Source organism: Oncorhynchus tshawytscha, linkage group LG07 (assembly GCF_018296145.1).
Source record: "Oncorhynchus tshawytscha isolate Ot180627B linkage group LG07, Otsh_v2.0, whole genome shotgun sequence".
Taxonomy (NCBI): Eukaryota; Metazoa; Chordata; class Actinopteri; order Salmoniformes; family Salmonidae; genus Oncorhynchus; species Oncorhynchus tshawytscha.
Window position 1 is genome coordinate 65,260,832 of NC_056435.1, and position 72,089 is coordinate 65,332,920.

The following is a 72,089-nucleotide window of genomic DNA, read 5'->3' on the forward strand; positions in this document are numbered from 1 at the left end:
ATTAGTCCCAGTGTTATGACAACTGGTGTACTGTGTATTAGTCCCAGTGTTATGACAACTGGTGTACTGTGTATTAGTCCCAGTGTTATGACAACTGGTGTACTGTGTATTAGTCCCAGTGTTATGACAACTGGTATACTGTGTATTAGTCCCAGTGTTAGTCCCAATGTTATGACAACTGAGTACTGTGTATTAGTCCAGTGTTATAACAGCTGGTGTACTGTGTATTAGTCCCAGTGATATGGTAAAAGGTGTACTGTGTACTAGTCCCTGGATTAGTCAGTGTTATGACAACTGGTGTACTGTGTATTAGTCCCAGTGTTACGATAACTGGTGTACTGTGTATTAGTCCCAGTGTTACGACAACTGGTTTACTGTGTATTAGTCCCAGTGTTATGACAAATGGTGTGCTGTGTATTAGTCCCAGAGTTATGACAACTGGTGTACTGTGTATTAGTCCCAGTGTTATGACAACTGGTATACTGTGTATTAGTCCCAGTGTTATGACAACTGGTTTACTGTGTATTAGTCCAGTGTTATGACAACTGGTATATTCTGTATTAGTCCCAGTGTTATGACAACTGGTATACTGTGTATTAGTCCCAGTGTTATGACAACTGGTGTACTGTGTATTAGTCCCAGTGTTATAACAACTGGTGTACTGTGTATTAGTCCCAGTGTTATGACAACTGGTGTACTGTGTATTAGTCCAGTGTTATGACAACTGGTGTACTGTGTATTAGTCCCAGTGTTATGACAACTGGTGTACTGTGTATTAGTCCCAGTGTTATGACAACTGGTGTACTGTGTATTAGTCCCAGTGTTATGACAACTGGTGTACTGTGTATTAGTCCCAGTGTTATGACAACTGGTGTACTGTGTATTAGTCCCAGTGTTATGACAACTGGTGTACTGTGTATTAGTCCCAGTGTTATGACAACTGGTGTACTGTGTATTAGTCCAGTGTTATGACAACTGGTGTACTGTGTATTAGTTCCAGTGTTATGACAACTGGTGTACTGTGTATTAGTCCCAGTGTTATGACAACTGGTGTACTGTGTATATGATAAAATATGACCAGATAATTTATGTCACTCACTCAGTGAACAACATTTCTTGGTGTGTACAGTAATAATCTCAGGTTTAATTGGGGAGATCATTTCTGTCACTCACTCGGTGAACAACATTCCTTGTGTGTACAGTAATAATCTCAGGTTTAATTGGGGGAGATCATTTCTGTCACTCACTCGGTGAACAACATTCCTTGGTGTGTACAGTAATAATCTCAGGTTTAATTGGGGGAGATCATTTCTGTCACTCACTCGGTGAACAACATTCCTTGGTGTGTACAGTAATAATCTCAGGTTTAATTGGGGGAGATCATTTCTGTCACTCACTCGGTGAACAACATTCCTTGGTGTGTACAGTAATAATCTCAGGTTTAATTGGGGGAGATCATTTCTGTCACTCACTCGGTGAACAACATTTCTTGGTGTGTACAGTAATAATCTCAGGTTTAATTGGGGGAGATCATTTCTGTCACTCACTCGGTGAACAACATTCCTTGGTGTGTACAGTAATAATCTCAGGTTTAATTGGGGGAGATAATTTCTGTCACTCACTCGGTGAACAACATTCCTTGGTGTGTACAGTAATAATCTCAGGTTTAATTGGGGGAGATAATTTTGGGGGGGCAATGTGGTAGTAAATACTCAGGATGCAAATGCTCAGGAACTCTAAAAGAGGGATAAACAGAGTCAAAACAAGTGTGTTGGGTGGGTACGGTAACTACCACACATCCCACCTCCCACACCATGGAAGCATGCCTGCAGGGTTGGGTAGTTTACTTTCTAAATGCAATCCGTTACAGTTATTAGTTACCAGTCCAAAATTGTAATCAGCAACGTAACTTTTGGATTACCCAAATTCAGTAATATAATATAATCGGATTACTTTCTGTTACTTTTTAATTACTTTACCCTTAAAGCGATAGTTCACCCAAATTACAAAATTACACATTGTTCCCTTACCCTGTAAGCAGTTTATGGACAAGGTATGACAGCAATCCATGCTTTGGTTTAGTTTCCCTGACACTGGTTCCATATGCTAAGATTTTAGAATTTGTGGCACCAATCCCATTCACGTCCTGGTACCAAAATGTGCATTTTTCGCGCATCATTAGAAGTAGACAAAAAGGATCCATCAAACACATTTGATGTGTCATCATAGTAGTCTCTGACTTGGTGTCAGACTCACTCAGGAGGAAAAAACTTAAACGGGCACCTTTTTATTTATGTTTTTATTTGATTTCACCTTTATTTAACCAGGTAGGCTAGTTGAGAACAAGTTCTCAATTACAACTGCGACCTGGCCAAGATAAAGCAAAGCAGTGCAACAAGAAACAACAACACAGAGTTACACATGGAATAAACAAACATACAATAACACAATACAAAAAATCTATATACAGTGTGTGCAAATGGAGTGTGTGCACCTTTTTTCAATGCTGAATTGAATGTCATTGAGGAAACAGAAAGGCATCAAAGTATTTTTTCATTAATATTCTTTCTGAATTTAAAAGTGATCTTTAAAAGTGATCACGTTTTTTGTTGTTGCTGGTTGCTCGTAACAGATTACAGTTATATTTAGGGGGTAGTCCGATTACATGTAACTGATTACAGTTATGTTTAGGGGGTAGTCCGATTACATGTAACTGATTACAGTTATATTTAGGGGGTAGTCCGATTACATGTAACTGATTACAGTTATATTTAGGGGGTAGTCCGATTACATGTAACTGATTACAGTTATATTTAGGGGGTAGTCCGATTACATGTAACTGATTACAGTTATATTTAGGGGGTAGTCCGATTACATGTAACTGATTACAGTTATATTTAGGGGGTAGTCCGATTACATGTAACTGATTACAGTTATATTTAGGGGGTAGTCCGATTACATGTAACTGATTACAGGGTTGGGGAGTAATCAGTAATCAGTAATCAGTTACTCCCCAACCCTTTATGCGGGTACGTGTGTTTGCTTATACAGTACCAGACAAAAGTTTGGACACACCTACTCATTCAAGGGTTTTTCTTAATTTTTTTACTATTTTCTACATTGTAAAATAATACTGAAGACATCAAAACTATGAAATAACACATGTGGAATCATGTAGTAACCAAAAAAGTGTTAAGAAATTCCAAATACATTTTAGACTTTAAATTCTTCAAAGCTTTGCACACACTTGGCATTCTTTCAACCAGCTTCATGAGGTAGTCACCTGGAATGCATTTCAATTAACAGGTGTGCCATGTAAAAAGTTAATGTGTGTAATTTCTTTCCTTCTTAATGCGTTTCAGACAATCTGTGGTGTTGTGACAAGATAGGGCGGGTAAACAAAAGATGGCCCTATTTGGTAAAAGACCAAGTCCATATTATGGCAAGAACAGCTCGAATAAGCAAAGAGAAATGACAGTCCATCATTACTTTAAGACATGAAGGTCAGTCAATCTGGAAAATGTAAGAGAACCACCACAGGAAAGGAAGACCCAGAGTGCTAAATCAGATGACCTGGTGACCCACAATCACCCGACCTCAACCCAATTGAGATGGTTTGGGGTGAGTTGCACCACAGAGCGAAGGAAAAGCAGCCAACAAGTGCTCAGACTATGTGGGAACTCCTTCAAGACTATTGGAAAGCATTCCAGGTGAAGCTGGTTGAGAGAATGCCAAGAGTGTGCAAAGCTGTCATCAAGGCAAAGGGTGGCTACTTTGTTAGCATAAACACACACCTGTTTTTCTTTAATTCTCCCTGTGTGTCTGCAATCTCCTTTTACAATCTCCTCTGTGACCACTCACAGCACAGGTTGGTTACAACATCTGTCTGACTTTGGTGCCAGAGAATAGGTGATGCCAAGGCTGTGTTGACATAGCAAGCCCTCAGGTCATTCTGTTGATCAGATCAAAATGCGATTTCATGCTTTTTTATTGACACTAGCTAGCCGTGACCTAGTTGTTTGTTTTATAGGCTACCTCTGACAGGCCAACTCTGCTAAACTCTACACACGCATTTGAGTTTGGGGAGGGGGGTAATGGAGACACTACTTTGTTATTAGGTCCTGTGTGTGACGGTGATGAGTGTGTGGCTGGGTGGGCGCCAGCACAGTGCCCCTAGTTCAGGAGCAATCAGATAAGGGAGGGTGAGGTGGTGCCAGATGTATTCTAGATCCAGAGCAGGAGTACACCCTTTGAAAAGAGTGTTCCAAAAGGGTTCTTTGGCTGTGCCCATAGGACAAGGTTCCCCATCGGCATCACGCACAACGAATATGTCCCCTAAGTTTTCTGAGCAAAAAAAAAAAAAAAGACAGCAAGTTATTTTAATTCTGAAAATCTGCTCCAAAGTATTCTCACGCATAATAAAGAGATTTATGTGATCGTATATAAATGTAAGCAAGGTTTTGATGATTATGTTTTAGTCAAATATTATTTATGTTTGGGCTTAGTGCGGTCAATTTGCAGTGTGCAAATTATGACCATCCGCTCAAGAAAAAATTGTCCTGCGGCTGAATCCAAACTCTCACTGTCAACTGTGTTTCTTTTCAGCAAACTAAACATATGTAAATATTTGTATGAACATAACAAGATTCAACAACTGAGATATAAACTGAACATAGACATGTGACTAAGAGAAATGGAATAATGTGTTCCTGAACAAAGGGGGGGTCAAAATCAAAAGTAACAGTCAGTTTCTGGTGTGGCCACCATCTGCATTAAGTACTGCAGTGCATCTCCTCCTCATGGACTGCACCAGATTTGGCCGTTCTTGCTGTGAGATGTTACCCTACTCTTCCACCAAGGCACCTGCATGTTTACAGACATTTCTGGGGGGAATGGCCCTAGCCCTCACCCTCCGATCCAACAGGTCCCAGACGTGCTCAATGGGATTGGGATCCGGGCTCGGCGCTGGCCATGGCAGAATACTGACATTCCTGTCTTGCAGGAAATCACACACAGAATGAGCAGTATGGCTGGAGGCATTGTCATGCTTGAAGGTCATGTCAGGATGAGCCTGCAGGAAGGGTACCACATGAGGGAGGAGGATGTCTCCCCTGTAACGCACCCTCTTTGAGATTGCCTGCAATGACAACAAGCTCAGTCCGGTGACACTGTGACACACCGCCCCAGACCGTGACAGACCCTCCACCTCCAAATCGATCCCGCTCCAGAGTACAGGCCTCGGTGTAATGCTCATTCCTTTGACGATAAACGCGAATCCGACCATCAGCCCGGGTGAGACAAAACCGCGACTCGTCAGTGAAGAGCGCTTTTGGCCAGTTCTGTCTGGTCCAGCGACAGTGAGTTTGTGCCCATAGGTGACATTGTTGCCGGAGATGTCTGGTGAGGACCTGCCTTTACAACAGGCCTACAAGCCCTCAGTCCAGCCTCTCTCAGCCCATTACAGACAGTCTGAGCACTGATGGACGGATTATAAGTTCCTGGTGTAACTCAGGCAGTTGTTGTTGCCATCCTGTACCTGTCTCGCAGGTGTGATGTTTGGATGTACCGAAACTGTGCAGGTGTTGTTACATGTGGTCTGCCACTGCGAGGATGATCAGCTGTCTGTCCTGTCTCCCTGTAGCGCTGTCTTAGGCTTCTCACAGTACGGACAATGTAATGTATTGCCCTGGCCACATCTGCAGTCCTCATGCCTCCTTGCAGCATGCCTAAGGCACGTTCACGCAAATGAGCAGGGACCCGGGGTGTTTTTCAGAGTCAGTAGGAAGGCCTCTTTAGTGTCCTAACTTTTCATAACTGTGACCTTAATTGCCTACCATCTGTAAGCTGTTAGTGTCTTAACGACCGCTCCACAGGTGCATGTTCATTAATTGTTAATGGTTCATTGAACAAGCATGGGAAACAGTGTTTAAACCCTTTACAATGAAGATCTGTGAAGTTATTTGTATTTTTACGAATGATCTTTAAAAGACAGGGTCCTGAAAAAGTGATATTTATTTTTTTGCTGAGTTTAGTTGAAGATCCCTGTCATATAGGAGAACCGTTTTTGCTTCCAAGTAGAACACATTTGCATTACATGTAGACCCCTCTGTGTAAAGGGTTCTACATGGAACTCAAAAGGTTCTACCTGGATCCAAAAGGGTTCTACCTGGAACCGAAAAGGGTTCTTCAAAGGGTTACCCTATTGGGCCAGCCAAAGACCCATGTTATCAGGTTCTACATAGCACCTTTTTTTCTAAGAGTGTAGTCATCCTCTGTGTTCCCCAATAGGAAAGTGTTGTTATGCGTCATTTGTGTCAATTGCTAACTAGCTAGACTATCACTAGTTATCAAATATCAAACCAGAACAGGGTTAACTTTGGAAAATACTGTCTCATTTAATAAAACAAGCATTGGGACCGCAGGCCGGTAGTTTGAGACCCTCTGATCTAGGCTAAGGATAGTTAACTAGGCTAATGGTGTGTTCAGATGGTTCATGGGATTTCGTCTCTACCAGTCGATGAAGTCATACCTACCACATAAATGTATTCGAGTGATTTTGAATTCAGAACAACTCTTCAACAAATGTGATTTGAGCTAAGCTACAAGAAGTTAATTTACTTGCATTGACAATTTGTCAAACCATATCTTAGCAGACGCTCTTATCCAGAAACAATTAGGGTTAAATGCCTTGCTTAAGGGCACATTGGCCAATTATTCACCTAGTTGGCTCGGGGATTTGAACCAATGCTCTTTTGGTTACTGGCCCAACGCACTTAACCGCTAGGCTAGCTGCTGCGTATATAGACCATATGGGTCAAACTAGCTTAAAAATTTTGACAAGTGAAAAATCGTGAAGATGACTGATTATAATAATAAAATCTTACTGAAAGCTTGTTAATTGGTTTTATTGTAATGGCTCCATTGGGTGAACTATCCCTTTAATATTACACAATTTAATTCCGTCTGTAATATCTTTCTCATTGCCATGTGGAATAAATCAAAAATACAGTATTCGATAATTCTCAGTTTGTTATTATACTGTCCACGGATAAACAAATGTTTTCATTTATATACTATAATCTTGTGGATTTAAGTAGCAGCAATCTGATTGGTCAGTAAGAGGTGGATGGGAGCAGGACGTGAACAAGATAAATGAGTATAACCCTCGCAAGGCTGCCGGCCCAGACGGCAAATTCAAACTCTCCCTATCCCAGTCTACTGTCCCCACTTGCTTCAAAATGTCCACCATAGTTCCTGTACCCAAGAAAGCAAAGGTACCTGAACTAAATGACTATCACCCCGTAACACTCACTTCTGTCATTATGAAGTGCTTTGAGAGGTTAGTTAAGGAGGATCATATCACCTCCACCTTACCTGCCACCCTAGACCCACTTCAATTTGCTTACTACCCCAACAGATCCACAGACGATGCAATCGCCATTACACTGCACACTGCCCAGTCACATCTGGACAAGAGGAATACCTATGTAAGAATGCTGTTCATTGACTATAGCTCAGCATTCAACACCATAGTACCCTCCAAACTCATCATTAAGCTTGGGGCCCTGGGTCTGAACCCCGCCCTGTGCAACTGGGTCCTGGACTTCCTGAGGGGCCGCCCCCAGGTGGTGAAGGTAGGAAGCAACACCCCCACTTTGCTGATTCTAAACACAGAGGCCCCACAAGGGTGCGTGCTCAGCCCCCTCCTGTGCTCCCTGTTCACTCATGACTGCGTGGCCATGCACGCCTCCAACTCAATCATCAAGTTTGCAGACGACACAACAGTAGTAGGCCTAATTACCAACAATGACGACAGTGACTACAGGGTGACTACAGGGTGCCTCTTACTCAACGTCAACAAAACAAAGGAGCTGATCATGGACTTCAGGAAACAGCAGAGGGAGCATGCCCCTATCCACATCAACAGGACCGCAGCGGAGAAGGTGAAAAGCTTCAAGTTCCTCGACATACACATCACTGACGATCTGAAATGGTCCACCCAGACAGACAGTCTGGTGAAGAAGGTGCAACAGTGCCACTTCAACCTCAGGAGGCTGAATAATTTGGCTTGGCCCCTAAAACCCTCACAAACATTTACAGATGAACAATTGAAAACATGCTGTTGGGCTGTATCACCGCCTGGTACGGCAACAACACCGCCCGCAATCGCAGGGCTCTCCAGAGAGTGGTGCGGTCTTCCCAATGCATAACCGGGAACAAACTACCTGCCCTCCATGACACCTACAGCAGCCGATGTCACAGGAAGGCCAAAAAGATAAAGTACAACAACCACCCGAGCCACTGTCTGTTCACCCCGCTATCATCCAGAAGGCGAGGTCAGTACAGGTGCATCAAAGCCGGGACCGAGAGACTGAAAAACAGCTTCTATCTCAAGGCCATCAGCCTGTTAAATAGCCATCACTAGCCGACGTTACGCAATCCTGCACCTTAGAGGCTGCTGTGCTATACACATAGAATTGGAATCACCTACCACTATAATACTTGAATACTAGTCACTTTAATAATGTTTACATACTGCTTTACTCATCTAGCATCTACCAAATACTAATTGAGTGTATGTAAACTTCTGACAAACTGGGAATGTGATTAAATAGTTTTAAGCTGAAATAAATCATTCTCTCTACTATTATTCTGACATTTCACATTCTTAAAATAAGGTGGTGATCTTAACTGACCACAGGGAATTTTTACTGGGATTAAATGTCAGAAATTGTGAAAAACTGAGTTTAACTATATTTGGCTAAGGTGTATGTAAACTTCTGACTTCAACTGTATATTGTAAGGGTTTTCCTTAGTTGAAGGAGAGGCGGACCAAAATGCGGCGTGATGATGATTCATGTTTGTTTAATAAAGGAAAACTATACATGAATAAACTACAAAACAATGAAATGTGAGAACTCAAAACAGCCCTATCTGGTGCAAACACAAAGACAGGAACAATCACCCATAAACACACTGTGAAACCCAGGCTACCTAAATATGGTTCCCAATCAGAGACAATGACTAACACCTGCCTCTGATTGAGAACCATATCAGGCCAGACATAGAAATAGACAAACAAGACATCCAACATAGAATGCCCACCCAGCTCACATCCTGTCCAACACTAAAACAAGGAAAACACATACGAACGATGGTCAGAACGTGACATATATACTGTATTCTATTCTACTGTATTTTTGTCATTGCTTTATATATTTCTTAATTTCATTATTTTCCTTTTAGATTTGTGTGTATTTCTGTCAATTGTTGGATACTACAGAACTGTTGGAGCCAGGAACACAAGCATTTCGCTACAGCCTGCTAAATAACATCTGCTAAATATGCGTATGTGACCAATACAATATGATTTGATTTATAGCAGGGTTGATCTCTGAGTTTACAGAAGAGGCTCAAATGACCATCCCATGTCCAACTGGCCGCCCGTGTAGCTGGCTACCCTCCCAGGGGGCAGTGGGGCCATGGAGTGACTGACCTCCTATAGGTATTACACATTGATGTGTAATCATCGCTGATGGTTAACTGCTCGCTGCGTAATCACGGCAGCAAGGACACTGTCTCTTGAACCTATTTTGTGTACTGTATTATTATTTAGACTTTGTAGCCATAAACTTGTTATTCCGCAGCGACCATGGATGACACATACCTGCAAAACAAACCCAGGGTGGCATATTTGAGTTTTGACATCTTAATTGGTCACCTTGATAGGATCCGGTTATTGTAAGGTTAATGGCATGACAAATGGGTCAGTTTTTGTGCAATCTACACTGTAGTGGGTCCTGGTGAAAACATGAATCTACACTGTGGTGAGTCCTGGTGAGGACATGAATCTACACTGTGGTGGGCCCAGTAAAAGACATGAATATATACTTTGGTGGGTCCTGGTAAAGACATTCATCTACACTGTGGTGGGTGCTGGTGAAAACATGAATCTACACTGTGGTGGGTCCTGGGGAAAACATGAATCTACACTGTGGTGGGCCCAGTAAAAGACATGAATCTACACTGTGGTGGGTCCTGGGGAAAACATGAATCTATACTGTGGTGGGTCCTGGTGAAAACATGAATCTATACTGTGGTGGGTCCTGGTGAGGACATGAATCTACACTGTGGTGGGCCCAGTAAAAGACATGAATCTATACTGTGGTGGGTCCTGGTGAAAACATGAATCTATACTGTGGTGGGTCCTGGTGAAAACATGAATCTACACTGTGGTGGGTCCTGGTGAAGACATGAATCTAGTATACACTGTGGTGGGTCCTGGTGAAGACATTAATCTACACTGTGGTGGGTCCTGGTGAAGACATGAATCTATACTGTGGTGGGTCCTGGTGAAAACATGAATCTATACTGTGGTGGGTCCTGGTGAAAACATGAATCTACACTGTGGTGGGTCCTGGTGAAGACATGAATCTATACTGTGGTGGGTCCTGGTGAAAACATGAATCTATACTGTGGTGGGTCCTGGTGAAAACATGAATCTACACTGTGGTGGGTCCTGGTGAAGACATGAATCTAGTATACACTGTGGTGGGTCCTGGTGAAGACATGAATCTAGTATACACTGTGGTGGGTCCTGGTGAAGACATGAATCTACTCTGTGGTGGGTCCAGGTGAAGACATGAATCTACACTCTGGTGGATCCTGGTGTGTGTGTATGTGTGTGTGTGTGTGTGTGTGTGTGTGTGTGTGTGTGTGTGTGTGTGTGTGTGTGTGTGTGTGTGTGTGTGTGCGTGTGCGCGCGCGTGCATGCATGCATGCATGCGTGTGTGTGTGTTTGTCATCTGATGATCCCTGTCAGGGTATCTTGTCATGTGATAATAGCTTCTCATGTCGTCTGAAACTAGAGTCATTATGCCTCCTACTGGTTAAAGGGCTGCTACCCATGCAGGGCCGTATTCATAAAATGTCTCAGAGTGAAGTTTGGGGGCTGATCTACAAAACTAGAGTCATTATGCCTCCTACTGGTTACAGGGCTGCTAGCCTGTGCCGGGCGGTATTCTTAAAATGTCATAAAGATTTGCCTTTTTAGCACAAGATTAGATGGGCAACGGGGACCTGATCCCAGATCAGCACCCCTATTCTGTGATGCTTCATGAATACGGGCCCTGGCTCAAAATAATACAATTTGGATTTAACATTCAAAGTATCCTTTGCCCCAAATGACAGATTCCACCCAAGACATTTTGGCTGTTGGGTAGGCTATGTGTAACAGTAGCACCACCCAATGGATTAGTGGCCTATTCATTCCACTCAAGACATTTTGGCTGTTGGGTAGGCTATGTGTAACAGTAGCACCACCCAATAGATTAGTGGCCTATTCATTCCACTTGTGACAGAAATCAGCCAAGTCACTAATACTATATTATGTTAATTAACATGCTTCCAAAATTATACATTGTTTGTAAATTATACATTGTATATATATAAATGTAACCTTAATTTTTACTAGGCAAGTCCGTTAAGAACAAGTTCTTATTTACAATGATGGCAAACCCGGACGACGCTGGGAAGATTGTGCGCAGCCCTATGGGACTCCCATTCACGACCGGTTGTGATACATCCTGGAATCGAACCAGGGTGTCTGTATTTAATTTTTTTAACCTTTATTTAACTAACCTTTATTTAACTAACCTTTATTTAATTAACTATTTAACTGTAGTGACGCCCTAGATGCAGTGCCTTAGACCGCTGCGCCACTCGTTAGCCTTATAATAGTGAAGTATGGCTTTGTTGCACCTTAAAAACAAAATGCAGTGGCATTTTCTGTTTTTGTTCTCATTTCTGTTTCCTGTCTCTGTTACTTTATTGAGCAACAATCCAAATATATCATCTACATTTGCAGCCTCAAAACATTTGATACAAAATTACCCGACAGACACAGTTACATCATCACCACAGAATCACCCGCCTCAACTAGGCAATGCAACAGAATAGAAACAGGAAGCAATATCGACAGCCTGATTTCTTTTTATGTGGCTGTCATATTTCATTTGAACCATTAGACTTCCGTTGTTGCAATTGCCTGAAGTTAATACAGAATCGTTGTGAAAAGCCTAAAGTATAGCCTAACATCAGCTGTTGTTTTGTCTCTCTTTTCATTTTGATAAATAATTTACGTGCTTAAGATGACTTCCATCTACAAAGACAATGACCAACATTCTTTGGAGCTTGTGGAAGATCTTGGTCAAGATAACAGTCAAGAGGAGTTGGACTTTTCTTACCTGTTTTTGTACAACCCATCTGACGACTTTCGCGTGATTGAAGGTAAGAGCATCTTCCTGAAGTGCCGTCAAAGGCAATCAATCAATAACGTATGTTTAAATAGGAGTTTACAACAATTAGATGTTTATTCAGGATAACAAAAATAACCAAGGTAGCCTAATCACATAATCAGATTTTGTACACTAGCCTACTCAGAAAAGATGGAAGAGTTTAGAATATTCACATGAAAATCTGTCGCCTAAAGACTCAGGTAGTCCAGCGTCTCGTTGATTATGCCTGCACATCATGGTTTACCAGAAGCCCCAAACATCTACAAAGAAAAGAAAGCTATCAGCCAATGAAGCTTTTAAGAATTGTAGTTAAAGTACTTATCTGGAGTTTGAGCATTTTCTTCGTCTCTATCTCTGTAACGTGTCTATATCTATGTAATTGTAAGCGTATATATGTTAAAAAAATAAATAAATAGGGACCACAATGGAAATAAGTCCCAGACCCAATAAGTCCCAGACCCAATATATATGTATATATTTTTTTAACTGACAGACAAATCAATCAATCGATCAATCCAACTGTGCAGAGCATCTTCCTGACGTGCCGTAAAGAGCAATCAATAATTTATGTTTAAATTGGAGTTTACAACAATTCGATGTTTATTCGTGATTTAAAAAACAAAGGTAGCATACCATATCACATAATCATATTGTGTACACTAGCCTAGTCAGAAAAGGCTACAGTCACAAACCGAAATGTGATAGAATACATTTCAATAACTTTGACATGCTGGTCTGTGGTCTCCACTGTTCAAATTCATGCATGGCTTTCTGATTTAGTTTATATTTAGGGACAGATCATAATTTACTGTGAGGGGTGGTCCAAAATGGGGGAGGGTTGTGTGATTTTTGGGGGTGCACAGGGGGGCTAGTGTGTTTTTCCCTAGTTTATTCGCTCTTCTGCTCATAATTTCCCTAAAAACAATGGCTTGGATCAGGTTATTGTAAGGTTAATGGAATGTCAATATTTTGATATTACCCTAATAAAGTTTAGAATAGTTTGTGAAGGTTTGGTAGGGTGTGGCTATTATTAAGCTTTAGCTACTGCAGGCCTATGATATGAAGGCAGTTAGCCCTGGCCCGCCAACTGACTCCAACAGTTGAATTTGAGGTCAGGAAGACAGTTTCAGGTCTACCAGAGATTCTCCTATAATCTAACAATATAATGGCTATCTTTAGAAAAATATTTCTGATAGAAAATTAACCAATTACCCTCTTTCTGTACATCTATGTCTGTATAGCAGACAGAGTAGCCAATCTGACATAAAGAAATGCGTGGTGTGTCGTAGCATGTCACCAGCATCTCTCTCTCTCCTTCTGTCTGGGGTTAGGCCTAAACTTCTCTTCCTTTATATATTTATTTATTAAAATATTCATATCATACAGTGGACACCTAACCCTATAGGCCTATGCATGCAATGCCCCTGACAGCTGAACCGTGAGGTGGACAATTATTGTTTTAGGAAAGTAACCAAAAACAAAATTGAAAAATAGGCTATAAAGTTCTGCTCATGCTACACATTGAAACACAAGCAATAGTGTGTTTTTGTCATTTGTTATAGGCTGTTTTTAAGGACACGTAAATGTGGCTCATTTGGGCAACGTCCCTTGTTTATTGATGGCGCTGGCTGCCCCAGGGTGGATCTGAATGCATATGGATGTACATTTTTCAAATGTTCGGTAATTTAAAATCTTCGCTGTCATGTTGTCCGCCTCCACATTTTCTGAAAGGAAACTCTGAAATGGCATATTCTTTTTGGAAGATTTTAGAATATTCACGTGAAAATCTGTCGCCAATTGGATGGAAACCAATAGACCCCCTAAAGACTCTGGCAAGTGCACTAGTCCAGTGTCTCTTTGATTATCTTGCACATCATGGTTCACAAGCAGACACAAATATCAGCCAAACCAGCTTGTAAGAACTGTACTTAAACTCCCCCCTCAAACTCATCTGGAGCATGTTTTCCTCTCTATCTATGTAATGTGTCTGTATCTATGTAATGTGTCTGTATCTATGTAATGTGTCTGTGTCTCTGTAATGTGTCTGTATCTCTGTAATGTGTCTGTATCTCTGTAATGTGTCTGTATCTCTGTAATGTGTCTGTATCTATGTAATGTGTCTGTATCTATGTAATGTGTCTGTATCTATGTAATGTGTCTGTATCTATGTAATGTGTCTGTATCTATGTAATGTGTCTGTATCTATATAATGTGTCCGTAATGTGTCTGTAATGTGTCTGTAATGTGTCTGCAATGTGTCTGTATCTATGTAATGTGTCTGTAATGTGTCTGTAATGTGTCTGGAATGTGTCTGTATCTATGTAATGTGTCTGTATCTATGTAATGTGTCTGTATCTATGTAATGTGTCTGTAATGTGTCTGTATCTCTGTAATGTGTCTGTATCTATATAATGTGTCTGTATCTCTGTAATGTGTCTGTAATGTGTCTGTAATGTGTCTGTAATGTGTCTGTATCTCTGTAATGTGTCTGTAATGTGTCTGTAATGTGTCTGTATCTCTGTGATGTGTCTGTATCTCTGTAATGTGTCTGTATCTCTGTAATGTGTCTGTAATGTGTCTGTAATGTGTCTGTATCTCTGTAATGTGTCTGTATCTCTGTAATGTGTCTGTACCTATGTAATGTGTCTGTATCTATGTAATGTGTCTGTATCTATGTAATGTGTCTGTATCTCTGTAATGTGTCTGTATGTAATGTGTCTGTAATGTGTCTGTAATGTGTCTGTAATGTGTCTGTATCTCTGTAATGTGTCTGTATCTCTGTAATGGGTCTGTATCTATGTAATGTGTCTGTATCTATGTAATGTGTCTGTATCTCTGTAATGTGTCTGTAACGTGTCTGTAATGTGTCTGTATCTCTGTAATGTGTCCGTAATGTGTCTGTATCTATGTAATGTGTCTGTAATGTGTCTGTAATGTGTCTGTATCTCTGTAATGTGTCTGTATCTCTGTAATGTGCCTGTATCTATGTAATGTGTCTGTATCTCTGTAATGTGTCTGTAATGTGTCTGTATCTATGTAATGTGTCTGTATCTCTGTAATGTGTCTGTATCTATGTAATGTGTCTGTATCTCTGTAATGTGTCTGTATCTATGTAATGTGTCTGTAATGTGTCTGTATCTCTGTAATGTGTCTGTAATGTGTCTGTATCTATGTAATGTGTCTGTAATGTGTCTGTAATGTGTCTGTATCTATGTAATGTGTCTGTGTCTATGTAATGTGTCTGTTATGCATCTGTAATGCGTCTGTAATGTGTCTGTAATGTGTCTGTAATGTGTCTGTATCTCTGTAATGTGTCTGTATCTCTGTAATGTGTCTGTATCTCTGTAATGTGTCTGTGTCTGTAATGTGTCTGTATCTATGTAATGTGTCTGTAATGTGTCTGTATCTGTAATGTGTCTGTAATGTGTCTGTATCTCTGTAATGTGTCTGTATCTATGTGATGTGTCTGTAATGTGTCTGTAATGTGTCTGTAATGTGTCTGTATCTATGTAATGTGTCTGTATCTATGTCATGTGTCTGTATCTATGTAGTGTGTCTGTATCTATGTAATGTGTCTGTTATGTGTCTGTATCTCTGTAATGTGTCTGTATCTATGTAATGTGTCTGTATCTCTGTAATGTGTCTGTAATGTGTCTGTAATGTGTCTGTATCTCTGTAATGTGTCTGTAATGTGTCTGTAATGTGTCTGTATCTCTGTAATGTGTCTGTGCCTATGTAATGTGTCTGTAATGTGTCTGTATCTCTGTAATGTGTCTGTATATATGTAATGTGTCTGTATCTCTGTAATGTGTCTGTAATGTGTCTGTATCTATGTAATGTGTCTGTAATGTGTCTGTATCTCTGTAATGTGTCTGTATATATGTAATGTGTCTGTATCTCTGTAATGTGTCTGTAATGTGTCTGTATCTATGTAATGTGTCTGTATCTCTGTAATGTGTCTGTATCTCTGTAATGTGTCTGTAATGTGTCTGTATCTATGTAATGTGTCTGTAATGTGTCTGTATCTATGTAATGTGTCTGTAATGTGTCTGTATCTATGTAATGTGTCTGTAATGTGTCTGTAATGTGTCTGTATCTCTGTAATGTGTCTGTATCTCTGTAATGTGTCTGTATCTCTGTAATGTGTCTGTATCTATGTAATGTGTCTGTATCTCTGTAATGTGTCTGTATCTATGTAATGTGTCTGTATCTATGTAATGTGTCTGTTATGTGTCTGTATCTCTGTAATGTGTCTGTATATATGCAATGTGTCTGTATCTATGTAATGTGTCTGTAATGTGTCTGTATCTCTGTAATGTGTCTGTATCTATGTAATGTGTCTGTATCTACGTAATGTGTCTGTAATGTGTCTGTATCTATGTAATGTGTCTGTATCTATGTAATGTGTCTGTATCTATGTAATGCGTCTGTATCTCTGTAATGTGTCTGTATCTATGTAATGTGTCTGTAATGTGTCTGTACCTATGTAATGTGTCTGTATCTATGTAATGTGTCTGTATCTCTGTAATGTGTCTGTATCTCTGTAATGTGTCTGTATCTCTGTAATGTGTCTGTATCTCTGTAATGTGTCTGTATCTATGTAATGTGTCTGTATCTCTGTAATGTGTCTGTAATGTGTCTGTATCTCTGTAATGTGTCTGTATCTATGTAATGTGTCTGTAATGTGTCTGTATCTCTGTAATGTGTCTGTAATGTGTCTGTAATGTGTCTGTATCTCTGTAATGTGTCTGTAATGTGTCTGTAATGTGTCTGTATCTATGTAATGTGTCTGTATCTATGTAATGTGTCTGTATCTATGTAATGTGTCTGTAATGTGTCTGTATCTATGTAATGTGTCTGTAATGTGTCTGTATCTATGTAATGTGTCTGTATATATGTAATGTGTGTAATGTGTCTGTAATGTGTCTGTATCTATGTAATGTGTCTGTAATGTGTCTGTATCTCTGTAATGTGTCTGTAATGTGTCTGTAATGTGTCTGTATCTCTGTAATGTGTCTGTATCTCTGTAATGTGTCTGTATCTCTGTAATGTGTCTGTATCTCTGTAATGTGTCTGTATCTCTGTAATGTGTCTGTATCTATGTAATGTGTCTGTATCTATGTAATGTGTCTGTATCTCTGTAATGTGTCTGTATCTATGTAATGTGTCTGTATCTATGTAATGTGTCTGTATCTCTGTAATGTGTCTGTATCTCTGTAATGTGTCTGTAATGTGTCTGTCTCTATGTAATGTGTCTGTATCTATGTAATGTGTCTGTATCTATGTAATGTGTCTGTATCTCTGTAATGTGTCTGTATCTCTGTAATGTGTCTGTAATGTGTCTGTATATATGTAATGTGTCTGTATCTCTGTAATGTGTCTGTATCTCTGTAATGTGTCTGTAATGTGTCTGTATATATGTAATGTGTCTGTATCTCTGTAATGTGTCTGTATCTCTGTAATGTGTCTGTAATGTGTCTGTAATGTGTCTGTATCTATGTAATGTGTCTGTATCTATGTAATGTGTCTGTATCTCTGTAATGTGTCTGTATCTATGTAATGTGTCTGTATCTCTGTAATGTGTCTGTATCTATGTAATGTGTCTGTATCTATGTAATGTGTCTGTATCTATGTAATGTGTCTGTATCTATGTAATGTGTCTGTATCTATGTAATGTGTCTGTATCTATGTAATGTGTCCGTAATGTGTCTGTAATGTGTCTGTAATGTGTCTGTAATGTGTCTGTATCTATGTAATGTGTCTGTAATGTGTCTGGAATGTGTCTGGAATGTGTCTGTATCTATGTAATGTGTCTGTATCTATGTAATGTGTCTGTATCTATGTAATGTGTCTGTAATGTGTCTGTATCTCTGTAATGTGTCTGTATCTATATAATGTGTCTGTATCTCTGTAATGTGTCTGTAATGTGTCTGTAATGTGTCTGTAATGTGTCTGTATCTCTGTAATGTGTCTGTAATGTGTCTGTAATGTGTCTGTATCTCTGTGATGTGTCTGTATCTCTGTAATGTGTCTGTGTCTCTGTAACGTGTCTGTAATGTGTCTGTAATGTGTCTGTATCTTTGTAATGTGTCTGTATCTCTGTAATGTGTCTGTATCTATGTAATGTGTCTGTATCTATGTAATGTGTCTGTATCTATGTAATGTGTCTGTATCTCTGTAATGTGTCTGTATCTATGTAATGTGTCTGTATCTATGTAATGTGTCTGTATCTCTGTAATGTGTCTGTAACGTGTCTGTAATGTGTCTGTATCTCTGTAATGTGTCCGTAATGTGTCTGTATCTATGTAGTGTGTCTGTAATGTGTCTGTATCTCTGTAATGTGTCTGTATCTCTGTAATGTGTCTGTATCTATGTAATGTGTCTGTATCTCTGTAATGTGTCTGTAATGTGTCTGTAATGTGTCTGTATCTATGTAATGTGTCTGTATCTCTGTAATGTGTCTGTATCTATGTAATGTGTCTGTATCTCTGTAATGTGTCTGTATCTATGTAATGTGTCTGTAATGTGTCTGTATCTCTGTAATGTGTCTGTAATGTGGCTGTATCTATGTAATGTGTCTGTAATGTGTCTGTATCTATGTAATGTGTCTGTATCTCTGTAATGTGTCTGTAATGTGTCTGTATCTATGTAATGTGTCTGTAATGTGTCTGTAATGTGTCTGTATCTCTGCAATGTGTCTGTATCTCTGTAATGTGTCTGTATCTCTGTAATGTGTCTGTGTCTCTGTAATGTGTCTGTATCTATGTAATGTGTCTGTAATGTGTCTGTATCTCTGTAATGTGTCTGTAATGTGTCTGTATCTATGTAATGTGTCTGTATCTATGTGATGTGTCTGTAATGTGTCTGTAATGTGTCTGTAATGTGTCTGTATCTGTAATGTGTCTGTATCTATGTCATGTGTCTGTATCTATGTAGTGTGTCTGTATCTATGTAATGTGTCTGTTATGTGTCTGTATCTCTGTAATGTGTCTGTATCTATGTAATGTGTCTGTATCTCTGTAATGTGTCTGTAATGTGTCTGTAATGTGTCTGTATCTCTGTAATGTGTCTGTAATGTGTCTGTAGTGTGTCTGTATCTCTGTAATGTGTCTGTGTCTATGTAATGTGTCTGTAATGTGTCTGTATCTCTGTAATGTGTCTCTATCTATGTAATGTGTCTGTATCTCTGTAATGTGTCTGTATCTATGTAATGTGTCTGTATCTATGTAATGTGTCTGTTATGTGTCTGTATCTCTGTAATGTGTCTGTATATATGCAATGTGTCTGTATCTCTGTAATGTGTCTGTAATGTGTCTGTAATGTGTCTGTACCTCTGTAATGTGTCTGTACCTATGTAATGTGTCTGTAATGTGTCTGTAATGTGTCTGTAATGTGCCTGTAATGTGTCTGTATCTATGTAATGTGTCTGTAATGTGTCTGTAATGTGTCTGTAATGTGTCTGTATCTATGTAATGTGTCTGTAATGTGTCTGTAATGTGTCTGTATCTATGTAATGTGTCTGTAATGTGTCTGTAATGTGTCTGTAATGTGCCTGTAATGTGTCTGTATCTATGTAATGTGTCTGTAATGTGTCTGTAATGTGTCTGTAATGTGTCTGTATCTATGTAATGTGTCTGTAATGTGTCTGTAATGTGTCTGTATCTATGTAATGTGTCTGTATCTATATAATGTGTCTGTATCTATGTAATGTGTCTGTATCTCTGTAATGTGTCTGTAATGTGTCTGTATCTCTGTAATGTGTCTGTATCTATGTAATGTGTCTGTATCTATGTAATGTGTCTGTAATGTGTCTGTATCTCTGTAATGTGTCTGTATCTATGTAATGTGTCTGTATCTATGTAATGTGTCTGTAATGTGTCTGTATCTCTGTAATGTGTCTGTATCTATGCAATGTGTCTGTATCTATGTAATGTGTCTGTAATGTGTCTGTATCTATGTAATGTGTCTGTATCTATGTAATGTGTCTGTATCTATGTAATGCGTCTGTATCTCTGAAATGTGTCTGTATCTATGTAATGTGTCTGTAATGTGTCTGTATCTATGTAATGTGTCTGTATCTCTGTAATGTGTCTGTATCTCTGTAATGTGTCTGTATCTCTGTAATGTGTCTGTATCTCTGTAATGTGTCTGTATCTATGTAATGTGTCTGTATCTCTGTAATGTGTCTGTAATGTGTCTGTATCTCTGTAATGTGTCTGTATCTATGTAATGTGTCTGTAATGTGTCTGTATCTCTGTAATGTGTCTGTAATGTGTCTGTAATGTGTCTGTATCTCTGTAATGTGTCTGTATCTCTGTAATGTGTCTGTATCTCTGTAATGTGTCTGTGTCTCTGTAATGTGTCTGTATCTATGTAATGTGTCTGTAATGTGTCTGTATCTCTGTAATGTGTCTGTAATGTGTCTGTATCTATGTAATGTGTCTGTATCTATGTGATGTGTCTGTAATGTGTCTGTAATGTGTCTGTATCTATGTAATGTGTCTGTAATGTGTCTGTATCTCTGTAATGTGTCTCTATCTATGTAATGTGTCTGTATCTCTGTAATGTGTCTGTATCTATGTAATGTGTCTGTATCTATGTAATGTGTCTGTATCTCTGTAATGTGTCTGTATCTCTGTAATGTGTCTATGTAATGTGTCTATAATGTGTCTGTAATGTGTCTGTATCTCTGTAATGTGTCTGTATCTATGTAATGTGTCTGTATCTCTGTAATGTGTCTGTAATGTGTCTGTATCTCTGTAATGTGTCTGTATCTCTGTAATGTGTCTGTATCTCTGTAATGTGTCTGTAATGTGTCTGTATCTCTGTAATGTGTCTGTATCTCTGTAATGTGTCTGTAATGTGTCTGTATCTCTGTAATGTGTCTGTAATGTGTCTGTATCTCTGTAATGTGTCTGTAATGTGCCTGTATCTCTGTAATGTGTCTGTATCTATGTAATGTGTCTGTATCTATGTAATGTGTCTGTATCTCTGTAATGTGTCTGTAATGTGTCTGTATCTCTGTAATGTGTCTGTATCTATGTAATGTGTCTGTATCTCTGTAATGTGTCTGTATCTCTGTAATGTGTCTGTATCTCTGTAATGTGTCTGTATCTATGTAATGTGTCTGTATCTATGTAATGTGTCTGTATCTCTGTAATGTGTATGTAATGTGTCTGTAATGTGTCTGTAATGTGTCTGTATCTATGTAATGTGTCTGTATCTCAGTAATGTGTCTGTATCTATGTAATGTGTCTGTATCTATGTAATGTGTCTGTATCTCTGTAATGTGTCTGTATCTCTGTAATGTGTCTGTATCTCTGTAATGTGTCTATGTAATGTGTCTATAATGTGTCTGTAATGTGTCTGTATCTCTGTAATGTGTCTGTATCTCTGTAATGTGTCTGTAATGTGTCTGTATCTCTGTAATGTGTCTGTATCTCTGTAATGTGTCTGTATCTCTGTAATGTGTCTGTATCTCTGTAATGTGTCTGTATCTCTGTAATGTGTCTGTATATATGTAATGTGTCTATAATGTGTCTGTAATGTGTCTGTATCTCTGTAATGTGTCTGTATCTCTGTAATGTGTCTGTATCTCTGTAATGTGTCTGTATCTCTGTAATGTGTCTGTATCTCTGTAATGTGTCTGTATCTCTGTAATGTGTCTGTATCTCTGTAATGTGTCTATGTAATGTGTCTATAATGTGTCTGTATCTCTGTAATGTGTCTGTATCTCTGTAATGTGTCTATAATGTGTCTGTAATGTGTCTGTATCTCTGTAATGTGTCTGTACCTCTGTAATGTGTCTGTATCTCTGTAATGTGTCTGTATCTCTGTAATGTGTCTGTATCTCTGTAATGTGTCTGTATTTCTGTAATGTGTCTGTATCGCTGTAATGTGTCTGTGTCTCTGTAATGTGTCTGTATCTCTGTAATGTGTCTGTATCTCTGTAATGTGTCTGTATCTCTGTAATGTGTCTGTATCTCTGTAACATGTCTGTATCTCTGTAATGTGTCTGTGTCTATGTAATGTGTCTGTATCTCTGTAATGTGTCTGTAATGTGTCTGTATCTCTGTAATGTGTCTGTATCTCTGTAATGTGTCTGTATCTCTGTAATGTGTCTGTATCTCTGTAATGTGCCTGTATCTCTGTAATGTGTCTATAATGTGTCTGTAATGTGTCTGTATCTCTGTAATGTGTCTGTACCTCTGTAATGTGTCTGTATCTCTGTAATGTGTCTGTATCTCTGTAATGTGTCTGTATCTCTGTAATGTGTCTATAATGTGTCTGTAATGTGTCTGTATCTCTGTAATGTGTCTGTACCTCTGTAATGTGTCTGTATCTCTGTAATGTCTGTATCTCTGTAATGTGTCTGTATCTCTGTAATGTGTCTGTATTTCTGTAATGTGTCTGTATCGCTGTAATGTGTCTGTGTCTCTGTAATGTGTCTGTATCTCTGTAATGTGTCTGTATCTCTGTAATGTGTCTGTATCTCTGTAATGTGCCTGTATCTCTGTAACATGTCTGTATCTCTGTAATGTGTCTGTGTCTATGTAATGTGTCTGTATCTCTGTAATGTGTCTGTAATGTGTCTGTATCTCTGTAATGTGTCTGTATCTCTGTAATGTGTCTGTATCTCTGTAATGTGTCTGTATCTCTGTAATGTGTCTGTATCTCTGTAATGTGTCTGTATCTCTGTAATGTGTCTGTATCTCTGTAATGTGTCTGTATCTATGTAATGTGTCTGTATCTCTGTAATGTGTCTGTAATGTGTCTGTATCTCTGTAATGTGTCTGTATCTATGTAATGTGTCTGTAATGTGTCTGTATCTCTGTAATGTGTCTGTAATGTGTCTGTAATGTGTCTGTATCTCTGTAATGTGTCTGTAATGTGTCTGTTATGTGTCTGTATCTATGTAATGTGTCTGTATCTATGTAATGTGTCTGTATCTATGTAATGTGTCTGTAATGTGTCTGTATCTATGTAATGTGTCTGTAATGTGTCTGTATCTATGTAATGTGTCTGTATATATGTAATGTGTCTGTAATGTGTCTGTAATGTGCCTGTATCTATGTAATGTGTCTGTAATGTGTCTGTATCTCTGTAATGTGTCTGTAATGTGTCTGTAATGTGTCTGTATCTATGTAATGTGTCTGTATCTATGTAATGTGTCTGTATCTATGTAATGTGTCTGTATCTCTGTAATGTGTCTGTATCTCTGTAATGTGTCTGTAATGTGTCTATAATGTGTCTGTAATGTGTCTGTATCTATGTAATGTGTCTGTATCTATGTAATGTGTCTGTATCTCTGTAATGTGTCTGTAATGTGTCTGTATATATGTAATGTGTCTGTATCTCTGTAATGTGTCTGTATCTCTGTAATGTGTCTGTAATGTGTCTGTATCTCTGTAATGTGTCTGTATCTCTGTAATGTGTCTGTAATGTGTCTGTATCTCTGTAATGTGTCTGTAATGTGTCTGTATCTCTGTAATGTGTCTGTAATGTGCCTGTATCTCTGTAATGTGTCTGTATCTATGTAATGTGTCTGTATCTATGTAATGTGTCTGTATCTCTGTAATGTGTCTGTAATGTGTCTGTATCTCTGTAATGTGTCTGTATCTATGTAATGTGTCTGTATCTCTGTAATGTGTCTGTATCTCTGTAATGTGTCTGTATCTCTGTAATGTGTCTGTATCTATGTAATGTGTCTGTATCTATGTAATGTGTCTGTATCTCTGTAATGTGTCTGTAATGTGTCTGTATCTATGTAATGTGTCTGTATCTCTGTAATGTGTCTGTATCTCTGTAATGTGTCTATGTAATGTGTCTATAATGTGTCTGTAATGTGTCTGTATCTCTGTAATGTGTCTGTATCTATGTAATGTGTCTGTATCTCTGTAATGTGTCTATGTAATGTGTCTATAATGTGTCAGTAATGTGTCTGTATCGCTGTAATGTGTCTGTGTCTCTGTAATGTGTCTGTATCTCTGTAATGTGTCTGTATCTCTGTAATGTGTCTGTATCTCTGTAATGTGTCTGTATCTCTGTAATGTGTCTGTATCTATGTAATGTGTCTGTATCTCTGTAATGTGTCTGTATCTCTGTAATGTGTCTATGTAATGTGTCTATAATGTGTCTGTAATGTGTCTGTAATGTGTCTGTATCTCTGTAATGTGTCTGTAATGTGTCTGTATCTATGTAATGTGTCTGTATCTCTGTAATGTGTCTGTATCTCTGTAATGTGTCTGTATCTCTGTAATGTGTCTATGTAATGTGTCTATAATGTGTCTGTATCTCTGTAATGTGTCTGTATCTCTGTAATGTGTCTATAATGTGTCTGTAATGTGTCTGTATCTCTGTAATGTGTCTGTACCTCTGTAATGTGTCTGTATCTCTGTAATGTGTCTGTATCTCTGTAATGTGTCTGTATCTCTGTAATGTGTCTGTATTTCTGTAATGTGTCTGTATCGCTGTAATGTGTCTGTGTCTCTGTAATGTGTCTGTATCTCTGTAATGTGTCTGTATCTCTGTAATGTGTCTGTATCTCTGTAATGTGTCTGTATCTCTGTAACATGTCTGTATCTCTGTAATGTGTCTGTGTCTATGTAATGTGTCTGTATCTCTGTAATGTGTCTGTAATGTGTCTGTATCTCTGTAATGTGTCTGTATCTCTGTAATGTGTCTGTATCTCTGTAATGTGTCTGTATCTCTGTAATGTGTCTGTATCTATGTAATGTGTCTGTATCTCTGGAATTGTACATGTATTTATGTAAAAAAAAAAAATAGGGACCACAATGGAAATAAGTCCCCGACTTTATTGTGGAATCCCGGTCACTTGAAAACATCTTTGTGTATATATATTTTTTAAACTGACAAATAAAATCAATTAATCGATCAATCCAAACTGTGCAGCGGCTAATTGAGGAATTGAAATAGACATCTGTTACAAAACACCACAAAGTTTAATAACATTCGGAGATTGTTAAACTAAGCCTGTGTTACTGGGTCAGCATACAAGGTAGGGAGAGATTGACGAGCTAAGCCTGTGTTTTTTTTTATTTATTTTTTATTTTTTTATTTCACCTTTATTTAACCAGGTAGGCTAGTTGAGAACAAGTTCTCATTTACAACTGCGACCTGGCCAAGATAAAGCATAGCAGTGTGAGCAGACAACACAGAGTTACACATGGAATAAACAAATTAACAAGTCAATAACACAGTAGAAAACAAAGGGGGAGTCTATATACAATGTACAATGTGTGCAAAAGGCATGAGGAGGTAGACGAATAGTTACAATTTTGCAGATTAACACTGGAGTGATAAATGATCAGATGGTCATGTACAGGTAGAGATATTGGTGTGCAAAAGAGCAGAAAAGTAAATAAATAAAAACAGTATGGGGATGAGGTAGGTGAAAATGGGTGGGCTATTTACCAATAGACTATGTACAGCTGCAGCGATCGGTTAGCTGCTCAGATAGCTGATGTTTGAAGTTGGTGAGGGAGATAAAAGTCTCCAACTTCAGCGATTTTTGCAATTCGTTCCAGTCACAGGCAGCAGAGTACTGGAACGAAAGGCGGCCAAATGAGGTGTTGGCTTTAGGGATGATCAGTGAGATACACCTGCTGGAGCGCGTGCTACGGATGGGTGTTGCCATCGTGACCAGTGAACTGAGATAAGGCGGAGCTTTACCTAGCATGGACTTGTAGATGACCTGGAGCCAGTGGGTCTGGCGACGAATATGTAGCGAGGGCCAGCCGACTAGAGCATACAAGTCGCAGTGGTGGGTGGTATAAGGTGCTTTAGTGACAAAACGGATGGCACTGTGATATACTGCATCCAGTTTGCTGAGTAGAGTGTTGGAAGCCATTTTGTAGATGACATCGCCGAAGTCGAGGATTGGTAGGATAGTCAGTTTTACTAGGGTAAGCTTGGCGGCGTGAGTGAAGGAGGCTTTGTTGCGGAATAGAAAGCCGACTCTTGATTTGATTTTTGATTGGAGGTGTTTGATATGAGTCTGGAAGGAGAGTTTGCAGTCTAGCCAGACACCTAGGTACTTATAGATGTCCACATATTCAAGGTCGGAACCATCCAGGGTGGTGATGCTAGTCGGGCATGCGGGTGCAGGCAGCGATCGGTTGAAAAGCATGCATTTGGTTTTACTAGCGTTTAAGAGGAGTTGGAGGCCACGGAAGGAGTGTTGTATGGCATTGAAGCTTGTTTGGAGGTTAGATAGCACAGTGTCCAATGACGGGCCGAAAGTATATAGAATGGTGTTGTCTGCGTAGAGGTGGTGTTACTGGGTCAGCATACAAGGTAGGGAGAGATTGACGAGCTAAGCCTGTGTTACTGGGTCAGCATACAAGGTAGGGAGAGATTGACATACAGTAGTCTATTATTGTGGTGTTGAAAATGAAAACCATGATATTGAAGTGCCTGAAGTTGGTATGTTTTGTTTACTGGTTGTATGTTGCATTGGCACAGAAACCTGTTGGTGGAAAATGTGTTGCATATATTTAATACAATTATAAATATGGCATCAAAATGTTGAAAGTCTGATTTCCCCCTAGCTGATCATTGTCTGCAGCCAGTTTTGATTTTAGTGTAATGAATCAGGCAGTGAGAGTGAGCTCGTCTGTGGTGGTCGGTAAACCCTCAACCTTTGACCCGTAGGCCTACGTCGCATTGACTGTTCCACAAAAGCATACTGAAGTAGTTAAGTGGATATCCACGTTTATAAACACAGAGTCCCTACAGTTACCATTATTTGTGGTCGTAAACATTACTCTGAGTTCATTCTATGAGGGGGGGGGGGGTGTTCAATGTATTTTAAAGTACAAGGGGAGGGTCATGTGAAAATATTTTGGACTTTGGGAAGGGGGGTGCATTTTGTTTATGATTTATGATACCTTGAGTTGGACCAGCCCCTCCACCAGTAAATGTTGATGTGTCCCTTAGCCATTTTTAACCCCTGTTGAATTATGCACTATCCAATAATAGAGGAACAGCCCACTCAACTGTCAAACGCTTATGTTGTAAAACCCTCGACCCAGTGTAACTCTATGTCTATTTCACATGCCTGCTGTTTTAAGAACAAGTTTCCTATTATTGCTGGTAATTGCCTGATGTCCATTAAAAAATACTTGGTAACAAAATCTCTAAGAACACAAAATATAGTCACTGAAATGGCAGGTGTGAGTTTAGAAGAAATCACCATTCTGATCCTGAAATGTTGCAATACATAATGCCTAAACGAGTACTCCCTTCATCCTGCCATATTCTTAGCAGACAACTCAGGGGTTCCCCCTCGCGGAGATCACAACCCCTCATCTGTGGTGAACTACCCTTGTGACGGAAGCTCCAGTAACACCCCTACAACCTCCAGCCAGTCCTCTTACCACCATGGGCCTGTCCCTGACAGCCTGTCTGGGCCTGGGTTTAACTCACTGGATCTCCCCTCCAGGCCAAGGGGTGCTCCCTCTCCCAGCCCCAGGATTGAGATCACCCCATCAGGGGACCCTCACCAGACTCATCCCCTGGACGCCAGCCCCAGAACCACGGCCCTGACTGTGCCTGGCTATGAGAACACGGCCTACCGAGAGCCCCAGAGCCCTGCCAGCAGCAACTCCTCCACGGGTTGGCTGTCTGAGGCCTATTCGCCCTGGGTCTCGCCTTGTGTATCTCCCAGTGGTGGTGGGGGCATGGTTGGCTTAACCGCCTTGGACCTCCTCCCGGGCCTCCAGGGCATCCATACGGCCTCGTCCCACTCCTCCCCTGGGACCTCCCCGCGAACCAGCATCACAGAGGAGACTTTCCTGGTACCGCAGAGTCAGCGGTCTTCCTCGCCACATTCCCACGATTACCCCCGCTCTCGCTCCGCCTCTCCTCAGGGAAAACGCACCTACGACCAGTACAGCGGCCCCAATCTGGGGACCACCAGCCAGCAGCAGCGCTCCCGGAGCCCAAGCCCCAGCCCCTCGCCTCACCACCCCCAAGAACGACCCTTGGCCCAAGCTGACCCACAGGGCAATGCCCCTCAGCAGATGCCCAGCGTTGAAGAGGTGTTGAGCAGCCTCAACTCCAGCCTCAGCTCCAGCATGTCCAGGGCGGTCCCCTCCAAGATGGTGCGGCCCAGTGTTGAGTGCTATACGTATGGAGAGAGCCAGGGGGAGCATGGGCGGAGAGGCAGAGCTGGGGCTGAGACCTTCTACATCCTCCCTACATCTTTCTGGCCGGCTTCACTAGCCCATGGAGCCTTCAGGTATAATGTGCAATGTGCTATGATAATGATGATCCCTCATAAGAATGTAATGACAGTCACATGAATCTGTAATGACAGGTAAAGAAGTAATGACAGTCACATGAATCTGTAATGGCAGGTAAAGAAGTAACGACAGTCACATATCTGTAATGACAGGTAAAGAAATAATGACAGTCACATGAATCTGTAATGACAGGTAAAGAAGTAATGACAGTCACATGAATCTGTAATGACAGGTAAAGAAATAATGACAGTCACATGAATCTGTAATGACAGGTAAAGAAGTAATGACAGTCACATGAATCTGTAATGACAGGTAAAGAAGTAATGACAGTCACATGAATCTGTAATGACAGGTAAAGAAATAATGACAGTCACATGAATCTGTAATGACAGGTAAAGAAGTAGTATTAAGATAACCTTAGAGGAATTTCATTTGAAATTGTGATGTAATGTACTGATGTGTATTTTGTGTGTTATGGCAGGAAATGTTACGAGTGAAAACCCTCTCTCTTTCTCTCCCACACCCTTTCTCTCTACGTCTTACTCATCACTCTCTATCTCTCTCTCCCTCTCTCCCTCTCTCTCTCTCGCTCATCAGTGGCATCCCTGTGCCATCTATGCCCCCTCTAGAGTGGCACTTGCCCAGTCACTCCGACCAGTATGAGCTCTGTTTGGAGCAGCAGCCTAAACAGCACCACCGGGCCCACTACGAGACAGAGGGCAGCAGGGGAGCAGTCAAAGCGGCCAGTGGAGGTCACACTGTGGTTCAGGTACTGGGTGTGGGATGGGGGAGTGTGTGTTTGTTTAACCTTGTATGTATGTATGTGCGTGTGTGCGTAGGTAGGTAGGTAGGTAGGTAGGTAGGTAGGTAGGTAGGTATGTATGTATGTATGTATGTATGTATGTATGTATGTATGTATGTATGTATGTATGTATGTATGTATGTATGTATGTATGTATGTATGTAAAAATTGTCAAAGACTCCAGCCACCCTAGTCATAGACAGAGTATCGATACTCTGCACCAGTACCCCCTGTATATAGTCTCGCTATTGTTATTTTACTGTTGCTCTTTAGTTACTTGTTCCTTTTATTTCTTATTCATATTTTTTAAACTGCATTGTAGGTTAGGGGCTCGTAAGTAAGCATTTCACGGTAAGGTCTACTACACCTGTTGTATTCAGCGCATGTGACTAATACAATTGGATTTGATTTGATGTATGTATGTATGTATGTATGTATGTATGTATGTATGTATGTATGTATGTATGTATGTATGTATGTATGTATGTATGTATGTATGTATGTATGTATGTATGTATGTATGTATGTATGTATGTATGTATGTATGTATGTATGTATGTATGTATGTATGTATGTATGTATGTATGTATGTATGTATGTATGTATGTATGTATGTATGTATGTATGTATGTATGTATGTATGTATGTATGTATGTATGTATGTATGTATGTATGTATGTATGTATGTATGTATGTATGTATGTATGTATGTATGTTTGTATGTATGTATGTATGTATGTATGTATGTATGTATGTATGTATGTATGTATGTATGTATGTATGTATGTATGTATGTATGTATGTATGTATGGGTGTTGACAAGTGGAATGCTTTCGACACCTTGTTGCTGACCCAAATTTGGTATACTCAGTGTACAGTGCAGCTTTTACTCCTGTGTGTATGAATGTGTCTGTGGTGGTATTTCCTTGTCATTACATCACCATGTCTGTCTCAGGTGCCCAGCAACAATATGTAAATTAACAAATGTATGAGCCTGCATTATTATGACTAAACCCATTCAACCACAAAACCAGCACAGTTAAACCACCATAGGACGTTTTCATATGAAAATCGGTACACTGGTTTAGTTTCCTGGAGCATTTGTGAGAATTATATTTTGGTTTCACATGACCTGATAATAACCGATTCAGGGTATGATTTGCGAGACGCAAATTCAACTTGACATTAGCAAGCTAGCTTGTTTACAAGGGTGAAAACAGTTCCACGCGATTAACCCAATACCTGACACGCCAGTCCTGAATCCTGGAACTGCTACTGACGCAGGGTTCCAGGGTTCCCTTGTGTTTCACACACGCTACATAGAGCGGACCACGGTACCAAACGCTCCCGGCTCTTTACCAATTAAGCCTGGGATGGAGGTTAACTTCCAAGTGTATTTTAAATGATGGAAGATCCACCCATATGAAGTATAAAGTTCAGGGACATATTGACTAAGCCATACTGGTTTTAATGTATAGTTACTAACGCAGTGAGCTGTCTTCTCATCTCAGGATGTGAAAGCCATTTCTGGGTCCAGGGCAACAGTAGTGATGCTAACCATTAGCCATATGCTACATGCTGTCCTTCTGCTAACCATTAGCCATATGCTACATGCTATCCTTCTGCTAACCATTAGCCATACGCTACATATGCAAATAATTATGTCGGGAGTTGGCCTTCCGTAACCTATGAAGTCATTTTCCTACATTATGTAACAGAATTCAACTGTGATATTGTTGAAGGTAGTTAACCCTTGATGTTCTCAAAGTAATTATGGACGTTCAACAGTTTTATCAGTTAATATTTTGATAAGTACATTTAGAAAAAAGGGTTCCAAGAAAAAGGGTTCTCCTATGGGGACAGCCGAAGAACCCTTTAAGGTTCTAGATAGCACCTTTTCGTTCTAAGAGTGTAGAATGAATTATGGTCCTGTGGATTACATATTAGAAGGAGGTGCACAGTTCAAAAGTAACACTTTTAGTTAGAGATATGATTTTTTACTGTCATGTTTAAAAGCTGTAAGATTAGTGTAGCTCTGCAGTACAGAAGACACAGTGTTGAATTCAACAGTATCAACAATGTTAAATGGATACACTCCAAGATCGAAGTGTGTCCGTTGTTTTTAGACCCCACATCCAATGTCATTGATTGTGTAGAGTCAGCTCTGCCTCAACCACAAATTAATGGAAAAGATAAGCAGCCAATAAGATTTGTACATTACATGGTGTTTATCTTTTCCATTAATTTGTAGTTTTGGCACATAGGTGATTCTACACAATAGATGTCTTGGGATGTGGACATATCTCAACACAAGACCACTATTGAGGTCTGAAAACGTTGGTTTTTGGAGTGTAACGTCCCCTTAAAGGTAAAACGGTTTGTTTGGTTGTATCTCTCGACAGCTTCATGGGTACAGAGGCACTGCTCCACTTGGTCTGCTGGTGTTCATCGGAACGGCTGACGAGAGGGTCCTCAAACCCCATGCCTTCTACCAGGTGCACCGTATCACTGGGAAAACGGTCACCACACCAAGCCAAGAGAGAAAGGTCCATGGCACCAAGGTCCTGGAGATCCCTCTGGAGCCCAAGAACAACATGAGAGCAGTGTAAGGAGAGCAGTCAAGTTAGAGACAGTACACACACAAGCACGCACACACACACACATACACAAACAAACATACATATACATGCGCACACACACATATGTTTTCAGAGCTAGGGTATAAAATAATTAATAAAACATTGTTTTACTTCCCTTGTAAAGGATTGACTGTGCTGGGATACTAAAGCTGAGAAATGCTGACATCGAGCTCAGGACAGGCGAGACAGACATGGGACGCAAAAACACCTGTGTCCGCCTTGTCTTTCGTGTCCATATTCCTCAACCAGGAGGACAGTATGTCTCTCTTCAAGTGGCCTCCCTTCCCATCGAGTGTTGTAAGTGAACTTTTGTTCCTGAAACCCAAAATTCTATTACTACTACAAATAATAATAATAAATATAGCTGCGAGCAGCAATGAACGGGGTTCACAGGATGACAGAAAGGACACAAGATCATTTGGATATCAAAGCAAGCATGTGGGAACTATCTTCCTTTATGTGCCATCAGTGAAGGCATTACCATGATTATCTCTCAATACCACAAGGAGAACGCAGGTGAAGCATTGTCTAGTGCTGTAGGTTGGTTATCTTTGAATTTAAGTCATTAATGTATTGAGTTTATATACAAATATAAATATTTATAATATATATACGCTGACTGCTCAAGCGGCACAACTTCTGGTTTCTAATTTTCCTAAATAAAAGATCCACTTTTCACTACGTTCAGACCACATAATAGGGCAACACTATGTGATTATACAGATACAGTGCATTCGGAAAGTATTCAGACCCCATCCCTTTTTCGGAAAGTATTCAGACCCCTTCCCTTTTTCCACATTTTGTTATGTTATAAACTAATTCTAAAATTGATCCAATATTTTTTTTCCTCATCAATTTACACACAATACCCCATAGTGACATCACAATCCCCCATAATCACAAAGTGAAAACTGGTTTTACGATTTTTTTTGCACATTCATTAAAAATTTAAAACAGAAATACCTTATTTACACAAGTATTCAGACCCTTTGCTATGAGCCTCAGAACTGGGCTCAGACACATCCTGTTTCCTTTGATCATCCTTGAGATGTTTGCACAACTTTCTTGCAGTCCACCTGTGGTAAATTCAATTGATTGGACATGATTTGGAAAGGCACACATCTGTCTACAGTATATAAGGTCCCACAGTTGACAGTGCATGTCAGAGCAAAAACCAAGCCATGAGGTCGAAGGAAATATCCGCAAAGCTCAGAGAGAGGGTTGTGTCAATGCACAGATCTGGGGAAGGCTACCAAAAACTTTCTTGAAGGTCCCCATGAATACAGTCGCCTCCATTATTCTTAAAAGGAAGAAGTTTGGAACCACCGAAACTCTTCCTAGAGCTCCCTGACCAAGAACCCAATGGTCACTCTGACAGAGCTCCAGAGATCCTCTGTGGAGATGGGAGAACCTTCCAAAAGGACAACCATCTTTGCAGCACTCCACCAATCAGGCCTTTATGGTAGAGTGGCCAGACAGAAGCCAGCACACACATACCAATTGATTAATGAACTGCTCAATGTATATATTTTTTCTCTTGCTTTGTTTGCTATTTTCCAAATCTCTGATAAGCTACACAGGAAATGGCTGAAAAGAGCCCATATTAATATATGTAGCCTTATAAATAAGGTTCATGAAACCAATAACTTGCTATATTAGCCATTTCTGAGACTTAGATAATTCATTTGATGATACAGCAGTAGCAATACAACGATATACCATCTATAGAAGACACAGAAATGCTTATGGGGGAGGTGTTGCTGTATATATACAGTATATATATTCAGAGCCATATCCCTGTAATGCTTAGAGAAAATCTCATGTCAAGTGTTATTGAAGTGTTGTGGCTGCAGGTTCACTTGGCACATCTAAAGCCTTTTCTTTTGGGGTGTTGCTATAGGCCACCAAGTGCTAGCAGTCAGTGTCTAAATAATATGTGTGAAATGCTTGATAGTGTATGTGATGTAAACAGAGAGGTCTACTTTCTTGGGGACCTGAATATTGACTGGTTTTCATCAAGCTGTCTGCTCAAGAGGAAGCTTATTTTTGTAACCAGTGCCTGTTATCTGGTTCAGGTCATTAATCAATTAAGCAACTCCTTCCCCATCAATTTACCAGGGTGTTTACAAACACTACATGAACAAGATCATCCACATGTATCAATCACATTTTTACTAATACTGTAGAACTTTGTTCTTAAGCTGTATCCGTACCCATTGGATGCAGTGATCACAGTATAGTGGCTATATCCAGGAAAGCCAAAGTCCCAAAATCTGGGCCTAAAATAGTGTATTGGAGATAATACAAAATATTTAGCTGTGACTATTATGTGGATGATGTTTGTTGACAAATATTTGTTGGTCTGATGTGATTAATAAGGTGCATGGAAAATGTGATTAATGTGATGCATAAGGTGCATGGAAAACTACTGAGGATGGAAGCTGAATCTATAGCCACTCCCATCCGTCATATCTTTAATCTGAGCCTAGAGGAAAGTCTATGCTACACAAGAGTGGTAAAGCTGCCTTTACTGGTTCTAACTGCATACCTATAAGCTTGCTGCCAGCTCTTAGCAAACTGTTGGAAAAAATTGTGTTCAACCAAATACCATGCTATTTCTCTGTAAGCAAATTAACAATAGATTTTCAGCATGCTTACAGAGAAGGGCACTCAACATGTACTGCACTGACACAAATTACTGATGATTGGTTGAAGGAAATTGATAATAATAAGATTGCGGGAGCTGTACTGTTAGATTTCACTAATAATCACTTATTGATTATAACCTGTTGTTGAAAAACTTTTCAACCTCTGCCATATCGCAGATTCAGAGCTATCTATCTAATTGAACTCAAAGGGTTTCCTTAATCTAAGCTTCTCTAATGTCAAACATGTAAAGTGTGGTCTACCACAGGGCAGCTCTCTAGGCCCTCTACTCTTTTCTATTTTTACCAATGACCTGCCACAGGCATTAAACAAAGCATGTGTGTCCATGTATGCTGATGATTCAACCATATACGCATCAGCAACCACAGCTAATGAAGTCACTGAAACTCTTAACAAAGAGTTGCAGTCTGTTTTGGAATGGGTAGCCAGTAATAAACTGGTCCTGAACATCTCTAAAAGAGCATTGCATTTGGTTCAAATCATTCCCTAAGTTCTAGACCTCAGCTGAATCTGGTAATGAATGGTGTGGCTGTTGAACAAGCTGAGGAGACTAAATTACTTAGTGTTACCTTAGATTGTAAAAAAGCAAGTCCTTTAAGTTTTGTCTTATCTTGATTATTGTCCAGTTGTGTGGTCGAGTGCTGCAAGGAAATGCCTAGTTAAGCTGCAGCTGGCCCAGAACAAAGTGGCACATCTTGTTCTTCATTGTAATCAGAGGGCTGATATAAATACTATGCATGCCAGTCTCTCTTAGTCAAGAGTTGAGGAGAGACTGATTGCATCGCTTCTTCTTTTAATAAGAAAAGTTAATGTGTGGAAAATCCCAAGTTGTTTGCATAGTCAACTTACCCACATCTCTGACAAACACACTTACCCCACCAGACATGCCACCAGGGGTCTTTTCCCCAAATCCAGGACAAATTCAAGAAAGCGGACAGTATTATATAGAGCCATTATTACATGGAACTCCGTTCCATCTCATATTGCTCAAGTGAACAGCAAACCTGGTTTCAAAAAACAGATGAAGCTACACCTCACGGGACAAAGCCTCTCCCCTATTTGTTCTAGATAGTTTGTGTATATGTATTGATATGTAGACTATGTGTGCCTTTTGTCATTTTTTATTTATGTAGTTCTGTCCTTGAGCTGTTGTCTATTAACGTTCTGTTTTATGTAATGTTTCATGTTTTGTGTGGACCCCAGGAAGAGTAGGTGCTGCTCTTGTAACAGTTAATGGGAATCCTAATAAAATACTAAATACCACTCCTCAGTAAAAGGCACGACAGCCCACAGTTTGCCAAAAAGGTACATAAAGGACTCTCAGACCATGAGCGACAAGATTCTCTGGTCTGATGAAACCAAGATTGAACTCTTTGGCCTGAATGACAAGCACCACATCTGTAGGAAACCTGGCACCATCCCTAAGGTGAAGCATGGTGGTGGCAGCAACATGCTGTGGGGATGTTTTGTTAGTGGCAGGGACGGGGAGACTAGTCAGGATCAAGGGAAAGATGAACGGAGCAAAGTACAGAGAGATCCTTGATGAAAACCTGCTCCAGAGTGCTCAGGACCTCAAACTGGGGCGAAGGTTCACCTTCCAACAGGACAACGACCCTAAGCACACAGCCAAGACAATGCAGGAGTGGCTTTGGGACAAGTCTCTGAATTTCCTTGAGTGGCCCAGCCAGAACCCGATCAAACATCTCTGGAAAGACCTGAAAATAGCTGTGCAGCGACGCTCCCCATCCAACCTGACAGAACTTGAGAGGATCTGCAGAGAAGAATGGGAGAAACTCAGGTGTCTCCCACAGGTGTGCCAAACTCGTAGCGTCATACCCAAGAAGACTCAAGGCTGTAATCGCTGCCAAAGGTGCTTCAACAAAGTACTGAGTAAAGGGTCTGAATACTTATGTAAATGTGATATTTCCGTTTTTTTATACATTTGCTAAAATGTCTAAAAACCTCTTTTTGCTTTAGATGTGGGCTATTGTGTGTAAATTGATGAGGGAAAACAACTATTTTCATCCATTTTAGATTAAGGCTGTAACATAACAAAATGTGGAAAAAGTCAATGGGTCTGAATACTTTCTGAATGTAAGTATACAAATCACAATATCTTACATTCTTCGTCTGCACAATTTAAATCTAAAATTAATTTGCATTAAATCTAACATTAAAGTTCACTTGAGAAATAGTTATTGCTCTAGTATCCTATGATGCAACTGGTGCCAATGACATCTTTAGTGCCACAAACTTTTCTGGTGCAGCCATCTAACGTTGCAGTGGCTTTATATTCACACAGCTTCTAAGGACATCTACATAAGGTTAACATACCAAATTTCATGGCCCCATGTGCATCGGTTCAGTTCTTATAGTGTTGGTTTTGATATGGTACCATCTAGTGGTCTAGCATTGCCGACTTTGAATGCAGCAAATAATCATTCTTAAGTTCATCAGAAGCTAATTCATTGAGTTTATATACTAAATCTGGAGTCAATCTAACTTGTGGTTCATGAGTAGAAGATTTTTAAAGTATTTTTAGCATTAGCATATGTGCTAACGTGCATCTATAGGTACAGTGCAGCCATATTTAAATGCAGCAACAACAACAATCTCAAAACCATTAAAGACTGATCTGGAGTGAATGTGACGTATGGTTCATGAGGAGAAGATGAAGATGATTACCAAATTCAGTCAGGTTAATCTTTGGGACATCCCTGATAGCGAGGACAAGTTTCAAGTTGATAAGCCACTGTGGAGTGGATTTACAGTGGTTTAAATGGACCTGTAAAATCAGATTTTTGATTTGTCACTAACTCAAGCCATCTTTTGACCGATCCATTAGCTTTTCTCTAACTTTGTTAATTACATTCCAAATTTGGTGTCATTTGGTCATACGGCTCATGAGAAGAATATTAATTTATTTGCATATTTTATGTGCTAATAGTAATCTACTTCTATAGTGTGGCCATCTTTGAATGCATCAATGTTATTTTCTCAAACGTTATTTTTTCCAAAGATACAATTTGGAGCGAATCTGATTTTTAGTCCACGAGAAGAAGATATTTTATAATGATTTTAATCATAAGAATTATATAGTCAAAAAAGGGATACTTCGAGATTTTGGCAATAATGCCTTTTATCTACTTCTGATCAACTCATGTCTCTGTGTCCAGTATGAAGGAAGTTAGAGGTAGATTTGGAAGGCAATGCTAACTAGCATTACCTGTGGAAAGGGTTCTACATGAAACCCAGAAGGGTTCTACCTGGAACCAAAAAGGGTTATTCAAAGGGTTCTCCTATTGGAACAGCCGAATAACTCTTTCAGGTTCTAGACAGCACCTTTTTTCTAAGAGTTTATTCTTGAGTTATTTGTCAAGAAAAAAAGAAACAAAGTAATACAGAGAATAACAATAAAGCTTCGCTATCAACCACAAAAAATATTCTGCAGAGCGATTGAATAAGAAACTTTTTTTCATTGATGTGCGTTAAAAGGAGGGGATTATATAACTGGAATTTAGTCATCTACGTGATGATGAGTCATTTGCATTGGAATGGATAATATGCCTTCATGTCTTCGTTGAAATGGTTGAATGCGGAAAACACATTTCAGTTGAATGCATTCAGTTGTACAACTGACTAGGTATCCCCCTTTCCCTTTCCCATTACACTTATTTTACTCACAGCTTGTGCAAAACGTTGCCCTCAGAATGTGACTCATGTTCTCCTATGGTTGTTCTAATGTTCTCCTAAAGACGTTCTACTGTCGTTCCACAGCCCAGAGGTCGGCCCACGAGCTTCCCACTGTAGAGCGCCAGGACGTGGAGCGCTGCTCGGTTCTAGGGGGACAGCAGGTGATACTGACAGGACAGAACTTCACCTCTGATTCCAAGGTGGTGTTCACAGAAAAGACACCTGGTGAGGACTTTACAATCAATCAATCAATCAATCAATCAAATATATTTATGAAGCCCTTTTATATCAACAGTTGTACTTTACAGTAGCCTTGCCCAGACTCCTAAGAGCAAACAGAAGGGCAAAAGTAATTGTATCTAATAATGGCATACTGTACACTACCTTTAGTAATGTTCAGCATCATGGTAGTAAATGATAGAAATGGGCTAGGCCTTTAAGTCTTTTCTTCATAGAGCAGTTAGTAAGTAGCGTTGGGTTGTGTGAGCCCGGAGCATAGCGTGAGGCAGCTTGATGTACAAGTACACTCCCTGAACAGGATGCTATAGTCTATCTATAATCTATGGCAGGGCCTTACCCCAAATGTAGGTTGAAAGCCGGGAAACGGGTTACCGAGATATACCGAGATTTCCCTCCCAAAACCACTCCCTAATTCCCGGGAAAAATAACTGCAAGCAAACTGTAAATGATAATAAATTATTTATATGAACAGCATGACGTGAATTGGAACTGTTAAATTATATGAGATGTCTAAATATGTTCTTCTCAATGGCCTTCGCTCTGCTATCTGCATGGATCAACACTCAGGGTGAGGACAGGCAGCGCATGTTTAGGCAGGTAGGCCCTACATTTGCTCCAGCATTGCCTATGCTGCAGTAACATAAGGGCTGAATGTGCATCTAATTTACACATCTCCGTCTGGCTTTCGGGGGCCACCATATGTTTTTTAGTGTACCGTATTGTAGTTGTTTTAAATCAGTGCATATGGGAGCACTGTCTCTCTCTCGACAACAATCCCATTCAAATTCCAGCCAATACAAATAGACCCTTACAAAAAAAGTTTTGAAACCGCAGTAAATGTACAGTAAATTACTGTGGTATTTTGGACCCAGTAATTGCATAATAACTGCAGTGTTATTCCAACACTCTAACTGCACTTACACTACAAAATGACTGCGGTAAAAAAAACACAGTGTTATTGTGGATGCAGTATTTGCAGCATACTGCAGTTACACTGCACTCTAACTGCAGGCTTTTTTTGTAAGGGGATCATTTGTTTCATATAGATGTCCTAGCCTACCCCTTTCAGACAATACATTCATCCAGTATTAGCCATTTATCTATTGAAGGATGGGTTATTCATAAGTGTATAATCTCTGTCTCTTGTGCTATATGAATTTTGGCGGGAAATACTGGGTTACCTGAGAGAAAAGGGATTTACTCTCGGGATGGAACATTTGTAAAATATTCAACCCTACTCCAAATCTATCTCCTTAATGCTGAGTGCCAAGTAGAGATGCACCGGGTCGGATTCTTACGACTAACAAACTCCCACCCTTCCGATCTCAGGGCAGACACTCAAACCACAAGGCCTCTGAGTTCCTACAGCTCTAATAGATCATTATTAATAGTTGTCCTATTGAGAGGACAATTGCCAGAACATTATTTATTTATGAATTAATGTTTTAAACCTTTGGCTCGCTCTTTCTCTCGCAATTCTACTCTGTTGTGATCCAGAATTAATGTACTGCATGTTCTGAAACCAACCTGCTCCGCTTTGACCTGCTTAGATTTGTATAGATTACTGTTCTCAATGGACTGGTTTCAATGGACTCCAAGCTCTCAATCATCACCATGCCTGTATAATACAAAGATTTATTTCAGACCACCACTACTAAACCAACATGGATATGATTATTATCGTCTAGTTTGTTTATTTGTATTCCCATCCAGTTTGCATATTGCCAAGGCAACTGTTAGCACTGGAGCCATAGTACAGGGCAGTGATATGTCTAGTTCCGTCGTAATAACATCCTGACTGCAATACAGGAAGGGAAACTAGATAATCGTTTTACAGTGATGCACTACTCCCAAAAGCTTGAAGTTGATTCAGTCACAAAACAGTTATGCACTGCACATGCTCAAAGAACACAAATCAATCAAATATGCCAGTTAGCAGACACTTTTTTCCTGTGGGAATGGAACCCATGATCTTAGCCTGAGAATGGAACCCATGATCTTAGCCTGGGAATGGAACCCATGATCTTAGCCTGGGAATGGAACCCATGATCTTAGCCTGGGAATGGAACCCATGATCTTAGCCTGGGAATGGAACCCATGATCTTAGCCTGGCCAGTTCTACGCTCTTACTGAGTCACATAGGACAGTAATTTGTTCAATTATTCATTTTCATCATTGCATCGTCATTACAGGATTATGACGCCTCTGTGCGGTGTCTTCTAACATAGAGGTGTTAGGTAACAAGGTCTGGGTCTTCTAACATAGAGGTGTTAAGTAACAAGGTCTGGGTCTTCTAACATAGAGGTGTTAAGTAACACGGTCTGGGTCTTCTAACATAGAGGTGTTAGGTAACAAGGTCTGGGTCTTCTAACATAGAGGTGTTAAGTAACAAGGTCTGGGTCTTCTAACATAGAGGTGTTAGGTAACAACACCTGGGTCTTCTAACATAGAGGTGTTAAGTAACAAGGTCTGGGTCTTCTAACATAGAGGTGTTAGGTAACAACATCTGGGAATTCTAACATAGAGGTGTTAGGTAACAACATCTGGGTATTCTAACATAGAGGTGTTAGCTAACAAGGCCTGGGTGCAGAATAAAGGCACTGTTATGAGCTTGTAAACTGCTCTCTTGTTTAGCATGTGGTTTAGTGCGAGAGGATGTGGTTAGACAAACATCGATACCATCTCCAAGCAGACAGACGTTTCTGTCTCACTTTACTCAAAACGTGGTCTCTAAGCAGGAGGTAAATGTTGAGATGGGAATATACTAAAACAGAGATCAATGGCAATCATTACTGATACTGCCTACGTACCAGTTTCTGAGAAGAACGTGGGGGTGGATATGGGGTTTTCATATAAATCCTCATCACCATTATAGGTTTACAGATGCTTGCTTAACATTGTGACAATTGTTTTTGTAATTGCTAAATTTGATGCTACCAACACAGACCTGTGTTTGTTGGTGAGTGTTTGTGGGATGTTAAAGCTTCTATTTGACTGTAAATACACCAGCTAACTTGTTTTATATACTTATATTTTAAATAATAACAATAAATTGTATTTCTAGTTTCTAGCTGCCTTCACATTCCTGCCTTCACACTCCTGCCTTCACATTCCTGCCTTCACACTCCTGCCTTCACATTCCTGCCTTCACATTCCTGCTATCACACTCCTGCCTTCACATTCCTGCCTTCACATTCCTGCCTTCACACTCCTGCCTTCACATTCCTGCCTTCACATTCCTGCCTTCACATTCCTGCCTTCACACTCCTGCCTTCACACTCCTGCCTTCACACTCCCACCTTCACATTCCTGCCTTCATATTCCTGCCTTCACACTCCCACCTTCACATTCCTGCCTTCACACTCCCCCCTTCACATTCCTGCCTTCATATTCCTCTCTACTTATTGTATGGTTTGTTCATATCAATCTCTGCTCCCCTCCTGATTAAGGTACACTGCATTGTGTTTCTTTCAGATGGGGTGCAAATCTGGGAAGCAGAAGCTACAGTAGACCGAGACAAGAGCCAGAAAGTGAGTTGCCATCCTATCACCTTTACCAACAGTACTAGCTAACTCCTACACTGTAAAAATAGAAAGTCTCAGAACACCATGACTGTGTAGTGAAACCATGAGATGTAGTGCACCTAAGCTGAAATCTGGTGTTTGGAGGGTGTTTCAATCTAAACCCAATGTAAGAGTTATGATACACTGAATGTGTTTTAACGCTGTAATATGTAACTTTCTGGGGTGACCTGACCAAATTCACATAGAAATGTGAGTTAAAGATCTATCATTCTCATGGAACGCAATTCTAAGGAACGGTAGATCTGTTCTATGTGAGCTATTTCTATTCTTCCCATTCTTAAGTTTTTGTACACCAGCTTCAAACAGCTGTAAATACAATATTTGTGGTTATTGAAAATATATTTCACAGCAGTTTAGATGTTACAATGATTCTCTACACTATGCATTGCTTGTTTTGTCACGTAAACTGAAATTAGGAAATCAATTAGAATTTTAGCAACCAGGAAATGGCGGAGCAATTTCTGCATATTGCACCTTTAAAACAGAAGTACTCTGAAACACTCAAAGTGGTTCTTCAACCTGAATATTGGTGTTTTAAAGAGAGTGTTGTAAAAACACTTTTGGGGGTTTCAGTGCATGTAAAAGTCAGCATCAAAACACAAAAACTGTGTTTTCTCATACGATCAATGGTTTACAAATGCTACTAGTTTATCAATATTTTTTTGTGAAATTCCACCTTTATTTGTTCAACGCTTTATTTAGACAGATTAGAAACAGGAGGGGCAGTAAGATGGTACATTTACTCAATCAACCACAGCCACAATGTAAGAAATTATTCTGGGGTGGATTTAAATGGACCAACATATAGGCCTACTTAATTAAAAATGAATGCAAGTGGTGCAGAGCCTGTGGTCTAGCGGTAACACCTCCGGCATAGACACATCACCCGTTTCCACACTGAAGACCGGGGTTAAATTCCCTGCTACAACCCTGCAGTCTGTTTCTCCCACCTATCTGTATCCCCTCTGTCATTTCATAACTGCCTCAATGAAGTGTTAAATATGTTTTTACTTTTTTTATTAATTTCAATGATTTTGTTAATTAAATTTTTCCAAAATAATGTTAGAATATATCGAAATGAATATGTCGCTGTAAGGATCTGGGTGTAGCTGGTGCAGAGGAGTCAGGAGAAGGACAGCAGAGATGAGTAACAAAAGGAATTTTACTCAAAAATTCAAAATACATGAAGTAACACCAAGCCCACAAACATCAGACCGAACTTACAATAAACAAACACGCACAAAAACCATGGGGAAAACAGAGGATTAAATAATGAACTTGTAATTGGGGAATTGAACCAGGTGTGTAAAACAAAGACAAAACAAATGGAAAATGAAAAGTGGATCGGCGATGGCTAGAAGGCCGGTGACGTTGAACGCCGAACGCCGCCGAACAAGGAGAGGGACCAACTTCGGCGGAAGTCATGACAGTTGCTCAATTTCTTTCATGAGGATAACCAAAGAGACTGAGAGAGAACATTGAGGGATTGAACTCATTGGAAGTCTTTGGTTTTAATCACCTTGCTTTTCCTATCTTGCCACATGATTGTGTGTAATAAAAAAAAAGTTGACTTTTTGATTCTTTCAAACAATGTTGTATGCATGTTTGAAGAAAAAAAAAGTATATTAGTATGAAGCTTGTTGTGCCATGAGGTGTAATGGATCATAATGAACGCATATCAAAACCGTCAGTCAAATTGACATTATATTCTTGCAGTTCAACCTCCAGCTAGTGCTGGTTGTTTGAACACTGTACTTGACAATGCCGGCCAAAAATGTAAGCTTTAAGACACTTCATAAAAAGGGATCTAATTCTGCCCTAAATGGGACTTAAAATATCATAATGGTGTTTAGAAGCCTTTAGAGAGTGGAAACAACACCAAAATAGAAGATATCTAATTCTGTACTAAACAGGACTCAAAACACCAAAATAGTGTTTTCAATGTTTTCTGTTAGTGCTGCCAGTCCCTGGCAAGGTGTTGCACAACACTTGATTAAGTGGTGTTACAACACACCATGTAATGTTTCAGAACATCTCAGGATGATGTGTTTTTGATATGGTTTTGTCTCCTTCAAGTTGGTGGCAGCTCAGTTGCCACTAGTTGTGATGTCACAAAGCACTTCATTTTAACAGTGTACTTTTCCTTGTCAATGTTCTTCTACATGATGTCATACAGTCTCAGTATAGATATGTCCATACCTTCGCCCAGTGATACTCTCTATGACAAATGACTGATTGACGTTCATCTGCACCATATGTTATATCTAGAGCATGCTGTTTGTGGAGATCCCTCCGTATCGAGATCCCACCATTCATCACGCGGCTAAAGTCAACTTCTATGTGATCAACGGGAGGAGAAAACGCAGTCAGGCGCAGCACTTCACCTACACTCCTTTAACCGGTGAGACCATCCTTACTCTACCCTTACATCTTTTAGTCATCATTAGAACTGTATATGGCCACACCTTACATTGCACATTTCATCACTATCCCATTGATTACTAGTTGAAGGAATAGTTCCTCCAAGTTACATATTGACAATGTGTCATTTTTTAAAATGTGTGTGAACTATCCCTTTAACTTGTGTTGAGCACCAACTGTTAATTATAATCCAAAATCTGATTTAGATTTCATGTCCTTTTCAGTTCCCGCCATTAAAACGGAACCCGTAGATGACTTCCAGTTTGGCCAGCTGGGCTGCGCTGTCTCCCAAATCTTAGGAATGTCATCCAAGTCCTACCACCACACCCCCAGTAGCCATCTCAACCCTAATAGCCACATAGTGGCTGGCATGACATCCTTGGCAACCTGCCAGCGTGCAAGCCATCACGATCCCAATGCCTATCAACAACAGGACCCATCTGTCTATTACCCCAGTAAAAGCCGAAGCCTGGGTAGCACCCCTGTCCTGTATCAAGATATGAACCACCACCCAGTGATGATCCACAGTGGTTCCCCATCTCAGATGTCCTATACCCAGCATTACTCCAGCCAAGTGTCCCAACCCTTCCACCCCTCTCGCTCGGCCACCAATCAGCGAGTTGTCAACATAGCTGTCCCATTGCCCCAACACCAGCACGCCACCATGGTGGGTGATGGGTACCGGGCTGCAGCTTCATTATGGAAGGTTGGTGACTCGCCAGAGGCCTGTTCCTCAGAAGGCCAGCACCAGGGCTTCATGCACATGGTGGTGCCTGTCTTGAGCAGGTCTCCACCACGACACAGCCACATCCTGACCCAGAGAGGTCCAGCCGCTACAGGGAGCCAGAGTGGGCCAGTCCCTGGGAAAGTGACAGCGAAGCAAGAAAACCTGAACCAAGCCTATCTGGATGATGGTGAGTTAGTACAAAACATATTGGATACTGCAGAAACGTACTGTACCCCAGGCTCCTCTAACTTGTTGTTTTGAATTCGTGACAATGTGTATGGTTAAATGGTTATTGATGCTGGAACTTGAGATGGACTATACTGATACACAGTGCACAGCAACATCTTCAAAGAGACTCTGATATGTTTTTAAGAGGAAACTCATTTAGTCGTATCCCTAAGCTTGACTACAGTTTGTACAAAAGAGATACAGATAAATTTGATTTGATTTTGATTTGATGATGAACAAACAGAAACAGAACATATACACACACAAACAAACATTCTGAATAGTACCAGATATGGGTTCTTTGTCTTGTAACCATAGCGGAAGCCTGTTTTTAAGGTTCAATAAAGAACCATGCTCATAAGGTTCCAAATGGAACCTGTATGGTCCTGTAAAAAAAACTTTTTCCTAAGGTTCTATAATGAACCATTAAAAAAGGTTCTATATTGTACCAAAAAAGGGTTTTGCAATGGTTACAACCCTTTTCTATGGTTATTTATATAACCTTTATGGAGAATGGATCTATAAATAACCACAAGACACCATCACTGGCCACAGTCATCTATAATATGTAATGGCATAACACAACACTTTAGGTAAACTGGAATGACACTCTCATTTGAGGTTGCACAAAAAGAGCTGTGAGCAAACCATGCAACAAAATATTCAAGTAAGCCACCTCCCATACATTATCACTAAAAGAGAAAACAACCCTTTTATGAACTTTAAAGAACCATTGAAGTGCAACAAGGGTTCCACATAGAACCATCACCCTTCCCAAAGAAACCTTGAGGAACCTTCATTTTTTTTGTGTGTAGAGCACATGTGAAAACAGTCAGTATGTGAATGTATGCCAGCAGTAGCCTCCCATTATAAACTGCCCTAGCATTTGGGCCTCTTCTACTCTGAATCCCTCAGCATCAAATCAATTCTTAGACCCAACACTAGATTCGGGGTTTTGGCAATGAGGCCCTTTATCTACTTCCTAAGAGTCAGATGAACTTATGTGTACCATTTTTATGTCTTTGCGTACAAGTTTGAAGTTGTGCTGGCATAGATACCCATAGACTTCCAGTCATTTAGTTAACGGTAGTTATCAAAACTATCTCTAACTTCCTTCATACTGGACACAGAGACATAATGGTATCCATGAGTTCATCTGACTTTGGGGAAGTAGATAAATGGCCTTATTGCCAAAATCCCGAAGTATCCCTTTGAAAGATTGGATAGCTATGAGTAACCACATTTCCATCCACAGTTCGTATGTGAGTAAAGTCACAACGTATAAAAAAATCATGACAGCTGTGATGGAAACAGGAAGTTTCATTTCATTCATTTTTGAAATGCAGAGAGATCATTAGTTTGTTCGACATGGTGTGATCTTTTTGTTTCGGTAAAATGTATTATGCAAGAAATGGTGGTGGAAACGCCTTCCTGCTAAATATTGATATAATAACCATCATATCGAAGTAAACTTGGAGTCATGCAATGATCTGGTGTGTGGTCCTCCCACTACGACTCGGGAAACTTGCAGTTTATTAGGCTACATACAGTGCCTTGCAAAATTATTTATCCCACTTGGCATTTTTCCTATTTTGTTGCATTACAATCTGTAATTTAAATAGATTTTATTTGGATTTCATGTAATGGACATACACAAAATAGTCCAAATTGGTGAAGTGAAATGAAAAAAATGACTTGTTTCAAAGAATTCTAAAAATGGAAAAGTGGTGCCTGCATATGTATTCACCCCTTTGCAATGAAGCCCCTAAATAAGATCTGGTGCAACCAATTACCTTCAGAAGTCACATAATTAGTTAAATAAAGTCCACCTGTGTGCAATCTAAGTGTCACACGATCTGTCACATGATCTCAGTATATATACACCTGTTCTGAAAGGCCCCAGAGTCTGCAACTCCACTAAGCAAGGGGCACCACCAAGCAAGTAAGCGACACCATGAAGACCAAGGAGCTCTCCAAACAGGTCAGGGACAAAGTTGTGGAGAAGTACAGATCAGGGTTGGGTTATAAAAAAGATCAGAAACTTTGAACATCCCACGAAGCACCATTAAATCCATTATTAAACAATGGAAAGAACATGTCACCACAACAAACCTGCCAAGAGAGGGCCACCCACCAAAACTCACGGACCAGGCAAGGAGGGCATTAATCAGAGAGGCAACAAAGAGACCAAAGATAACCCTGAAGGAGAGAAAAGCTCCACAGCGGAGATCGGAGTATCTGTCCATAGGACCACTTTAAGCCGTACACTCCACAGAGCTGAGCTTTACAGAAGAGTGTCCAGAAAAAAAGCCATTGCTTAAAGAATAAAATAAGCAAACACGCTATGTCTGGTGCAAACCCAACACCTTTCATCACCCCGAGAACACCATCCCCACAGTGAAGCATGATGGTGGCAGCATCATGCTGTGGGGATGTTTTTCAATGGTACTACTGGGAAACTGGTCAGAATTGAAGGAATGATGGATGGCACTAAAATACAGGGAAATTCTTGATGGAAACCCGTTTCAGTCTTCCAGAGGTTTGAGACTGGGAAAGAGGTTCACCTTCCAGCAGGACAATGACCCTAAGCATACTGCTAAAGCAACACTCGAGTGGTTTAAAGGGAAACATTTAAATGTCTTGGAATGGCCTAGTCAAAGCCCAGACCTTAATCCAATTGAGAATCTGTGGTGTGACTTAAAGATTGCTGTACACCAGCGGAACCCATTCAACTTGAAGGAGCTAGAGCAGTTTTGCCTTGAAGAATGGGCAAAAATCCCAGCGGCTAGATGTGCCAAGCTTATAGAGACATACCCCAAGAGACTTACAGCAGTAATTGCTGCAAAAGGTGGCTCTACAAAGTATTGACTTTGGGAGGGTGAATAGTTATGCACGCTCAAGTTCTCTGTTTTTTTTGTCTTATTTATTGTTTGTTTCACAGTAAAAATATATATTGCGTCTTCAAAGTGGTAAGCATGTTGTGTAAATCAAATGATAGAAGCCCCTCAAAAAATCTATTTTTAATTCCAGGTTGTAAGACATCAAAATAGGAAAAATGCCAAGGGGGTTGAATACTTTCACAAGCCACTGTATTAATTAAGTTATGATGAACTTCACAGGGTGGTAAAAGTGCATGGTGATCTTGATGCTCCTTTCCAATAAATATCAAGGGTTTGATTCTGATGACATATTCGATGCTTGACTGCCATTTGACAAATAAAAATATTCCATAATTATCCATAATAGTTTCATCATGTAGACTAGCCTACCCACACTGCATCTGTGAGCTGTTGGCTAGAGAGCACGTGCCAAAACCAGAGTAGACACATTTGCTATTTAACACAATAGTTTGTGACAGAATGTGATGGAAACACATTGAACTTCAGATTTCTATTTGGTACTTGAAGACTTAAGCGAAAAAGTACATTTTTACTATGTACTATGTCATCACACACTGATTTTTATACACACCAAATCCGCTTGGTGGGAACAAACCACTGGTGGGAAAATGCGCATATTTTCTTTATGCAGATTTTTGATATTCACATGAAAATCTGTTGCCAATTGGATGGAAACCTAGCTAGTAATATGGTAACAATTCCACTTAGTAGAGGGCAAGAAGGAGTTACCAGGGTGTTGCATACACCTATTCAGTTCTCTCAAATCTACAAGTACCTAGACTGGGGTTCCTTACTAATGTTACGTTCCCACAAGACAAACTCAGTGTCGCTCACAACAAAGGGAACTAACAAAGAAAAATACATTTTGACAACCAAAACAAAACAGAAAGGGGTTCAAAAGGGGTTCTGAAAAGGCACCCATGTGGGTGCCCACTGAATGTTGGCAAAGCCACTAGTAAGGGCTTCTAAAAGACACCCATGTGGGTGCCCACTGAATGTTGGCAAAGCCACTAGTAAGGGGTTCTAAAAGGCACCCATGTGGGTGCCCACTGAATGTTGGCAAAGCCACTTAGTAAGGGGTTCTAAAAGACACCCATTGCCACTAGGTTTGACTCTCGAAAAGACAAACGAAGAGAAAAACCCACAACAACTTAAGACAGGGAGTAAAAAGAATATGGAGCGAAACAAACAGGGATAATAACAAAAATCTGCCTTCTTTCTAACTTAAACGGTTGAGCTCGAAACTGCACCTCAGCTGCCGTGAAGTGTACCTTAGTGTAGCTTTCCCAACATCTCTCAAGTGTTTAAGTGGAGATGGACAAACGTTTGAGATGGACAAGCGTTTGAGATGGACAAACCAGCACAGGTGAAACACCTTCTGACTAACGAGATGGACAAGCCAGCACAGGTGAAACAGGTTCCCACTAACAAGATGGACAAGCCAGCACAGGTGAAACACCTTCCGGCTAACGAGATGGACAAACCAGCACAGGCGAAACAAGGTGACACAAATCAGTGCTCCCTACATGCTAATGTGCTACCTCGAAAATAGAAAAACCGAAACCTGTAAACACTAATTAGCGTGTCAAGTATAAGGGTGGAGCGGAAACCCGAAGACACTCGGCCTGCCGTGGAATGAGTTTGACACATATGACCCAGGAGGCAGGGTGGAAGGGTGTAGGGGTTGATGTGGGATTCAGAGTAACACTTTTTTTGTGGATGCTCCCTTTCCTTGCTTGTCCAGCTATGTGGGTCAAAGTTTTAAATAGTCCCCAGCTAAAAGCCAGCTGAAGTTGTTTATCTATGTGTGAACCGACACTAAGCCTGGCAAGGTCAGTGAGAGTACAAGCTATCGATCATTTCAGAATGGATACAATTAGACTCCCCTAGTTGCTAAATGTGCTTTGGCATCCAAATAATGACAATTTAGTAAGCCTTCGTCATGACTGAACTCTCTCTACATGTTGTGTCGAAGTCTGCCATTACATCTAGTTATTCATGTATTGTGTTGATTATTGCAGAGGCTTGTTACCTTGTGTGTTCATTTATGATTCATTGCTTTTCAGAGGTAAATAAAATGAAGTTGAGCATGTGATCTGGACAGAATTGACATGCAGTTCTCACCATATATATTTGGACAGTGAAGCTAACATTTTACATTTTGGCTCTATACTCCAGTATTTTGGATTTGAGATCAAGAGTACAGAGTGTCACCTTTTATTTGAGGCAATTTTCATAAATATCTGATTTACCGTTTAGAAGTAAAAGCACTTCATGTATCTAGTTCTCCCATTTGGAGAAGTCATAAGTACATGGACAAATTCACTTAAAGAAGTAGTCAGAAGTATATTTGATCCCATATCCATTGCACGCAATCACTATACCAAGTACAAACGTGTACTGTGACTTCATATTCATCATTTCATCTCAAATCCAAAATGCTGGAGAGTAAAAAAGTATTAATTGTTAGTATTAAAATGTTTGCTTTACTGTTGAAATATGGTGAGGACTGTGTTAGGGAAAAAGAAAAAGGCCATATGTTAGAGTATAATACATTACAGTATAATACATTACAGTATAGTACATTACAGTATAATACATTACAGTATAATACATTACAGTATAGTACATTACAGTATAGTACATTACAGTATAATATATTACAGTATAGTACATTACAGTATAATACATTACAGTATAGTACATTACAGTATAATACATTACAGTATAGTACATTACAGTATAATACATTACAGTATAATATATTACAGTATAATACATTACAGTATAGTACATTACAGTATAATACATTACAGTATAGTACATTACAGTATACTACATTACAGTATAGTACATTACAGTATAATACATTACAGTATAATTTATTCATTCTGTTTTATTAACAGATCAAGGACAATATATAACCATTAAAATTCATTAAAAAGAAACCAATAAAAATAAAAATTCTGTCAATGTTTTTGGAAATACACTTTCACTTATTTGAAAATACTAAAATATACTGACCCAAATACACTCCCATGCATTTAACCCAGGTATTTGAAAAAAAGCATTTGAAAATACTCTCAAATACAAATTGGTAGACTATTTCGTTTTTACAAATTACCATTCCAATACTCAAAGAAGAGTACTTGTTTTGGACTGCTCAAATACACAGAAAAAAAAGTATTTTAAATACCAGATACTCATATACATGTGTAGTCGAACCCAGGGCTGATACATTATAATAGTTAGTTTGCTACAGAATGTGGTTTAACATGGAAACAATGCCCTTGGTTAGCTTATACTGTAGGTGTCGGAAAACACATATACACCCCTGTACATTCTAGAGAAAAGTTTCCATTTGATCTTATGTAGTACAGAAACAGGAAGCACTACCAAATAAAGTGAGTACCTGTTGCAAAGATGATCTCTGCCTGTGGTTGCTAGGAAAAAACAGTGATATGACACCTTGTGGAGCATAAGTGTCAATGCGATTTGGAAACTGGCAGTACACCATTAGTACACAACAGGCCTATGTGTTACACACTGTCCTAACCATTATCTCACACTTTCTTGTTCTTCAGTGAATGACATCATAAGGAATGATCTGACTGTCCGCAGTAACGAGCAGTAAAGAGCATCTATATTGTGACCAACAATCACACGGGCTCCAGAAATGCCATGACGTCATTCTACTGTCTGATTGCCCCCCTTCATATGTACTGTATATAGGGTGTTATTTAAGTCAAAATCACATCTTTTGACAAATGGGTAGAATATTATGTTAATTGTGTAGATAATCCTCTAAGAAAACAAATGGTCCAAACTTCATGTCTTTATCATAATTTGTTCACAAGTTATTGGGGTTTTCACCCTTGAAGGATGGTCAGAATTACGGTGACTAAATCAATGGACGCCAGAGAAAAAAATCTCAAAAGTTATAAAATTAGGAAAATTGCATTGGATCAGCTAGGCTGGACTCTGGGCTACCTTGACAGGCTCACTTTCCCATTGGGACAAAAAACTATTTAGAGGTAAGATGGATATCGATTTTGAGAAGACATATTGTATTTTCATATTTTAGTATATGCTTTTCAGATTCATTTGAATTTACTGTTATTTTTTGAAGATTTCACTGAGCGTGTACCAGGAGCCGTGAGTGGGTAAAATCACTGAGCAAGCCAAGAAGGTAAAAAAGTCATATTACAACCTACATTTTGATAATTGCGTTGTTTGCTCTATAACCCATTCATTCATACGCCACCATGATATACAATAAGGCCCCGTGACAACAAAAAGACAACAGTTACACAGTGGTGGAATAAATTCAGCTACACATAAGTTTGTTTCACAAAACCGGAGAGCAACATCTGTCTAGTGAAGTCCACAAAGAAAATATTGCATGCAACAAACAGTTATATCACCTGCAGCATAGTCAAGCAAGTTAATGTTTTCTACTGATTTAGAACCACAGAGTTACCACAAGTCAGCACAAAGACAAAAAGAGCACTGCCTCTATTTCAGCACCATTTCAACTTAAACATTTAAACATCATCAAATCAACAAGGCTATATACAGTATGCTTGGTTTAATACACTGAAAACAAACTTAAAGATACCAAAATCGATTTAGTCCAATCAATGTTGCTAAATATCATGTCCATGGTATTGATTTCTGTCAGTCTGTGTATATGTATGTGTGTGTGCGCATGCAAGTAAAACAAAAAATGTGGACTCCCCCTACTGGTAGACTAGTTGAACACCAATGCCATCCTCCTCGCTTTCATGTTGGCACAACAGTCTAGGGCTCTGCCATACAGTACACTTTTAGTTTTGTTGTCATAGGCTACCTAGCTAAAATGCTTGCTAGCCTAACTTCCTCGCATGGGCAACAATGAAACAGCTAAGTTAGCTCGCTAGTTAATGTGAACCTACTAGACTACATCTAGGCTACATATTGAACTTCAATCATCTCAGGCCAGTGGTACAACATATTTATTTATGGTTAGATCAGAATCGCTGTCATTGGCCTGTACAGAGAATTAAGTCAAAACCACAAGTCTAAATCCACATCTCCATCCATGGCTTAGGAAAGGGCCAATTTAGCAAGCTAGTTACTGCAGTACATCAACACAAACAATCCAGAAGATCTGATTTGATTGGTGTGAAGCCAAATCTAAACTGGCCACCCTTGCGGGGTGTTTTGCTGCACCAGGACAACCCACAGTTGAGCTTAGCTCAACGATGATTGGCTAATGATTTTATTTTTTAATCAAGGGAGGCCAAATGCTTGCTGGTATCAATTAATCAATTGCTACAGCGTCAACATGTTATACTCTTTTGTTCCAGACAGCATCAGATACATGGGCGATACATACTGAGACAGAGGGGGCGCTGTTTCCCTCACTCAGATGAGATTTCTCCAGTGAGATTCAGCCACTTGCGAATTGAAGGAAAATTATGAAAACACAGAGAGAAGAAAGATGTATTGGTCAAATATTTGGGGAAGCCTGGCTTCCCTTGGCATTCATGAATACACGCCACTGAGCGTATACCAAACATTTTTATTTTCAAAGCCTTTTAACATTTAATTCAATTTGTGTCATTCTAATTTAGATTTTTGTGACCCGCGGAAACAACCTTAAAAGATGACGACCACAAAATGTAAAATCCTCAAAAGTTGTTAAAAGAAACCTGCACGGCTATGCCAACATAGCTCAGTGCTCATTATCGAATGTATTACGTAGAAATCCAACTTTTTTGATATAATGCTAAGGGTATGTTACATTTCATCACCAAAGAGCCAAAGTGCATTTTCACCAACATCATACTGTATATACTGTATTGTGGATGCAGATGATACCCAGTTAGGGCCATGCAGTGCCAGATTTCAATAAGTGTGTTGACCATGGGCTACCTTTTAAAGTTTTATTATTTTATCATGTGTAATCATGTATGTGGCCTCAATGTAAGCTTTTGTAATTGTAAATAAAAACAACTTCATGAAAATGTCTGTAATTACTAAGAAAATTATGAAAAAAACTGATTGATGATTGAGAAACATATTTTTTCTGTCATGATGTTGGCAATTTCATTATATTTTTTTATTTGATTATTTTATTTAGTCTGCCTGTCATTAAAATATATATTTAAAATCTTATTGTTTGTTGATTAAATGGATCTCGAAATGAATCAATGTCTATATGTCATGAGTTTAAAAGTCCAAAAATGGATGTAGCAATCACAGATTTCCATTGATTTGTAATACCAATGCAGTCAATCTAATTGGACATAACCCAACCCTACCAAAGGTACCATACCTCTTCTGGATGATGACTTTTTAATGTAATCTAATACACCAAATATGGTATCCAACTTTGCTCCGCCCCATTGGTCTCCAGGTCGCAGTCGGCTGCGACAGAGCCTGGACTCAAACCAGGATCTCTAGTGGCATAGCTAGCACTGCAATGCAGTACCTTAGACAACTGCGCCACTTGGGAGGTGTCAGATAAATGTCGTCACAGCTGTACATTTCATTGTATTTTCTATAAGACTTCTAACGATTGTTGTTTGTAGTTTAATATTACACCCCTTATTTATGAGGAAATAGTGCACGCTTTTCATTGATGAAAAATAAATACACAAATAACTAACATTTGTTTAAATAAAAAAGGGTCTGTCCAATGAACATCAAGGTGAGGCTGTCTAAACAGGGCTGAACCACGAGGGTCTGTCCAATGAACATCAAGGTGAGGCTGTCTAAACAGGGCTGAACCACGAGGGTCTGTCCAATGGACATCAAGATGAGGCTGTCTAAACAGGGCTGAACCATGAGGGTCTGTCCAATGGACATCAAGATGAGGCTGTCTAAACAGGGCTGAACCATGAGGGGCTTTCCAATGAACACCAAGGTGAGGCTGTCTAAACAGGGCTGAACCATGAGGGTCTCTCCAATGGACATCAAGATGAGGCTGTCTAAACAGGGCTGAACCATGAGGGTCTCTCCAATGAACATCAAGGTGAGGCTGTCTAAACAGGGCTGAACCATGAGAGGCTTTCCAATGGACATCAAGATGAGGCTGTCTAAACAGGGCTGAACCATGAGGGGCTTTCCAATGGACATCAAGATGAGGCTGTCTAAACAGGGCTGAACCATGAGGGTCTTTCCAATGAACATCAAGGTGAGGCTGTCTAAACAGTGGGCTGAACCATGAGGGTCTCTCCAATGAACATCAAGGTGAGGCTGTCTAAACAGGGCTGAACCATGAGAGGCTTTCCAATGGACATCAAGATGAGGCTGTCTAAACAGGGCTGAACCATGAGGGCTTTCCAATGGACATCAAGATGAGGCTGTCTAAACAGGGCTGAACCATGAGGGGCTTTCCAATGAACATCAAGGTGAGGCTGTCTAAACAGGGCTGAACCATGAGGGTCTGTCCAATGGACATCAAGATGAGGCTGTCTAAACAGTGGGCTGAACCATGAGGGCTTTCCAATGAACATCAAGGTGAGGCTGTCTAAACAGGGCTGAACCATGAGGGTCTGTCCAATAACATCAAGGTGAGGCTGTCTAAACAGGGCTGAACCATGAGGGTCTGTCCAATAACACCAAGGTGAGGCTGTCTAAACAGTAGGCTGAACCATGAGGGTCTGTCCAATGAACATCAAGGTGAGGCTGTCTAAACAGTGGGCTGAACCATGAGGGTCTGTCCAATAACACCAAGGTGAGGCTGTCTAAACAGGGCTGAACCATGAGGGTCTGTCCAATAACACCAAGGTGAGGCTGTCTAAACAGGGCTGAACCACGAGGGTCTCTCCAATGGACATCAAGGTGAGGCTGTCTAAACAGGGCTGAACCACGAGGGTCTCTCCAATGGACATCAAGGTGAGGCTGTCTAAACAGGGCTGAACCACAAGGGGCTTTCCAATGGACATCAAGGTGAGGCTGTCTAAACAGGGCTGAACCACGAGGGGTGATCAGATGCAGTAGGTTGAAAGGAAGGTATTTTCCCCTTGGCTGAGAAAGTATTCAGACCCCTTGACTTTTCCCACAATTCGTTAGGTTACAGCCTTATTCTAAAATGTATTTAAAAAATGTTTTCCCTCATCAATCTACACACAATACTCCATAATGACAAAGGTATTCAGACCCTTTACTCAATACTTTGTTGAAGCAACTTTGGCAGCGATTACAGCTACAAGCTTGGCACACTTGTATTTCAGGAGTTTCTCCCATTCTTCTCTGCAGATCCTCGCAAGCTCTGTCAGGTTGGATGGGGAGAGTTGCTGCACAGCTATTTTCAGGTCTCACCAGAGATGTTCGATCGGGCTCAAGTCCAGGCTCTGACTGGGCCACACAAGGATATTCAAAGACTTGTCCCGAAGCCACTCATGCGATGTCTTGGCTATGTGATTAGGGTCATTGTCCTGTTGTAAGGTGGAACTTCGCTCCAGTCTGAGGTCCTGAGTGCTGTGAAGCAGGTTTTCATCAAGGATCTCTCTGTACTTTGCTCCGTTCATCTTTGCCTCAATCCTGACTAGTCTCCCAGTCCCTGCCGCTGAAAAACATCCCCACAGTATGATGCTGCCACCACCATTCTCCGTTCTCCATATTTGCTTTTTTTATGCAATATAATATTGATATTACAATTTAGAAACGGATTAACGTGGTGTCCTGGTTGTTTGCTAAACCATGAATCATCGTATCTAGAGAATTCTGTGAATTCTGAAAATGATGATGATGCATTGGTGTCACAGACAGAAGGGGAAACCCAGACACATCACAGGGGCTATGAAGCTGAAGCATCCGTTTGGAACCTTTTCTCACCATCAAATATGGTAGTGAGAGGAAGTCAATTCGCGGGTAATGGGAGAGGATGGAACTAGGTGAAACTGGGCTGACAGTCTTCTAATTTTATCATCGATGAAACATCTGATCTCAATCCATTTTTCTTTTCCCAAAACTAAACTCTGTTACGAACACAGTATACTAACATTTATAATCTTGACGATTTACCAAAGTTTTACAAAAATGCGTTGGTTAGAATGGAGTGCAAGGGCGAATTGTTTGTGCACACGAGCACTCTACAGATGAGACGTCCCCTGACAGAAACATGCAAATACACGCTACAACGCGCCAATAGGATCTTGCTAGCTCGTGCTTGGCTTTGCTCACCTCCTTGCTTGTTCTGCCCACTATGCTTAATTTGTTCCCACTGTAAACGACACAGATGAACTATCTTGGGGTAGTTATAAATATCTTTGTTTTGTATTGTGACCCTGTATTGTTTAATCGGCATGGAATTCTAATTACAATCAAGTGTTGGAGATCTGTAAAGTTATGTTTGTTGAGGAAACATATAATGATGTCTCTTGTAGGATCATTTGATCATTTTAATTTACTGGGCTATTCGTTATATTTTTTGTATCACATATAATCGACCATGTTTTATACAGTGTAACTGTTTATCTAATCCTTCATTCAACCACGTCTTCATGTGACTTTTGTTTCTAATATTGTGATTTTTTGCATGTTATAAATATAATTTACAACTTCTTTCCACGGTCTCCATTGTTTCATATGTCATCTCATTTGTCAGAATCTTTCCACTCTCTAATTTTTCTTCTTCTCTTATCTCATTTTTGCATGTTATATGCCTTAATACAATTTCCAACTTCATTCCATTGTCTCATTTTTTGTAATCTCTCATCTCATTTTGGTTAGATTATCTCTTGGTAAAAACATTTTCATGCTCTACAACATCCTTAGAGCACAACCTTTCCTCACACAGGAAGCGGTGCAGGTCCTAATCCAGGCATTTGTAATCTCCCGTATATACTACTGCAAATCTTTGTTGGCTGGGTTCCCCGCATGTGCCATCAAACCCCTGCAATATATCCAGAATGGCGCAGCCATCATGTTCAACCTTCCTAAATCCCCCCATGTTACCCTGTCAAAGCTTGCATCATCTTCAAGACCCTGGTGCTTGCCTGCAGTGCAGAACGGGGAACTGCCCCTCTATACCGTCAGACCATGCTCAAACCCTACATCCCAACTCGAGCACTCCGTTTCGCCTCCTCTGGTTTCTTGGCCCACCCATCCCTGCGGGAGGGCAGCTCCTGCCTAGCCGAGTCAAAGCTCTTCTCTTTCCTGGGACCCCAATTGTGGTGGAACAAGCTTTCTCCTATCTTCAGCGCCCTGAGTGCCCTGACGACCCCCCAATGTATGTATTTATTTTTAAGAATACAAACAAAGTACTTGTCCCTTTTCCACTAACACTGACTTTATTGATAAATACTTTGTTGTCTCACCTAGTTATGTTAAAATGAATGCACTAAGTGTATACCTCTGGATAAGAGCGTCTGTTAAATTACTAAAATGTAAATTGTAAAAAATAAATTACAGTAGAGGGCGACGTTTCCCAGGGTTGGCCCTACTGTAGTTACTAGAGCCACACAGTCATAAACCCCGCCTATTTCTACAATTTATCTTCTTAAAATCATATTTCAAACCTATCCCCAACCGTAACCATGCTGCTAACCGTACGCATAACACCAACCTTAAATCAAGACAAAAAAATAACCTTTTTGTTTCAACAGCCAATTTTGACTCTGTGGTTATGGTTACTAGTGGAAACCCTTTATCGGGAATTCACATTAAATTAAGAAAGGAAGCGGATTCGACCCACAATGACTTGACTTCCGATGCAAATGTTAGCGCTGTATCATATTTTTTGCCCTGATACAAATTACATTGAACTCACGAATACTCAATGTTGTGTTTGTAAAAAGAACGAATGACGAATTGAGTAAGTGCCCTAGTAAGCTTTTCTTTGAAATTGTATGGTTAGATTCGCCGAAATAGTGATGGGCATTCCGGCTCTTTTCATTGAGCCTGCTCGTTCTGCTCAGCTCACAAAAAAAGAGTCGGCTCTTTTGGCTCCAAAACGGCTCTTTAAAAAAAAAAAAGATTTGTAATTTTTTCAAGTCAAACAGTTTGCGATAGTTTGACTATGATTGGTGTTAAAACAATGATAATTAAATTATTAAATGAAATCATACTCTACCTTAACCACAATGTATTTAAAAATGCATTGGTTTGTTATGAAAAAAGAATGCTATTAAACATTTGCATTTAAAGTATAACTTTATATACATAGTGCATATGTATATAGTGCATATAAATCTAACCATTCAAAACGAATACAATCGGTCTGAACAGCATAATAGAATATTGCACCATATCAAAGAAAAATAAATAACATTTTGCAAAACTGCAGCATCCAACAAATTGAAATAAATGTAAAAAAGAAGGATGCTATTACACATGTGCAATTAAAGTATAACTTTTTTAATGTATATAAACAACGTACATATAAATGTAAAAATTCAAAACTAATACAATCTGAACAATATAATAATATAATATTGCACCATATCAAAGAAAAATAAATAACAATGTGCAAAACTGCAGCATCCCAGTTAAAACATTAAACTGATCCCTCTTTTCTCTCTCTTCTTTATTGCCATGTTATAACCAGCAGCACACAGCAATGCTGACCATATATTGCTTTTATGAGAGATTTGCATTCAGAAATACAAGCTGCCTCACTTGAGGGGCTGATGCAGTTTCTTCTCTCAGTAATTATTTGTCCCATTTTCGAGAAGACCCTCTCAGAGGGAACGGATGTGACCACTATGCAGAGTCTCCCTGTCTTGACTTTAGTAAGCCATGGATAGACAGAGGCCTTGTTCTTCCACCAGCTCAGAGGATCTGCAGATCTTTGGGGGAGGGGCTCCTCCAAATAGGATCGGACCTCCATTATGGCATCTGCTGAGGGATTCCCTCGTGCTGCATCCCCAGTTGCTCTCTCGTCAAACAGCATCCAAACAGCAGATGTTTGTGGCACTACTGCTGGTGCTTCTGCTCCATCTGATCCCTCTTCTTCCTGTTGCACTGGTGCCTGAGCCAGCTGATTGCTGGGGCTGTCCCTCCCTGCTGCTGAGGTTATTCTTTGAAGAGCCGCATCAATCGCTCTGGCATCACTGAAGGCTAACTTCTTAAACCTGGGGTCAAGTGCAGCAGTTTCTGATAGCACGTGATTATATTCCATTCTGTGGAACTTTCTGTCCATTGATGAACATTGGGTGTCCATCAACTCTGTCACATGTCCTGTGGTTACATTTGCTTCTCTCTGGCGGCTGGCTGTGATTCGCTGCAGACCCTTATACAGGAGTATCATTTGTGAGGCTGTCACATAGCTGAAAAGAGAGAACAGTAACTTATTAGTTCAGGTTCATGTTTTGTCTACTGATACTACATTCTCATCTACTGCTCATATACATATATAATACTGGATTAAATAATGATGTAGTAATAACTGCTTACTGTACCTCTCTCCACTGATCTCCACAGTGACCCCTCCTCCACCACCTCCCATTCCTCTTGGGTCAGAGCATCAACAGGTGCATTGACAATGGCCAGGGTAGAGATGATGGCATCCTTTGACTCAAGAAACCCCTTCAACATATAACATTTTGAATTCCACCTTGTAGTGCAGTCTTGTTTAGGCCTCAGCTCAGGCATCCCCATCTGGTGTTGTGTAGACTTTAGTTTGCTTCTGTGGAAGTATTCCACAGCTGCTTTCACTTTGTCCACCGTGGGCTTCATCACCTTCAGAGCATCTCTTACAATCAGGTTGATTGTGTGGGAAAGACATGGATGATGGGTCCATTTTAAAATGTTCATGGCTTTGGTTATGTGAACGGCATTGTCACTAACACAACATAACACTTTTCCTTCTACTTGCCAGAGAAGGCCACTCTCAACAGTTCCTCTGCCAAGTTCTCTGCGGTGTGTCTGTCACTGAACTCAAAGCAGTCCAGAAGACAGCTAGACATCGTAAAATCTTCAATGAAGTGACATGTAACCGACATGTAAGAAGTGGTTACCCTTGATGTCCAGCAGTCAGTGGTAAGGAAAACTGCAGTAGCTTTTTGGACTCTTTCCCGCACTGAAGCGTGTGTGCTCTCGTACAGTTGTGGAATAAGTGATTTTGAAAGGGTTTTCCTGCTTGGAATTGTGTACATTGGATTTAGACTATTGCTATCATTTCTAAAACCTCTGTCCTCCACGATCTAAAATGGCTGGAAATCAGTGGCAATCATTTTGGCCAATGCAATATCAATTTGGCCTTGTTTTGCTACAGACATAGACATTGGCATAAACTGGTCCATAGAAGACTGCGTTGCTGGAGTAGGCCTACTTGACTGGGTGGATACATCTCCATGTGTGGAGGTGCTGGTGTAACAGTTGTTAAAGTACTGTGTGAATTTCACCAGGTTCATATATCAATATGTTGTGTTGATTTGTTATGCATGCCTGCATCCTGGGAGAAGGGGAGTGTGTACTTACGTTTTGCCCGGCGTGCTCGTGCTCAAATCATTTTGATGCACTGAGAGAGGTAGGCACGCTTTTTCTGTCTTCAGAAAAGTTTGATTCTTTTAAGTACAATGTCGTACACACAGTGTTTTGTTCATGAATAATGATGTATATTTAGAGGTTACTCATAAGTAGATGGTATTGTTAAGATGCACTTGTAATTGTACTTTTTAGGATGATATCAACATTCTGAATTCAACATGTGGTTAATAGCTAAGGTATTAGCAGGCTATTGTATGTGTGAACGATGGCTAGCTCCTCGAATGATCCCAGTCCCTCCTATTGTGCATCTGTTGTAGAAAGAGGCAATGATTCTCAGAACAGATGTGCTCTACAAATGTTTTATTTCCTTTTGGATGCAGATGCAGGATGCAGAGAGTCAGTTCTGCTTAATTAAAACTACCTGATCTCCAAAGTCCACGTTTATAGTCTCTATCAACCACACACAACGCAGAGTTACAGCGGTGCAGTATAGCACCGGCTACATTGGCTCCACCACTATCACTAGCAGGTCCGCTAGCTTCTCGAAGCTCCGCTACAGCTAGCTTCACAGTTGGGTGCACAGTTTGCATATGCCGGTGTAGGTTGTGCGTAGAACCGGCTTTATATGAGATTTTCTTTTGGCAAATTCTACACTGTGCTCTAACATTGGCTACATTATTAAAATGCATCCAAATGCTACTATGCTTCAGACTCATTTTCCAGCTTTTGTTTTCACAGCTGGCCTTCCTCTCTCCTCGGCTGCTAAGTGTGTGACTGTGAGTGAGTTTTCTCGGCCCTCCCTCACGCATCTTTGGTTCATTGGTTGGCACTGCGTGTCTGATTGACAGGAACAACAGGTGAGCCTGTTAGTCTGAGCAGACAGTCAGAACGAATGTGGGCGCTTGAGCATTTAGGCATATATTATTACATTTATTTGTTCATTCTTTGAATTAGTTAATTCTATTCATTTAAATATTTTGATTATTCATATCTTAATTTAAAAAATATTTTTATAAATAGATAAGGCTCTTCTGATATGCGAGCCAGCTCCCAACGTTCACCTACAAGAGCTCGCACTTAGAGCCTACTAGTTCGTGAACGACACATCACTAAGCCGAGCAGCAAATTGTTCTTGGTGTTGTATCGAGACTGAGAGATGCGTGTCAACATGGTTGTAGCCACTGTTACATTGCAGCTGTTGTAAACAGCAACGTGGGCAAAAGTACTGCGTGTATTACAGTATGGTCTTTGATGATTTTGCAAATATAGTTTTGAGTTTTGTAGCCAAACAATGTAAAATCACGAAAGCATTGCAGGCTAATCCTTGTTTTCACAAATGTCATGTTCTTGCACACAGGGAACAGAAAGTAGGCTACTATGCTTGAGAGCCTCCTGGACAATGGACTCTTTCTGGGAGCTATTGTCCAACTCCTCTGCATCTTGGCTGTCATAATTACCCACCTCCAACTGGTATGAACAGGTATAGTAGACGGCTCTTCTGTTGGCAGTTAACATTTTGTAATAATAACAATAATAATAATAGCGATAATAATAATAATATTGTAATTGTTTAATGTAGGTTTACTTATGGCATTATGTATGAAAGCCGTAAACCTATAGGCCTGATCGTTTGTATTTTTCCCTTTTGTCTTATTGTAACCTCGTCCCCAGGCTCGAATTGCTGGCACATAGAGCCTGGTAACACTGTGCCACAAAGTGGGACTTGAAAGGGGTTTGCCTAAACAGCAGACTGCTACCATGGTTACCCCATGGCTATTCAGTCTGAAAGAAGTCTGACTAAAAAAGACAAGAGTCTCTACAAGCCAGAATGTTGAATAAAATGATTTTCACACTTTACCGGCTGTCTGTGCTGTTGGTCCTTTTGATGGTAGGAGGTGAAGATAGGGTATCCACGGGATGCCGGGATCCACGGGATCCAAATGTTGTTTACCCTACTTTTTGAGGCGCCGGGAGGTTCTGTCTCTTGTGATTTCAATCTCTTGAAGCATTGCATGTGATGCACAATATGTAAACAATAGCCAAATGTGACCGAATGTAGTCGACCAAAACACGTTTCCTCGCAATCAGCTGGAAGTGTTTGTGAAATTTGCCAGCAGATGGAAGAATATTCAGTCTGTGGTTCGGTTAGGCCATATTGTGCAAGTGTTTGTCTGGTGCGAATTGTGTCAGTATTGAAAATAGAAAACCGGAAATACAAGTGGATTCAGGGATCAAGTGTAGCTGGAGCTGGGCCCAGTGTTGCCAACTCCTCAGTAAGGAAAGCAGCTATTGGCTATCCTAAAAGTCGCTAAATGACGCCATCAACTAATTTGCATAATTGGCCATGTGCATGTAATTGTGATGGAAGCTGTAGGAGAGAGGAATAAATGTTGTGGGAGATATAAAAAGTGAGTAAAAAACACCCTAAATATGTTTAGAACTACAAATGAATTTTCTTCTGTCGATTCTTGTTTTTTTTTAATGTCACAATTCCAACCCTCCTCCTTTATCCAGGCTTGGGACCGGCGAAAGTGACCGAAAAAGAGACACTCTGGCGGAGTTACTTCGTTTTTAATTTTATATATATATTTTTTTATTTTTCTTAATTTGGTTTGGTTTTAACCTTATGGTCCTCTTAGGAGCCTACAACAAGTCACAGTAAAACACGGGCATTTTTAAACATAACATTTTGTACATTGTTTTTGTATACAATCTACATTAACAATCTAAATGGACCAAAAAGAGACAATAGAAAAAACTGTCAATGTGAGAAAATTATGGTAACTAGTCTGGCCCTAATTCAGGTTAATTGATTTTTTTGAATGTAAGCCAGGGTGGGATCAGCCAGCGGCGGCTTCCCGCATGCATGATTCATTTGCAGTCTGAATGCGGTGGGGTGAACATCTCCTGCACTGACTGCAGCTGGGAGGGACTGCTGCGCGAGGACTGGGCTGCCTGTGAGTGCTTTGGGACTGGGGTGGGGCCCACGGCAGCACCCGCTGCTCGTTGAGAAGAGTAAGAATGATACGTTCTTTCAGAAAAAGTCACTAGATTTGTCGCTAGTCTCTTTTTTGAAAATGTTTCGCTAGAGTGGTCTGAATACTCGCTAAATATAGCGACAAAGTTGCTAAGTTGGCAACACTGGCTGGGCCTAGGTTATGCTGGATGCTAACAGAGGTGAAAGAAACACCACACTCTCTCCCTCTTTCAATACAGTGTATAAAAGGGGTATACCGGGTGTACTCTGCCTGAAAGAGATCAATTATGCCAACAAGGGGTATCACAAAGGGCATCATGCTCTGCTGGCACATTGTAGAACAGATGCCCACAGGCAGAAAGTGTACAATGTAATAACGTGCAGTGTAGCCCAAAGATTTTGCTTTTGTTGTTTTGAATTTGACAGTAACACTTATGGGTGAGTGAGGGGGGATTATTCAATTTTTACTCAGTGAACGTTATTTTTGCACACATGTAGCCTTGTGCACTTGATCGATGTCTATAGTGGCCACTATAATAGAGCAAAAATAGAATGCCTGTTTGTTTCATTCTATTTCTACTTTAAGAAAAAAAAATCCCAAGTGCATTATTTAGTTGTGTGTGGTCACAAGCGTTCTATTATAAAGGCTGTCATGGCTAATTGCAATATTAGTGTATTGTTTTTCCTCAAGACTCGAGTGTCATTTGCAGTAAAGTCTAGGTAACAAATAACATTGGATTGCTTTCTTTACATGTTTTATCTGTGAGTTAGGCTCACATGAACCACTTTTTATTTTATACACAGACTGATCATGTAGATCATATTCTTTGTTGTTTAATTAGTTAAAACACTGGGCTCCCAAGTAGTGCAGTGATCTAAGCCACTGCATTTCAACATAAGAGGTATCACTAGAGTCCCTGGTTCAAATCCAGACTGCATGTGTTTGGGTCCCATAGAGCAGTGCACAATGGGTCCAGTGTCGTCTGGGTTTGGCTGGAGAAGGTTGTAAATAAGCATTTGTTCTTAATGGACTTTCCTGCTTAATTAAAAAAATGTAAACCTGTGTTTCCCCCTGGCAGGTTTTTGTTGCATGTTTCAGTGTCACCTTTTTGGACCCTCAACAGTTTGCAATCCCTGAAGATCATAACCCTTCCCTGTGGATATTTTGTATCAGATTACATCCGACAGGTATATTACGTTGAAATTAAGATTCTTCAACATTCGGACTTGTAATGGGACTGTTTGGGAATGCTGAGCCTACATGTTAGAGACAAAAAATACCATATTGTTTTTGGGGTGCCCAATTGAGTTCGGTCATATAACGTTTATATGTGAAAACTATTTATAAGATGAGCTCACTTCATTGGAAGTCCACATATGTTGTAGTGGGGAGGTTCTAAGGGTTATCCTAGATGGTGATGGACAGAGAGATCATCCAATTAAAACCGATGGCTGTTTTTGCCGCTCCTGTCATATAGAGGATTCGATTAATCTCTCGCGGGCACCTGGCTAGGTGTGTTTTTGCACAGGCTGAAAGTTGATTGCATTCGATTTGGAGCCTGGCTGCCTTTAGGGGTAAGCCAAGTGCCCCTTTCAAAGCCCACAGCGAAGTCAGCTCTAAACAAAAGTGACATAATTAAGTAAGTGGAGTAATGAGTAGGATTCTGTGTTTTCATATGCAAAGGTGATTGCTTTTCATCCCAATGAAAACTAGTTTGAAATTTCAAACATTTATTTTCTGGACAATGCTCCATGTTGCCAACATGATCAAGCGGGTCAGATTACTGTACCATTTGAGAAGGGCGCTCCTCCCTTCCCGCTTTCGCCCAATGTACCCCAGGCCAGATTAATTTAATCCGCCTGTAGACTCCCAGTCAAATTCCATTCTGAGTCGCTGTGGAACCAGACGTCCAAGACGGCTGGTGGGTGAGAATAGTCTGATTGTAGTCTGCTTATTGAACTTTTGCTACTGTTACTGTTTCACATGACTCTAAACCATTCATAGATGCTAACTACCTTTAGTGCCTATTGATGAAGTTATCAAATCAAATGTATTTATAAAGCCCTTCTTACATCAGCTGATATCTCAAAGTGCTGTACAGAAACCCAGCCTAGAAACCCAAACAACAAGCAATGCAGGTGTAGAAGCACGGTGGCTAGGAAAAACTCACTAGAAAGGACAGAACCTAGGAAGAAACCTAGAGAGGAACCAGGCTATGAGGGGTGGCCAGTCCTCTTTTGGCTGTGCCTGGTGGACATTATAACAGGACATGGCCAAGATGTTCAAATGTTCATAGATGACCAGCAGGGTCAAATAATAATAATCACAGTGGTTGTCGAGGGTGCAACAGGGCAGCACCTCAGGAGTAAATGTCAGTTGGCTTTTCATAGCCGATCATTCAGAGTATCTCTACTGTTCCTGCTGCCTCTAGAGAGTTGAAAACAGCAAGTCTGGGACAGGTAGCATGTCCGGTGAACAGGTCAGGGTTCCATAGCCGCAGGCAGAACAGTTGAAACTGGAGCAGCAGCACGGCCAGGTGGACTGGGGACAGCAAGGAGTCATCAGGCCAGGTAGTCCTGAGGCATGGTCGTAGGGCCCAGGTCCTTCTCAGAGAGAAAGAAAGAAACAGAGAGAATTAGAGAGAGCATACTTAAATTCACACAGGACACCGGATAAGACAGGAGAAATACTCCAGATATAACAGGCTGACCCTAGCCCCCCGACACATAAACTACTGCAGCATAAATACTGGAGGCTGAGACAGGAGGGGTCAGGAGACATTGTGGCCCCACCCGACGACACCCCCGGACAGGGCCAAACAGGCAGGATATAACCCCACCCACTTTGCCAATGCACAGCCCCCACACCACTAGAGGGATATCTTCAACCACCAACTTCCTGAGACAACTTCCTGAGACCATCCCGAGACAAGGCCGAGTATAGCCCACAAAGATCTCCGCCACGGCACAACCCAAGGGGGGCACCAACCCAGACAGAAAGATCACGTCAGTGACTCAACCCACTCAAGTGACGCACCCCTCCTTAGGGACGGCATGGAAGAGCACCAGTAAGCCAGTCACTCAGCCCCTGTAATAGGGTTAGAGGCAGAGAATCCCAGTGGAGAGAGGGGAACCGGCCAGGCAGAGACAGCAAGGGCGGTTCATTGCTCCAGTGCCTTTCCGTTCATCTTCACACTCATGAGCCAGACTACACTCAATCATAGGACCTATTGAAGAGATGAGTCTTCAATAACGACTTAAAGGTGGAGACAGAGTCTGCGTCTCTCACATGGGTAGGCAGACCATTCCATAAAAATGGAGCACTGTAGGAGAAAGCCCTGCCTCCAGCTGTTTGCTTAGAAATTCTAGGGACAGTTAGGAGGCATGCGTTTTGTTACCGTAGCGTACGTGTAGGTATGTACGGCAGGACCAAATCAGAAAGATAGGTAGGAGCAAGCCCATGTAATGCTTTGTAGGTTAGCAGTAAAACCTTGAAATCAGCCCTTGCCTTACAGGAAGCCAGTGTAGAGAAGCTAGCACTCTCTAATATGATACATTTTTTTGGTTCTGGTCAAGATTCTAGCAACCGTGTTTAGCACTAACTGAAGTTTAATTTAGTGCTTTATCCGGGTAGCCGGAAAGTAGAGCACTAACCTAGAAGTGACAAAAGCATGGATAAATTTTTCTGCATAATTTTTGGACAGAAAGTTTCAGATTTTTGCAATGTTACGTAGATGGAAAAAAGCTGTCCTTGAAACAGTCCTGATATGTTCATCAAAAGAGAGATCAGGGTCCAGAGTAACGCCGAGGTCCTTCACAGTATTATTTGAGACGACTGTACAACCATCAAGATTAATTGTCAGATTCAACAGATCTCTTTGTTTCTTGAGACCTAGAACTAGAATCTCTGTTTTGTCCGAGTTTAAAAGGAGAACATTTGCAGCCATCCACTTCCTTATGTCTGAAACACAGGCTACCAGCGAGGGCATTTTTTGGGCTTCACTATGTTACATCGAAATGTACAGCTGTGTGTCATCTGCATAGCAGTGAAAGTTAACATTATGTTTCCGAATGACATCACCAAGAGGTAAAATATATAGTGAAAACAATAGTGGTCCCAAAACAGAACCTTGAGGAACACCGAAATGTACAGTTGATTTGTCAGAGGAAAAACCATCCAGAGACAAAATTATATATTTCCGACAGATAAGATCTAAACCAGGCCAGAACTTGTCCGTGTAGACCAATTTGGGTTTCCAATCTTTCCAAAAGAATGTGGTGATCAATGGTATCAAAAGCAGCACTAAGTCTAGGAGCACTAGGACCAATGCAGAGCCTCGGTCTGATAGCTGAGCTGACTACACTGACTGTGCTAGTGGCAGACTCCACTAAGCTGGCAGGCTGGCTAACAGCCTGCTACCTGGCCTGCACCCTATTTCATTGTGGAGTTGGAGCCCTGTCTATGTTCGTAGATAAAATGAGAGCACCCCTCCAGCTAGGATGGAGTCAGTCACTCCTCAGCAGGCCAGGCTTGGTCCTGTTTGTGGGTGAGTCCCAGAAAGAGGGCCAATTATCTACAAATTCTATCTTTTGGGAGGGGCAGAAAACAGTTTTCAACCAGTGATTGAGTTGTGAGACTGCTATAGAGCTCATCACTCCCCCTAACTGGGAGGGGGCCAGAGACAATTACTCAGTGCCGACACATCTTTCTAGCTGATTTACATGCTGAAGCGATGTTGTGCTTGGTGACCTCTGACTGTTTCATCCTAACATCGTTGGCGCCGACTTGGATAGCAATATCCCTATACTCTCTACACTCGCCAGTTTTAGCTTTAGCAAGCACCATCTTCAGATTAGCCTTAACGTCAGTAGCCCTGCCCCCTGGTAAACAGTGCATGATCGCTGGATGATTCATTTTAAGTCTAATACTGCGGGTAATGGAGTCACCAATGACTAGGGTTTTCAATTTGTCAGAACTAATGGTGGGAGGCTTCGACGTCTCAGACCCTGTAACGGGAGGAGTAGAGACCAGAGAAGGCTCAGCCTCTGACTCCGACTCGCTGCTTAATAGAGAGAACCGGTTGAAAGTTTCTGTCGGCTGAATGAGCGAGTGACACCGGTTAAGCATTCCTACAGCATTTCCCTCCAGAAGCCATGAGAAAGTTGTCTGGCTGCGGGGACCGTGCGAGGGGATTTATACTACTATCTGTACTTATTGGTGGTACAGACCCTGTTTCATCCTTTCCTACACTGAAATTACCCTTGCCTAACGATTGCGTCTGAAGCTGGTGATTTTATTTTACATCCGTCTCTTGCCTGGGGACTTCTGTTAAGAGACCCAACGTTCGGTGTGAACGTTAACACGCATCGCTTTTACGGTTTTGGAAACATAAGAAAGTATCTTTCATATGAGCAAAGAATAATTTTCCCAAAAGCAAAAGGTTAAATTACTACACACCTTTTATAGAGTTAGGGTTCCCACGTGGCCATATCTCGATGTTACAGCGCTTGTTTACGGAAGATAGCTAATTAGCTATCTAGCGTGCTCTGAACACCTGTGTGTAAGCTAACTGGGGAGGAAGTGTAGGTAGCTGAAGTGTAGTTTATCAACTGGAGACACGCAGCATATTGATCTGTGCAAATCTGCTACAGTTCATCCAAGATTATTGTAACATTTCAAATTATGTAGACAGAATCATTTTTGTTTCATCAAATGCAATGGGTGTCTCTACCTTGATTTATGAAAGAAGAGAAGCACACTGTTTATTAAACTACTCAGCTATCAATTGTAATTCTCCAAGGCCTAAACACAACAATAAACATTTGGGGACCTATGTAATCATTTTTTGATTATTTAATTTTGTGTGCATTTTATAACCAACATTTCTGTAAAAAAACAAACAAATAAGAACCTCATGATGTTGTATTTATTTAACCTTTGTTTAACTAGACAAGTCAGTTAAGAACAAATTCCTATTTGCAACGACAGCCTAGGAACAGTGGGTAGAATGACCTTTTACCTTGTCAGCTCGGGAAGTCGATCTAGCAACCTTTCGGTTTCTGGCCCAACGCTCTAACCACTAGGCTTACCTGCCTCCCCAGGGAGATTGCCGTTTTGGGTTTTTGAGAGCTAATGTATTTTTGAGAGCTAATGTGTCTCTTGAGTGTCAATGGGACAGTGAGAGTTTATCAGGAGGAGACGAAACCAAATGACTTTCAATTGAAGCCTGCTGACCTGAATAAGAAGTCCAAAGGACCCCTGCCTGAGATTCATCAACAAGGTGATTTAAGTTATACTGCAAAAAAATATTGGCAAAGCAATTCACTTTTTAAATACAAAGCATTATGTTAAAAAAAAATCCAATACAACACAATGAGTATCACTCTATTATATATGTTATGGGTATGCTTGTCATCATTAAGGACTGGAGAGTTTTTGAGGATAAAAAAATTAATGGAATGGAGCTAAGCACAGGCAAAATCAAAATCCTAGAGGAAAATCTGGTTTTGTTTGCTTTCCACTAGACACTGGGAGATGAATTCACCTTTCAGCAGGACAATAACCAAAAACACAAGGCCAAAGCTACACTGGAGTTGCTTACCAAGAAGACAGTGAATGTTCCTGAGTGGCCGAGTTACCGTTTTGACTTAAATCTACTTGAAAATCTATGGCAAGATCTGAAAATCGTTGTCTAGCAAAGATCAACAACCAAATTTGACAGAGCTTGAAGAATTTTGGGCAAATGTTGCACAATCCCGGTGTTCAAAGTTCTTAGAGGCTTACCCAGAAATACTCACAGCTTTAATCGCTGCCAAAGATGCTTCTACAAAGTATTGACACAGGGGTGTGAATACTTATCCAAGTGTATGTAAAAAACTGTTGGTCACTAAATCCGGCTATAAGGACCATGTAAAAACAGTTGATTGGTATGCCCTCACCCATCTGAGCGGCCGGCTGTGAATGCCCTCACCTGCTATATACTTATAGCTGATTGGTTTGGTTCTGTCCTCTATAGTGCTGTCCTGTTAGAACATGATGCTCAGGCCCATCACTGTAGTCTTGATAGTCACCACCACACACACACAGACACAGCTGTTTCCATTTGAAGATGTTAGTATGATTTTGGTAATCCGAATGACTTGGAATGTTATTGTTATGGTTCTATAAGACAAAGATATGCACACATGTAAACACTATTAGTTAATGATTATAACTATACAATATACA

General features: G+C 40.4%; 1 protein-coding gene and 1 long non-coding RNA gene across 6 annotated transcripts; both read left to right on the plus strand.

The window, feature by feature from the left end:
• Positions 1-11,958: 11,958 nt before the first annotated feature.
• LOC112255046 (nuclear factor of activated T-cells, cytoplasmic 2) lies at positions 11,959-54,621 on the plus strand. 5 transcript variants are annotated; one of them, XR_006083807.1, is made up of 11 exons: positions 11,960-12,288; positions 27,582-28,557; positions 29,159-29,330; positions 31,766-31,968; positions 32,127-32,299; positions 38,447-38,587; positions 42,077-42,132; positions 44,455-44,587; positions 44,832-45,521; positions 52,047-52,496; positions 52,592-54,621. XR_006083807.1 is itself a non-coding variant. In XM_024428097.2 (10 exons), exons 1-10 carry the CDS (start codon positions 12,150-12,152, stop codon positions 52,094-52,096), a joined length of 2,730 nt encoding a protein of 909 aa, XP_024283865.1. In that variant the 5' UTR covers positions 11,959-12,149; the 3' UTR covers positions 52,097-54,621. The 5 variants fall into 5 exon arrangements, 4 of the variants coding, with proteins under 4 accessions (XP_024283865.1, XP_024283864.1, XP_024283866.1 ...); XM_024428097.2 differs by having other exon boundaries at positions 11,959-12,288; positions 27,585-28,557; positions 52,047-54,621; XM_024428096.2 differs by having other exon boundaries at positions 52,047-54,621.
• Positions 54,622-61,793: 7,172 nt separating this feature from the next.
• Positions 61,794-63,735, plus strand: LOC121846854. Its single transcript, XR_006083842.1, has 4 exons — positions 61,794-61,924; positions 62,623-62,741; positions 63,242-63,364; positions 63,556-63,735. It is a non-coding gene; the product is annotated as an uncharacterized LOC121846854 (long non-coding RNA).
• The last annotated feature ends 8,354 nt before the right edge of the window (positions 63,736-72,089 follow it).

Coding starts and splice junctions, on each gene's coding strand:
- LOC112255046 (XM_024428096.2), top strand. CDS start 12,150: ATGACTTCCATCTACAAAGACAATGACCAACATTCTTTGGAGCTTGTG. Junction 29,331..31,765: donor GAGGTCACACTGTGGTTCAG/GTACTGGGTGTG, acceptor ATCTCTCGACAG/CTTCATGGGTACAGAGGCAC. Junction 45,522..52,046: donor CCAAGCCTATCTGGATGATG/GTGAGTTAGTAC, acceptor CTTGTTCTTCAG/TGAATGACATCATAAGGAAT.